Genomic DNA, 70,212 nt, shown 5'->3' with positions numbered 1-70,212 from the left:
TGCTGAAGTCTTGGAGGAAGATTCGTCTCGTGATTGGCGTTTTTGCCCCATGGCACCTGTTGCGTTCAAGGAGTTGGCCGATGAAGTCTGGTGTGGAGGGGTTTATCTCGGTCAGTACTGTGAGCACGACAACTTCGATATTGCTGATCCATTGGATTTCATGGAGAATTTAACCATGGAATGGCGCGCCGAAGTGAACCGACAAAATACTTCCATGACATCCGCTCAAGCACGACAAGTCTTGGGTGTTACTGACGAGGAAGGTATGCAATCTTCTGACGCTACTCTTCGTACTGGCTTTAAGGAGAAGGCCAGAGCACTGGTTCAGTCCAGCATCTCTACGAGTGAATACACTGAGAGGTACGCACTAAGCACTGAGGGTTAGTCAACTTATCTTAACGATTTTGTTCTGTACGATGACAGGCTGGATGAACTGCGAGAGGCATACCGAATTCTTACATGCCCACGATCAACTTTATTATCCACCGGCCACGACCCTGCGAATTTGCTACTTCTGCTTCACTCTTTAGTCATCATGTGCAATCGCTACCCAGAACAGCTCGCAGATTATGAGTTTGATGCGTACGATCTGCTGCTTCCACTACTGGACTCCCACTGCACAGCAAACGGAGTCCCCTCGGAAGGCACCACTCCAGCTCAGACCCTTGAGATATCTGTTTGCGCTGCAGAGCTCGTCTACAACACGTGTGCAGTATCGGTTGCCAACGGCGAGCTACTCCTTGAGCAGGCACACTTGAACACCCTGGAAAGGGTTGTGAATTTCTGTGTTGCTTCGATGATTGGCTGTGAAGCGACTGACAGACCGGAACTGTTGGAGGTGTGCTTCTACCTGCTCCAAACAGTTACGGGGCTTTTGGCATCTCCTCGTGGAAGAGAATGGATTGCGGAGTCATCAACATTGCTGGTGGATATGGTTCACATTTTGTGGATGTGGAACAATGCCGGAAAGAAGTCCATCCTGTTGTCGAAGCTTACGCAGCAAGTTCTTGAAGGTACGCGCTAGTTCTATCCACATGTAGACCAAAGAATCGTAAATTGTAATCCCTTACTAATTTTTTTTGCGTGTAGGCATGTCGAGAATGGCACAGCTGGAGCAAAACCAGCAACGCCTTGTCAAAGCTGGCGTTTTGTGGCAACTGTTCAAGCTCTTTTCAACGTACGATGTTGAGCTGGATGACGCCATCGTCCAAACCCGATTGCAGCAGAGCATTGAGACCGAGGAAGGAGGATACGCGACCGTAGCTGTGGAGATCCAGAACCTATTAGCTATCATGGCAGTTCGTGCTCTTTGCAGACTTGGAGGATTGTTTGCTGACAGAAGCGAGCTCCAATCTCCACCCAATCCTGTGGCCGAACGGGTTGTGGACTCGCTAATGACTCCGAACCTGTCTGTGCTTCTGCTACTGAGCAGTCATCACGAATTCTTGAAGATCTTCCACGGAGAATGCGAATCCTACACGCTGTTTTGGAACAGTGAGATGCGACAAGAGCTGATGAATCTCGTATCCCCACGGGCCAGTGTCGAGCCTGCAATGACGACGAACGAACAATACGTCGACGCCATCAAATTCCGGTTCATGTACCTAGCAGATCTGCTCTATGTCGGCGGTTTGTACGTCGAAATACTCATGGGAAGTCTTCTCGTCATTGAGAAAAGCATGGTCCCTGCACCTGTCGCCGAGCTGGGACTCACTGAAACATTTTTCAAGGAGTTGTTCTCGTTTATCGACAGTGGAGAGCTTATCTATCCGGAGTTTGTGAACGAGGAGGAGAAGGTGCAGCGACTCCCACCTTATGCTGGCTGGAATATCGACGAACAGCAGCGGACAACGATGGACCGAGTCACGGCTCTGAACTGTCTGTCGATCACAACTGCAGTGGCTCCCACGCTGGTGGAAAAGAATCTGGTTGCGAACGACAGCGCCATGAAGATGGTGTTGCGTCTTCTGTTCCCACCGGACAATGAAGTTCACCAGAGCGAGGATGCCGAGAAGAGTCTTGTGCTAACCCAGCAGCTGTATGTGCCATGCCGATTGCACTGCCTAGCGACACTTCAAGTGCTGTCGATGCTCGAAGACTTTAGCACAGCTGCACTGGAGTTTGGAATCTGCGATATTCTTATCGAGTTGGTTCATATCTGCCAAGACGTGGGACCGGAAGCACTCGGGATCATCCGCAACCTTTGTGCGAATGGAGCTGCGGCCAAGTGTGTTTCAGAGATCCTTCAGTCGGGAGTCTACTTGGAGTTCATCGGATGGGTCTTGCTTGTGGAGGAAACCATCGTCGATGACGAGTTTGACGCAGCAGAACGTTTGCGTGTCCCGTCAGCGATGGTTCTCTCTGAAATGGTTCAGGACGGAGCACCACTGAACATTGAGTCCAGACGTGCACTGTGCCGCTTCTTCCCGCCTGCTATCGTTCGGACAATCGCTTCCTGTCCAGACACCATCGTGGAGTATATTATGGTAAGAAACAGTGCTCCGTCCATTATATCTCTTTGTTTAGTTTCTCACAGGTTCTTGTTGTTTCCGCTGTGCAGACGGACCACAAGACGCCGGAGCTCGTATGGAACGTTGAGTTTCGCAACCACCAAAGGAACTGCATCGTCAACTTCCTCAACATTTACTTCTCGTCGACATCGACTACCGAGACGGAGGATGGGAACTTCACGTCCGTGGTTGACTCATTTGAGATTGACTTCACTGGCCTTTACCCGGCTCCGATGGCCGGCAATGTTTACCTCACATTGTACATGGAGGACTTAACCTTTGCCCTGCACGATCCTCTGTACGTGCTCGCTAGCGTGGATAACGTATTTGATCTCGAACTGACGGGGATGGTTTACATCGTACAGGTATTTCATGACGTGTTTGTGGTCCGAGTTCGAAGTCCTCTTCAAGCAACTCGCTCACATGACGTCTGCACAACGCGCGACGATGCCTCGTGCGGACGACGAGATGATACAGCGAGATATCAACCTGATCGACCTCGTCGGGTCGTCACTAGTGTGTCTGCTTCAGGTATTGCTCGCATCCCTCTCCACGGCTGCTTTGCTCGATGGAGAACTGACGTTTTGTTCTTGTTTACTCAGTTCGAAACACCTTTACTGGAGAACGTAGCGGAGCTCCAGATCCCAGCGAAGTGCTGCGAGTATCTGAACCAAACTGTCCGTTCTCAAGCGTGCGAGCCGTGCGTGGTCAACGTTGTTCGAATCCTTCGAGTGTGTACAATGTCTCGGACATGCATTGCGTCGATGCAGTCGATGTGCTCCACGGCCTTGTCGTGCTTGATGGCGCTCCTCAACCCTGTTCGAGGAGGGCCCCTTCACTACGAGAGTGCGTTTGTGCTGGAGATCATGCGCCGAATCGTCAAGGATTATCCCGAGCACGGCGACCGAGACGCGAGCGCGGGTATCGTGTATCTTGCAAGTCGACTTGATCTGTTCGGCTTCCTCTTGAATATTCTGGAGAATCCCGACAGTCTCGGAAAGGTGAAGGAGCAGCATATCGCCCGCGCAGAAGCGATCGAGATTTTGAACATGCTGGAAAAGGTATGGATCAAAGAGGCTCCGAGCACGGGCTGTGACACTACAGTAGCTAACCTTTTGCTACTCCACTTTCTGTACAGGACCGCGTCCAAGGCAGCACAGCCCACCAGATTCTGAAGAAGCACAAGAAATGGCAGAAGAGCTACCGGCACGAAGCCACCGACGTGGTGAAGGCCATGTCAACCGAAGACCCGTTTTTGAAACTCTTGTTTCCCGAGGCAGACCGTGTGATGCGAGCGTTAGTGTAGTAGCGGCTCTGTGAGGCGAGGGAGGCAAGTGCCACCAATTTTTGCTTATATATTGTTCTGATTATGCTGTCAATTATGCCGGTGCCAAAGGTCACTCGCTGCCTGTCAATGCGATCACTAACAGTCGCCGTATCCGCCACATTTGACTTGCCACTTGTCCGTCTCGGTCTGCCAGCACTACTTACACAAGATGGCGCCCAGGGCACTGCTGCTGTGCTGGCTGATGCTACTCATCACTCTTGCGAGATCTAGCGCACAGACGAGCAAACCTTCGCTTGTTGCGTGGGCGTCGAGCACAGGCGGCGCGTTGCACATCCATTGGTACGCTGAGTTTGAGAGTCGCCTGAGCGAGCATCACTCTAAAGGTAGTGATTTATGCTGCTCGGTCACAGGAACATATCGACGACGTGGAATCCCAGTGAAGTTGAAGGCTTGTACATACTTGTGAACAACCAAGAACGAGGGACCGTCGGTCCTGATACGAGTAGCTACTACGTGTATGGACTGAGCAACAACACGGCGTACTCATACCAAGTGAAGGCCACTCTCGTCAATGGATCAGAACCACTGTATTCGGTTGTGGCAGCTGCTACTACATCGAACCGCACAGCACCAAATAGTCCAGGTATCCCTAAACAAATAGCTGTGACCGGTGGCTTTGTTCAAGTGAGCGTGAAGCCACCAGGGGATACAGGTGGCGTCGCCCTGAGCAATGTGACTGTCGTTGTTAGCGACAGCGTTGGCTTTACCACAAAGCAGACTCTTGCCGTCTCCAGCGTAGACGAGCTTGTCTTCAACATCTACGGCTTGAGCGCTCGAACTAAATACTGGATTTCGGCCTTTGCTACCAATGAAGGTGGTTTGTTGTCACCAGACAGTGACCCTTTAGTGGTCACAACGGCATCGCTACAGCTTCCTGGTTCATGCCCTCCACCCACACTGGTAAACGCAACCGGTGCGATCCTACTTGCATTGTGTCGTGAGTGATATTGTCGTAACGCTTAGGCCTTCTTGCCCATCCAGGCGCCTCCATTCTCCTGCAGCTGACCCCCCCACTCGATGACGGTATTTCCTAGCTGGTGCGCCGAAGGGTTTAATGCAAATTTCATTCCGCTAACACTTTCTATTTCTTTGTATTTAGGTGGAAGTCGTATTCAAGGCTACAACGTGTACATGGCTACAGATGATGCTGGTGTCTTCCTTGAAGTCGCCACGACGATTGGGAGCGACACAGTCGATGCAGTGGAAATTTTGCATTCTTCCGACTCGGACGATGAGCCACTTCTCTCGAACACCCAGTACTTTTTCAAGGCAGTGGCAGTTAACCTTATGGACATTTGCGTCTCCGTGCCCATCAGTCTGCAGCTGACGAATACGACGGAAGCTTGGACTACTGCAGCTTCTGTTCCTGGAGCACCACCGAGTCCATATTTCCTGAGGGCTACTGGTGGCATGATCTCGATGCTGATATTGAGGCCTGCGAATATGCAGGGTGCCAACTGTACCGGGTTTAAGATAAAGATCGGTGATACCACGGGACATCACATTGATAGCAGCATTGATGCTGACGACGACGTGACCTTTAACGCTACATCTCTGCAAGCAAACTCGAGCTACAAGGTTTCTGTTGCGGTTATTACGAACTTGGGAATCTCTTCGTTTAGTAGCCCAAGTATAATGAGTACGACAACCTCCACAGCCCCGTCAACACCTCGTGATGTCTCTGTAGCGAATGTAACTGGAAACAGTGCACTTCTGGAATGGTCGTCGCCTTTTGATAGCGGAGACGCCGATATAACAGGTAGTTAGGACGGTGAGATTGTCAAACCTTGCTTTGAATACTCACTATCTACTTCGTGTTGTCAACAGGTTATACGATCATTTTGACGTCACCTGGACGGGAGGAGCAGATATCGGCCCTATCGTCTCCCATTCTGCTGGAAAACTTGGCTGCCAAAACAGTGTACACTGTAAAGATGATTGCCACAAATGCAGCAGGGAAGAAAAGCACCCGCACCGTCGGTGGATCTTTCAACACTCTGTCACTGACACCTCCAGGCAAGCCACTGGATATTTCGTTGGTCTTCGCCAGTGGTGGAGCTATTGAGATTGCGTGGAATCCATCCCAGAATCGCGGAGGTGAATTATTGGCGTCGATGGAGTACAAAGCCACTGCATTCCGTGCTACTTCTTGCTTTGGCAGCAGCACCTCGAGTCCGTGTTCAGCTTGCAACTCCTTGAAGCTAAAAGACAGCCTGTATCAGCTGATCGAGGACGCGTCGGTCTGCGAACAACCTACAACACAATGCTCGGATAGTGCATTCAACTGCTGTCTTACGCGCAAGAGCAGCAGTCATGGCTTTGGCCTTTCGTGTGGACTGATGACACCTGTATCGGAACCACGAGTGGTGGTGGGCACAACTTCAGCAATTTTTAATGGGTTGAATTACTCGTCAACCTACTATTTCAGTGTACAAGCAAGCAATCGTGCTGGAAAGAGCACGATCTCCGAACTCCAGGGAGTCCAGACAACGTGAGCTTTCCACAATCTCTTCGTCTAACGTGTACTCACAGACTTTGACCACAATTTATTCACAGGGTTCAATCGCCCCCATCATTCCCTTCAAGTCTACGTCAACTCGAAGCGACTGGTGGATCGATTCAGCTCACATGGGACCCCCCATTGGTACGTTTATCCCCCCACTTACCTTGGTGCACAGATGTAACCCCATGTGTTGCTGCAGGATACTGGAGGAGGTCCGATTGTCGGGTATCGCGTATATCGAAACTACGAACTAATAACACCCATAAACGTCATGCCTCCTTACTTTGACTGCGGTGGAATGGTAGCGGAAACGGCCTATGTGTATGGCGTTGCTGCTGTAAATGCGTCATTGGTCGAAGGTACTACGGCTACAATAAAGCTTTCAACAGAAGCTCTGTCAGCTCCATCGGCACCATCGCTGTCTCTCATTGGAAGCATGCACAATCGATTGAAAGTGAACGTGATTCCACCTTGCGACACGGGTGGAGAGACTTTGTTGAGCTACCACTACATGGTGAAGAGTGCCGGAGTTGTCATTGATTCAGGCCGTTTTGCTTGCTGTAGTCTCGTCGTTGCGAACCTGCAACCAGATCAATCATACTCTGTTCTTGTCAAAGTGGAGAATTCCCTGCCAGCGTCATCTGCCTGGGCTCAAGCAGTGTACAAGACATCGACCGGTATTCCACCACCCCCTACTGCTATGTTGCAGCAAGTGAACACGTATAGCGCAGTGGTAGCACTTGGTTCACAACTTTACGACAAGGAAACACGTTTTTACGACATATCTCTTCGCCGAAATGGCGTTGAACTCCAGATTAATGCTGTACCATGCGAAGAAAACGCTAGCCTGGACCTTTACGTGTGTCCGAGTTCATACAACTTGGAGATGTTAGAGGCTACGACGGAGTACGACATCAGAGTTCAGGCCAATGGCCCGCTTGGATCAAGCGAATCCAACCCTGTTTCTTTCACAACTAATGAAGTCTCGCCCGGTCAGTTTGTTTCTATGGTGGTTTAGACATGGAGACTAATGATTTCTTACTCACGCTTTCGATATGATTTTTCAGGTACATTTGGTATGGCAAACACCGACTACAACGCAGATAAAGACGGGCTCATCACTACAACGGTATTTCGAAGCAACGGGACGTCTGGGGCCGTTGAAGTGGGCGTACATGTGACAGACCCAGCCACGGTTCTACTGCGATGCAGGCGTACAATAAGCAGAGATTGCGAGTGCACTTTGTACCTGAGCTCGTCGGAAGTTGTACCACAGCCTTGCTACTTGTCGTTTGCCGATGGACAAGAAAATTGAAGCGTAACATTCTCGATGTTGGATGATCAATCGGCAGAGCTTCTTCCTTCTCAAGTTGTAGTGTCCCCGTTTGGAGTTGACTTGTCTGGGCAACATTCGGCTATCTTACATATGGATGCTCAGCAAGAAGCTGGGTTTATGTCATTTCTTGTGAGCCCCTCTAACGTCTACGAGGATGCTGGTTATGCCTTGATTAATATGGTGCGTCTCAATGGTAGTATGGGGAGAATTGGATTTAGCTTTGAATCGTTCGACATTTCCGCAGTTGCAGGGGAAGATTACATTGCTGTAAGTGGCACTAAGATACTCGCAGACCAACAGAGCAGCTCTCAGATCTGGATTCAGCTGATCGACAACCACGTTGTCAACTCGAATAAAACATTTGGTCTTCGTTTGACTGATCAGCCCGAATTAAACGATGGCCATCATCTTCGGACTCATAAAGTGACGATACAGGATGACGAGAGTGTCCTGAACGCTGTACCCAGTAAGATTGATAGCATCTCTATTGTTTATGCAACTGGAGGAGAATTTGAGATTGGATGGGGGAGCACTGCTTCTGATGGCGTTAGTGTTATGGGGTACTTGGTTCGCGTCTCGAATGCCAGCCTGGGAACGTTTTATAGTGTTTTCAACACGACTCAACCGGATTTTACGCTGTCTGGGCTCTCTGCTCGAAGTGTGTATCTCGCCGAAGTTGCAGCGTGGAATGATTTTGGTGTGGGCGAGTACTCCGATAGTGTGCAAGTAGCTACAACAAATGCTACTCTTCCAAGCGCTCCGCTTTCATTAACATTGACAGATATTTCCAACACTGAAGTTACGTTGATGTGGAGATCTCCTCAGGATGAAGGCGGAAGTCCAGCTGTGGGATATTATCTATCTGTCGAGGACATCGAGGGGAATCTAGTGCGGTCGGAGTCGATTAGTACCGCCAAGTTGCTTGTGATTGTGGGCAGTTTAAATGCTTCCAGCGACTACGATTGCTACGTTTCCTGCCATACTGAGGCCTTTCTGGATAACGTGGAAGCAACATCGACAGCGCATTTACGCATTAGAACTGCAGTTGGCCTTGCTCCGAGTGCCCCTCCAGCTGTGACTCTCGTAGGACAGCCACGCGGAGGAGCTCTTGAGTTTTTAATGACGCGATCTGGTGATAGAGGCGGAGTGCCGTTATCACATTGTGCGCTTTATCTCCGTGAGGCTATTGATACGGGCGCAAGTACGGAGGAAGCATTTTCGGTCGCGTGCTCAATTGATTTATCCGAATTTGGTGACGAGGATCCTACGTGTATTAGCAGTAATTTCACGGCGAGTACAAGCTACGAAGTGTATGCAGTATTCTCCAACGCTTTGGTGCGCCTCATATCGATCACTGCTTAAAGATCTTGCCGCTAACTGCTTACTTTTGTCCATTTCTAGGGAGACAGTTTACCAGGCGAGCGCTCAGTTTTCAAGACCAATGCTGCCATTGACTTGCCATCACCACCTCTAAACTTGCGCGCTCCTACAAGAACAGCTGGCAATATTGTGCTTGAATGGGGCACACCTGCTGATCTGGGCGGCGCTTCTGGCGTGGCTGGGTATATCGTTTACCAAAAATACGACGTTTTGAAAGACGAATCTTTCACTCTTTATGACGGCCAGGATTCCACACAGAAAAGCTTCGTAGCTAGAGACCTGACGAGAAATTCGACGTACGCTTTTGCTGTTGTCGCACTTAATGACGCCAGCTTTTGTGCTGATCCTGATCAGTACAACATCAGCTCTTTTTTGGAAGTCTCAACCCTCATCTCCAGCCCGCTGGCAGCTCCGGGGCAGCTTTATCGTATTTCCGCTACTGGAGGCGCAATAACAATCGGATGGAGTGTTCCTGACGACCTAGCTGGACTGGAATTGCAAGGATACTACGTCGAACTGATTACAAGTAGTTCTAGTGGTTTTGAAGTGCTCAGTACTATTCCGACTGCTATGACGAATTTTACTCATTATGGACTTTCCGAAAGCACAAGTTACAGTTACGCTGTTACAGCTACAAACCAAGAAGGATCCAGCGAGAGAAGCGGAATTCTTACGACGTCAACGTCAATTGCTTCGAGACCGACTTGGGTACAAAACTTTCGTTCTGTGGACAATTCTGGTTGCAGTATCACTCTAACGTGGGACCCACCTCTGGATACTGGAGGACGATCAATCGAGCATTATGAAATCATTCGTACTGGCCGTGCTAGTAGCTACATTGCAGCCAGCACCATGTTTCAAGACCGTTCTGGTTTGACTGCATCGAGTGCCTACACATACACAATAACCGCGTTCAACGGATTAGTGAGTGGTTATGCGGTCTCTGTACATGCTGAAACGGGATTGCCTGTGGCTTCAGACCCTCCGGTTTTTGACAGTGTTGTTCCTTTTGGCGGACGACTTGAAGTATCGTGGAAGGCGCCTGTGTTCACAGGTGGAATTCCGATTAATGAGTTCGTGGTTACCCTGCTCAATGCAGATCAGTCGGCTACAATTCAGAACATAACTACCAAGGCATCATCCAGCACCTTTCGAAATCTCACGGCACATACAGCTTACGTATTGTCAGGACAGGCACTGAACGATCAAGGTGCAAGCCTTGTTGTAAAGTTTAACGTTGAGACAACATCCCCTGACTTTCCAGACGCTCCACCGATTCCCGAAGCTAGCAACATTCGAGGTGGAAGCTTCGACATTCACGTTGCAAAGCCAACCTATACAGGTGGAGAGAATGTTACGTTAATTGTGTATCGAGATGGCACACGCGTGCAATCTTTTCTCGAGAACGAGTGGGATGTGACGATCTACGGCTTAACAGCGGAAACCGACTACGTGTTCAGAGTTTCTGCAAAGAACTCAGTCGGTGAAAACAAAAGCCAAACTTTACGAGTCACTACAGCCGCGATTTCCACGCCGAGCCAAGTTCAAAACCTGCAGAAAGTGTCTGCCACATTCAGCCAGATGACGTTGATGTGGGATGCAGCTGAGGATACGGGTGGCGACGCGCATATTCAGTACGAAGTGAAATTCTTCAAATGTAGCAGCGCAGGTGTGCTAGAGGAAGATCCGCAGATGAAGAGGACCGATTCTACTCGAATTTTGATCGAAGACTTGCAGTATTCGTCCTTCTACAACGTTACTGTGACGGCAATAACGAGCACTTCTCTTGTTGGAGACGTCAGTTCATCGCTGCTAGTTGCAACAGAGCAGCCTTTCGAAGGCGTGGTCGTCGCTGCATCTTTAGAGAAGGCCGTAAAAGAGAACGCGGGGATTGTGTCTGTACCGATCAGTCGCGTGAATGGGTCGTTCGGTAATGTTTCATATTCGTTCGACGTTGTTGATGGGTTAGCATTGGATGGAGTAAACTACGTTCGCGCGACTGGAACGAGAACGTTGACGGCGAATGTGGTGTCGGATTCTGTCGATATTGCGGTCGTCAGCGACACCGCGTACAACCCTGACATTACATTTCAGGTTATCATCACAGACTCAAACACGGGGCTACAAAGTTCTACCGATGTTCACTTGGAAGATGATGGCGACGCTGGGCTCATTTCGTTTGCTGCCCCAGCGCTGATGGTGCTGGAGAATAGCGGGACTGCTTACGTCACGATTACTCGCACAGGAGGACGTCGACCACGAGCTGTTATCGAGCCGTTCGTAAGCAGTAACTCTAGTGTGACAGATCGATTCCAGGTGCTGGATTCATCCGTCGTTTTCGAAGAAGACGTCACGCAACAAACCATTTCGCTTAGTATCACGGATGACTCTGAGTTTCAGTTCGTCGCCGACAGCATCACGATTGGCTTTAATATTCTCCAAGGCGGGGTGTTGAATGGGACGTATACTACAGCAACTGTGACTGCGCTTGACGACGGAGACGTCTCGTTACCTAAGCAGTGCTTAAATCTTCAAAAAACGTCTGTTACTGGTGGCGCTTTGGGACTGCAGTGGACACCACCAGTAGATCGTGGAGCTGTGGACACCACGCTAACTTACTTGGTGAGCGTAGCGGTGGGAACTGAAATTGTCATCAAGAGGGAATCTCCAAGTGCAACGGTAGCAGTATATGGACTGAACCAATCAACAACCTATCAGGTATCGGTGCAAGCTGCGAATTCTGTTGGAGCTGGTGCAACAAGCGCGTCTTTGCTGGTTGCCACGCGTTCTGCAACAGCGCCGACTGCACCTCGAAATATTCAAGTTGTAAGTGCGTCAAGTTCTACCGTTCTCATTCAGTGGGACTCTCCATTGGACGACGGTGGGTCTCCGGTCGTCGCTTACAAGATCTACAAAGTGCAAGAAGCCACAACCAGTACGCGAGCTCTCTTTCCGTCAGTGATCTGTTCTACCCCGACCGTGTGCACCATCAAGCAGCTGCTAGCTCTAACATCGTACATCATTCAAATTCAAGCATCGACAGCGTTTGTGGCGCAGGGTGAGTTCTCCGAGGTGGCAACGCTCACTACATCAAGTCCAGTCTACCCTGACATACCACCGATAGCTGCAGTTACTTGGGTCAGCGCAGGAGCCATGACGATTTGAATGATCGAGCCCGTTAACATCGGAGGATCCATTATCCAGGAGTACAGGATTTTCATGCGAGCAGATGATGAAGTGGATTTCACTCCAATTTACAGCGGTGCATCAGCAGAGTACACGGTTTATCGCTTGAGATACCAGACCGTCTATTACATCAAGTATCAAGTCGTGAACGCGGTCGGCCCAAGTGGGTACAGCCCGATCCTGTCCAACCAAACGCTGTCAAAGGCCTTGCCAAGTGCACCAACTAATGTCAGTGTTGTTGATAAGACTGGAGGTGCAATAACGCTGGTATGGGAGGAGCCACTTGATGTCGGTGGGCGAGAAGTTACTGGCTACACGATAAAAATTGTCTCGATTGGTGGCACCTTGACAAATGTTGTCGGTTATGACGGAAGAGGGATACCTGCCCGGCAAGGAAAGCTTTACGGGCTGACAGCGAGTACAGAGTACAGTATGCAAGTAGTCGCGTACTTGGACGTGTCGAGCTGTTTCGATTCTGCTCTACAGGCTTGGAGCTCTGTTGCTCAGACTTCTACTGCTACCGCCTCACCCCCGCGAACGTCTCCAGAGCTTCTCGTTGGCCACTACACGGGAGGAATCATTGAATTGGTTTGGGTGGCACCCAAGGATAAAGGTGGTGTCCCTCTTTCCGGATACACGCTCTATCTTGTTGTTTCTGCCGAGTCTTCAAGCGTTATCTTGTCGACCAATAATGTCAGTGTTCTTTCATTCGTACACAACGACCTCACGGCGAGTACGAAATATTCGTACATGATCAAGACATCGAACGCAGCTGGTGACAGCCCTCTCAGTGCACCTTTAGTGGCTTCGACAGACACACTAACTTTTCCGTCTGCACCTCTGAACATTCGACAGCTGATCTACACAACTGGAGGTGCCATCGCGATTGGATGGGACCGCTCGTTTGATACCGGAGGGCAGCCCATAGCAGGATATATGGTCTATCGGAACGGAGAGCTTGTGAGCGGGACTTTGTCTGCAGATACCAGGCGTTTTATCAACCAAGATCGCTTGACAGCCAGCACAAGCTACATCTACACTGTGCGAGCCATCGCGCAGAACCTTATGGTGTCTATGGCCAGCGACGAGTGCTCTGCTAAAACAACAGCAGCGACGAAAGCACAGAAGCCACTGTCACTAACTGCCTTCTCAGGCTCCAGTTTTCTAAACGTCTCGTGGGTTCCCGATGGAGATTCGGGTGGAGTATCGATAACATCGTATGGTGTAAAGTTGATGCTGGGATCGACGCTGGTGGAGAGCGTCACTGTGAAGACTGTTTCGTTCTATCTCTTTACTGGACTTACCGGCAGCACGTCGTACACTGGTAACGTCAAAGTCAATAACGACATCGGGGCAAGCGAAGAAGTTAGTGCCACACTGACAACTACTGCTGTGTCCGTACCAGGCAGCCCTAATAAGCCTTTGGTTACGGCTGTTTACGGTGGGAACTTCACGATTCAAGTCGAGCCACCGCTGCTAACAGGAGGAGCCCCCGTTACCGACATGAAAGTCTACGAGTATTTTCTCGATGCAGCAAAATTGAGGACAACTCTGAAAGTGATTCCTGGGACTCCACCAATCTATACATATTATAGTATTAGTGAGTCGTGGAAATATCCAGTGGCATGTTCAGCTGTCAATTCGGTTGGTGAAGGGCCACTGAGCGAAATTGTCACGATTCAAACAACGCCACAGAATCAACCAGGACCAATCTCGACTGCTCCTGTTTCTGCTGAGGCTACGGGTACAACGTTATCGATTTCGTGGACTCCACCAGCTGACACCGGTGGGAGCCTGGATCTGTCGTATGAAGTCCGAATTGTTAACTCAACTACGGATGCGATCAACCCGACGGTTAACCTGACTTTTACAGCGACGCAGCTCGCTTACAGCTGTGCATACAGTTTTTCGGTTCGTGCGGTAAACAAGAACGGATACGGAGCGTGGAGTCCTGTTCGAACAATAACGACACAGCCTGACGCCGCAGGTGAATTTAATTTTGCTCAGACCAGCGTGTCTGTACTAGAGAACGCAACCCAGGTAGCTCTCGTGGTACAGCGAACGTCTGGTCTTAGCGGTCGGATTACAGTCTCCTATGCAATTAAGCCGACAGGAACACGACCAGCTGCCATCGGATCGGACTACTTCGTCGCGAAAGATTCCAGCATTACGGTGGGGACGATTGTGTTTGAGCCGCAGCAAAGTCAACACTCCATCGTGATCCTCATTATCGACGACGCGGAGTACGAACTCCCCGACGAAACATTCGCGGTCCGTATCACTGACGTCAAGGCTTCACTTTCAGAAGGCAGACCCAAGATCGGAGGCAATAGTGTTGTTATCGTAACGATTGTGGATGATGGGGACGCTGGCTTCGTCAGCTTTGAGAAACCGACGTATGTGTTCCCCGAAGATGCTCGGACTGGAACTGTAACGATTATTCGCGAATACAGTAAAAGCACCAATATCTCGCTTACTTTCGATTTCTACGGTGGCACGGCGTCGCCAGAAATTGATTATAGCAAGACAACTACTCCAGTTGTGATGGATAGTGGCATCACGAAAGCTACCTTCACGTTTTCCATCATTAACGACAAGCTATTTGAGTATCCCGATGAAAATTTCTTCATTCGCATGGCAGTAAATGGCGGAGCCAAACTTCGCCAGCCTCTTACGCACATTACGATTCTAGACGATGGCGATATCTCGGATCCAGGCACGTGCCCACCGCCTCAACTTCAATTGGTGACAGGTGGATTAGCAACGTTTGCAACCAGTTTACCTGATCACAATGGCAGTGCGACTGGAGCAATCGCCAACTATTTAGTGCGTCTCAGCACAGAAACGAGCTCGGCGAATTTTACTAAAGCCGTGGCACCAACTTTTACGATTGGGAACTTGACTGCCTTGACAACATACAGTGTCACGATTGCTGCTACCAACTCGTTCGGACTGGGAGCGTTCAGCAACGCCACTCAGTTTACAACAACAGCGCCGTCGCTTCCTGGTGGTAGCACATTGCTGTCGATTGAGTCACGTACCGGAGGGCGAATTTCATTGACGTGGTCTCCCCCTGAAGATACTGGAGGAATTTCTATCACCAAGTACCGCATCTACGTCGTGAAGTCGGAGGCCCCACAGGTAATGGTTCTATGTTGAGCAGTACACGTGTATGTATCTAACGAGATACTTCTGTTGTACTGTATTAGCTTGCTGCTGAGTTCTTGCAGCCAACATCTCGCGGCACGATTTACGGGCTAAGTGCTAGCACAGCATACAATTTTTCTGTCCAGGTAATGCATTCATCATTGTGTTTGATTGGATTTCATTGTTTACTAACCTCGCGTGCTGTAGGCTGGCAATGCAGTCAGTGATAAGGATGGATGGGGCAATTTGAGTGCTCCATTCCACTTTTTCACCACGCTTGCCACTCAACCTGGGCCTCTTCTCCTTCACCCAGATGCATACAAACCGGCGACTGGAGGGCAGATCTTCCTGAGCTGGAATGCGCCACTCGATACAGGTAGGGTTCGTTCAGATTTGAGAGAGGCCTAACAAGTCTTGGCACTAACATGGAATCTACGAAATGCTGTAGGGGGTACTAGCATTTCTGCATACTCTATCTTCGCGAGAAAGCGCCTCGCGTCCGTGGTTTCTGTCCGCAACAGCTTCATCGAATCTGAATCCGCTATTCGCTGGGGTCGCAGCGCTGAATGCAAGTACTGCGTACGAATTCTTCGTCTTAGCAGAAAGCTCAGTACCGTCAATGAGCCTCCCGGGGAAGTTCTCGATCGCAGAGGGGTCCCGAACGATGCGCACATCGGCTGATCTATCGAATCGACTGTCGGTTGGGTCGGTCATCTCAGTTCAGGTCAGTACAGACGCTGATAACACTGTACAATATCCCGTATCTGCTCTAATATTTTGCTGTTTTATTAGGACTCTGTGTTTGTCGTTGCAGACGTGACGAATTCAGCGACCGGCACTATAATGCTGAAGTATGATCACCTGACAACCTCCGTCGTGAGTCAATCAGGACGAATTATGGGGCAAGCTACGACTTTCACTCTACTTAACACTTCCGAGCCAACTTTACCTGATCTCCCACCGGCTCCTGTGCTGTCAATATCCACGGGAGGAATGATAAATGTTACGCTTCTTTCGCCTGAAGATACAGGTGCAAATACTTCATTCACTTGTAAGAGTTGGTGACATTTTTTCTAACGTATGTCCGTACCCAGGTGGAATCCCGATCTTGGATTATTCGCTGTATTGGGACGGACAGAAGCTGCATGAGGATTTCGTTGTGAAAAGTACATCAAAAGCGAACTATCTGCATCTCACAGCGCTCGTGTCTGTGCCCAAGCTAAAAGCTCTGACAACTTACAACGTCAGCGCGGTGGCACTGAACTCCCTCTCGCTCTGTAACTTTGGACGAGTTACTACTGGACCAAGTAGCTTTTTCACCACAACCAAAGTTACAGTCCCTGGTGCGCCGCTCTTAGAGACGTACAGAACAACTGGAGGTGGGATTACGATGAGTATGATTGACCCACACGACACGGGAGGCAACGAGATTCAGCAATATCAACTTTACTATAAGCGGAATGGAACTGCAGACCCATGGCAACTTGTTTACAGTGGACCAAAACACCAGGCCACCATTGCGCGCTTGAACAACTCAACCGACTACGCCTTCTTGGCTTCGGTCTACAATGGAGAGTTCAGTTCAGTGAACTCGTCGGTAAAAGTTGTCCGAACAAGCAAAAACTCTCCTCCTGGATCATGTGAAGCAGCCAGACGGGTGAACGCTACAGGAGGAATGCTGGAGGTGGAATGGGACTATCCGGCTGACAACGGTGGCTCGAAGGTGACGGACTTTTACGCTACAATCGCCTCGCATTTGGATGGATCTGGTAGAACGACAGTGAAGACGAATTCGAAGTCCTGTGCCTTCTACAGATTACTGGCCGAGTCGAGTTACGACGTCGTCATCCGAGCTAACAATTCGTACGGTCTGGGTCCTGAGGGCCCCATCGCAACGTTTAATACGACGAAAGCGACGCCTCCAGTGGGTAAAATTGACGTGGCAGTACAAATGACCACGGGTGGGGCAGCCGAGATCTCGTTTGGGGAACCTATAGATCTCGGTGGAGCGGTCTCAAGTGACATGATGTACAGCATTTACCTCGATCAAGACAACACTCTAAATGTTACGTACGACAGCTTAGAAGAAGCAAGTTCGAGCCTCTCAATTTCATCGAGAAGGTTAAGAGAAGTTGCCCATCGAAGATTGCAGACGTCGACGACCTTCTCAAACATTGTGGTGGGAGACATGGATCCAGACACTTTGTATGGGATCCAGATTCTCCCCATTAGTAAATATGCAAGTGGTGGGATCTCCTCCACGTTTGAAGTCGAGACAACCAGCGCTTCGATTCCTAGTGCTCCCGTTGGCTTGAGTCGTGAAACAGGGACAGGAGGATCCGTGTCGTTATCGTGGGGACCACCGGTAGATTCCGGTGGAATTCCTCTGAACGAGTATTCATTGCGCTTGAGCAACGTGTCCAAGGACGGCCCTTTCCAGAATGTTTATGAGGATCTCCAAGCGACAACGACGATCTATAAGCTACTCGCTGGAACGACATACTGGACCTACGTTACAGCCTGGAATGACGTCGGGGAATCCCCTCACAGCGACATTCTCACGTTTATCACTCGTAGTGTCACCTCCCCCAGTGCACCACAGAACTTTAGAATTGTTGCTGTGGGCTCTACATCCATTGATTGCGCGTGGGAGATGCCGAGTGACGTTGGGGGCGATACAATCGACGTGTACACCATCACTGCGACGACGGGAGACCCACCGATCTCCGCTTCTTTCACGACGAAAGATACCTCTACATCTTTGACTGGATTGAGTGCATCGACAACCTATTCGATTTCAATGGTACGTACCCTGATACTACCGGGAATAGTTGCAGAAATACACTGACGATCAAGCTGCGGTTGTTGTGCTTATGAACGGTAGACGGCACAAAACACATTCGGAGACTTGAGTCCTCCAAGTTTGATTAGATATGCACGAACTTCGTCAGGCACAAACGTACCGTCGACGCCACAAATTGGATGCGGTGAGTTTAGCAAGTCAAGAGTTCTACTCGCTCAAGTCATACTTAAGTATTGATTTTCTCCGTGTGTTGCTATGATCTAGTGTCGCGTGACTCCGTGGAGTTATCGTGGTATCCAAACCCTGGATCTACTGCGACATATTACGTCGAGCGAGGTGGCGTAGATGTCGGTACAACCGCGAGTTCGACGTTCGTGGACAAAACTACGCTGTCCGCAGCGACTTCGTACCGAATCCGGACTACTCAATCAGCTCTCAGTGAGCCAGTGACTGTGACGACGTTGGATCCTTCGGAAATCATACTTGACTCTATTTGCCAAGGAAGATCTGGACGTATTCGCGAGCTCAACTATTCGAACAACGTCAACAAGGAATGGAAAATCAGTCCGATAAGCTCGTACTCTTACATTACGCTAACGGTAAGTACTTCGAAGCAGTTTTTGACGATATTTTATGTGTAAACTGACCTCATGGTGTAGTTTTCTACGTTCGAGCTGGAATGTGACCACGACTATGTGGAAATCCTTGACGCACAGACAAAGGAACGTCTGTGGAAAGGTGGTTGTACGCGCACGGGCCGCTTCGTCTACCAAGCCAAATCTACAGTGATTATTGCTCTCACTAGTGATGCTAGCGTCACGGCGAAGGGCTTTGAAATGCAGTACGAGATCGATGGAACGACGGAGAAGACACGAATTCCCCTGCCAGGAAATGGCTTCGCTTGTTCGGGGCATGGACGCAGACAAAGTGACGGCAGCTGCAAGTGCAGCGTCGGATTTACGGGCGAAGGCTGCAACAACCGAATTGTTTGTTGTTCAGATCCAAAGCACTGTCATCACTCCGTGTGTGAGATGGATCCCGCAAAAGTAATTGTTGTATCGGGAGAGTTCGGTGATGACGCCCAGGGAACGGGTGAAATGATGGATGCGAATGAAGGAGGGACCGCTTCAAAAGCTGTGAAGACGATCTCTCGAGCGTTGCAGTTAAGTAAGACCGGAGGTGCTATTCTGGTTTACCCTGGAACCTATTCAGGCTCTCTGAATCGCGATCTGAAAGTGGATTATGCAGATTTGACGATAACTACGTTGAAAGGACCGTTTTGGACGATTGCTGACTGTAGTAGATCGTCGCGCTTTCTTCTCTCGACGTCTTCTAAACTGGAGGTGGAAGGATTGACGTTAAAGAATTGCGTGGAGGCAGACGGCGGAGTTTTCAAGATTGCAGGTGGAGCGTTCACTGCCACTAATCTGTATGTCACTGATACTAGCGCCACTCGGAACGGTGGGGTGCTTTACGCCAGCGGTAGCACCATCACGCTTGATCAAGTGGCAATGGCAAAAACGTTGGCTGACATGGAAGGTGGGGCTTTATATCTCGAGGATGCAAAGGCCACAATGAGCGAGTCCAACGTTACCAAAAGCACTGCTCTTCATGGTGGGGCAGTGGCTTTGAGAGGAACGAGCTCGCTGTCTACTACGGACACCCAGCTTTTCGAGAATGTTGGATTGGAGAGCGGAGGTGGAGTTTTTATTGCTGGTACCGCTTCGCTGAACGGTGTGTACCTCTCCAACAATGAAGCATCGCGTGGAGGAGGCCTCGCTATGGCTAATGGAGTGCTAACAATGGAGAGCTGTGTTATCAGTAGAAACAAGGCCGACACTGGTGGGGGATTGGCCCTTAGTGGGAAGTCAGACCTTGTCACAATAGCAACTTCCATACAGGAGAACGAAGCTCGAGCTAGTGGCGGCGGTGTGTACATCTCTGGCACTATTAATGTCACCTTTGTAAAACAAGCATTAACTCCCTCGACAATCACAGGAAACACAGCCGGTAAGTAGCAAGAATTACTGCATTTATTAATTATGCTGAGTGCTAACCAGTTATGCTACATAGTGAATGGAGCAGGAATGTACATCTACGACTCACAGGCGAGTCTTCAAGATATTGTTGTGGAAAAGGGGTATGCGAGCGAGTCTGCCGGTGGTGTTGCTATAGTAGATAGCACACTCGAATGGCTGAACGTACGTATCCAAGACAACGAGGCTCTGGAAGGCGGCGGTCTTGCGCTGAAAAACGCTCAGATAAGTTGCAAAGGGCCAGTGCTTATCACGCAAAATAGTGCCGAGGATGGAGGTGGGATCTGGGTGACCACAAGCACTATGACAGGTTTAGAGGGAACTCGCTCTCTCAGTAACAAAGCCACTAAGAACGGTGGCGCGATGTTTGTTGCGGGGGACGCTACGGTGATGAATATCGAACAAGAGCTCAACGTCGCTCCAAATGGAGGGTGTGTTCATGTGGACGAGGCGAATCTCAGTCTAGAGAACATTCTGATGACCAAGTGCTCGGCTGACGTGGCTGGAGGTGGCATTTGGTTGAAAGGGAGTCATGTTACAATGAAGAACGTTTCTGTGGAGCTCGGTTCAGCTCTGAATGGTGGAGGTTTATTTGCTATGGCAAGCTCCGTTTCAGGAGACTTGACGATTGAGATTTGCACCGGAGTGGATTGTGGAGGAGGAATGTATTTGGTAGGAGAAACAACGATTGCTGGGGTGGTTGTGGATGATTGCGATTCGAAGAAAGGAGGTGCTGCATACGTGCTGGACGCTGATCTTGTAGTGGAAAACTGCAAGCTGGCCAACTCGTACGCTTCTGTTGACGGAGGTGGTCTTTATGCTACAACTTCAACTATTGAATTGAAAGACACGAGCATAGTAGCTGACAGTAGCGTCTCGCTGGGGGGTGGTATTTACATGGAGAAATCAACTCTAATTCACGACGGTGCCTCGGTTGAGCGATGCCGTTCAAATCTTGGGGGTGGTGTGTATCTAAATGGGGGCAAAATATTGGCGAAAACGCCATCTTCGTCGTCGCAGATGTTGGCTAACCAGGCCTCAGAAGCGGGTGGAAACTTATTCCTAAGTGGAACATGCTCCGTCGAGCAATTGGTGATTGCTGCGGCGAAAGCTAAAGTTGGTGGTGGAGTAGCCATTCATAGTGAGTCAGCTACCATTCAGGGATGTTCGATAGTAAACAACTCGGCAGTATCTGGCGGGGGTATGATCGTTCAAGCCGGTTCAATCTCCAACTTGCTAAACTCCGTCGTATCAGAGAACTTCGCTGATAAAACTGGAGGTGGTATCAGTGTTGTGAACGCTACAATTTGGCATGAAAATCTTTCTGTGCTGTCTAACACAGCTCCCAACGGTGGAGGTGTTCACGCCACAAAGGTTTCGGCGATTGAACGAGTAAGTGGCAGCTCCAAACAATCAACAATTCGAGGTAACAATGCGGATCCAGCTACAGGGTACGGCGGTGGTATCTATGTTGCACCGTCAAGTCAATTAAAAGCCAGTGGCTTTGCACTCCTGGACGGAAATGCTTATCGGGGAGCCGGGGTATACGTCGACAGCGCAGTGTTTGTACTTGCTGACGCTTTGTTTCAGAATGGAAATGCGTCAGATGGAGGAGGCATCTATGCTAATTACGTAAGTAATGTGGAGTTAACTAACTGCTCCTTTGTCAAGAACAACGCTTCTCAAACCGGTGGGGGCATTGTGATGGGATCTGGCGTAGCTAAAGGAGATAGTAACTCCCTTGCCATGACTAACTGTTCGTTGACTGGCAACTCGGCCGGAACAGGAGGTGGAATAGCGCTGTCGCTGACGAATATGAAAGGATCAAATTGTCTGCTCAAGGAGAATATCGCAAAGGCTGGTGGAGCAGTAGCAGTGGTCAGTGAGAGCTCGGTCGCGCTTACTGCCTGGGAGTTTATTAACAATACTGTGGTGAAATACGAGCTGGGTATCCAAGGCGGCACTCTTTATATCGCCAAAGGCGCCGTCACAATTTCCGATTCGAGTCTTGTTAGTAACGAGAAAGCCACGTTGGCGCTGAATGGAGGTTTAATTTACGTTGAGAATGCAGATACGACCCTCCTAATTGTCAACTCTCTGTTGGCATTCGGCCAAGCGTACTCTGGAGGGCTAATTTACTCGTCAACCGCTGCAGTGGTCCTCAGAAACGCGACGCTGCATCGTGGCTTTGGATACGACTTTGGCGCTGGCATCTTCGCTGTGAATGCGCGTCTCGATATCTCCGGCAGCATTTTCCGAGATAATTTTGCCTTTTACGATGGCGGAGGAATCTACATGACAGACGGAGGTGACCTGACCGTGAGCGAGTCATCCTTTGATCTCAATGAAGTTCAGGACCGCGGCGGGGCAATCTTTCTGGATCCTGGCGCGACAATTACAGCCACAGTGTCTAATTCCAATTTTACGCGCAATAAAAACGTCGGGTTTGGCTCGACCATCTTCGTGTGAAGGAAAAATACGGCTCAGCTAAAGGGGTGCATTCTTTCTGGCAACGGGAACGACGATACTGAAGGAGGCGCACTCGCAGTAGTCGATGCAGCTGTGGCTATCTGAGATTCATTGTTCGAATTTAACGTTGCGTCGAAAGGAGCGGCAATTCAGATTAGTAGGTCGACGAATCTTACGATGCGACAGACGATCATCCGAAATAATTCCGCTACCTTCCAGGGCGGCGCTTTGCATGCTTCGATCCGAGCGATTGCTACATTAACCGATTGTACCTTTGAAGGAAATGTGGCTGGAGAAGGAGGTGGCGTGTACGCAATGGGTTCAGCTGCAATTACGCTGACCACTTCAAATCTCACCGCCAATAGCGCACGGGCCTTCGGCGGTGCTATTTCAATGAGAGGAAGTGCGGGTTTAACCAGCTTAGGAAGCTTCTGGCAAAACAACCAAGCGTTTACTGGTGGTGCAGTATCGATTCAAGAGAATGCCACTCTTCGATCACTTCAAGTGGATTTGAAGATAATAATGCAAGTGATTTTGGAGCTGGGATCTATATCGATAAGAGTACGGAAGCGAGTCTTCAGATTGTGGTCTGTAATAGCTCAGAGTTTGACGGAAATACTGCTGCAGCAGGCCCAGATGTTTTCTGGAACTACTATCCGTGGTTTGCATTCGAATGTGTTCACTGTACTAAACCAAGCAGCAACGAATCCGTGATAATTTCTACGAGTGCAATGAAAATCACCCCTGGATGGTGGCCTCTCAGTGTCACAAGCGGTGTCAGTTTTGGAATCGACACTCAACCTGTCTCCAACTCGAGTTCCGGACTTGCATCAACGCCAATTACGTCGACGCTCAACGCAGTTGCGAACTCCAGCCTAACAAAACCGGGATCAAGTGTTCTCTGGCCCACGATTGTAGTTCGAGACTACTACGGTGCAATTGCTATATACGACAACGTGACACGATGCCGAGCTCTTTTGGCGATTGGTGAAGAGGGACCGTTTTCTTTTTCTCCTTTGACGTGGGTCGCAGTTGATGAAGGTTACGTGATTTTCGAAGACGCGGCAGTACTGTCAAAATCTAGAGACTACCCCTACAGATTGGCCATCAATTGCACACTATCTCCAGTTCTTCAAACGCAAATAGTTGTCGATGTGACCGTCGACAAGTGCAATCCTGGCTACGAAAACGTCAACGGGTGAGCTTTCCGGACGCTCAGAGCTGTTATTCGGAAACTTACTGTACCGTTCTATTGCAGATTATGCCTCTCTTGCGAGAAAGGAACTTACAGGTACCAGCATTATGTGCCATTTCTTTTAAAATTTGTCAAGTGCTAACTGCTATTACTTTGTACTTGAAGTCTGGACGGCGAGCGATGCTACTTGTGCCCTCCAGGAGCCACTTGCGAGCAGAAAGATCAGAGGGGAACGACGACGGGAGTTGTTTCTCCTCAACGACAGCAAGGATATTTCGTTTCCAAGACTCGCTCCACTTATGCTGCATCTAGCTGCGACAACCCGGAGACCTGGCTAGATGATGATCCGTGCAAGTCCATTGGCGTAGCCAACCTTACTGCTCGTATCCACCAGTGCGCAAGTGAAGAACCGGATGTTTTTTACAAGTATTGGAGCCGCACCAGAGTATACTCCTGTCTCTCCGGAAACGAATACTACGCTTGTGATGTAAGTTGTGCTTGTAAGAGAGCTGCTATTATCGTGCTAATATTTTCGTTTAAATGCTACAGACAAATGCCGCTTGTGTCGCGGCTTCAGCGTCTACGTCGTCTACGGTCTCTATCAGCACAGCAGCTGTCCAGTCATCAAGTCAATGTGCAGTTGGGTACTCGGGTATCATGTGTGCTACTTGTGCCGATGGCTACTACAAGGCCTCGAGCGGGGCGTGCAGGCGTACGTAAAAAACGTATTGTCGTTCTTGGCTCTTATTTTTCCGCTTGGATGACTAATATTATTCTTGTTTTACAGGATGCACGGACCCCAAAGATCCGGCGGTGGCGCGAACTACCCAAATGCTTTCGATGTTACCCATAATTGTCGCCGTGTTCGCACTCTTGTTTCTGTGCTACCTGTTCTCAAACGCCGCTGAACAACGAGTAGTTAGTCATGCTCAAGCGGCCAAAAAGTTCCAGATTTACACTGGACAATCGCGAGCTCGAGCCTTACTTCTCGCCACCAAGGCAAGCATCCAACGACGGGTCCGCTCGATGATGCGAGCTGCAGCTAAGCGTGCTCGGTTTGGAAGACAGGGTCACCCTCATCTCTTCCGGATTGAACCCAGTGATGCTGAAATCCCATCGTGGCGACCGGAAAAGTTCAAAATTATGCTGGGGTTCTTCCAGGTTATCGGGAGCTTCGAAGAAGTGTACGAGATCCCATGGCCAGACACGATGAGTCGTCTTATGGATATCTGCTCTCTAGCAGACTTTAACTTTGTGGATGCGACTGCAGCGGAATGTATGTTCAGGCGCGATTACTTCTCCAACTTCCGGTACGATTTCGTCCTACAACAGCCAGATCTTCAACGTTTTGTTCTGACGTTGTTGCGCTGCTGTAGCCTTGCTCTATTTGCGCTGTTTGGACTACTTTTACTCGTGTTTTTAGTCACGTTTTGGGGAATCTTGCGGTATCGTGTCAAGCTCTCAACACTCCCACGACATTGCGTGAGTTGTGGTCTACCAGTGTTCACTTTAGAGCATCGCTCTCCACCAGTCCAAGCACGACGCGCGGCGTTACTGGCGAAGCTGAAGCTGGAGCAAAAGATGAAGGAGAAAAGTGCCGAAGCGGCCACATCAAGCTTGCTTGGTCGTCTGCAACGGAGATCTGGGAACCAGACAAGTGAAAATGGCGAATCGTGGCGGATTGTACGGCTCGTTGTGCGGGCACTGAACTGGGTCGATCGCATCACGCAACTTCCAGCTTCGTTATCCACCCACAAGCCTCGATGTCCGACATCCCAGCGCATCAAAAATGACGTCCTGGACATGGTAGTGCACAGCAACCTGCGCCTTTGGCGCGCACGAGTCTGGATGCGTCTCTACTACAAAGCCTACCAAAACAGGTGCATCAAGCTCTTCTTCTGGTACGATTTCAGTTGCTTCTTCTTGAACATACAACCAGATACTGAGTCTGTTACTTTGTTGAAGGGTCTTGCTGCTGTTCTATCCGATGCTGTGCCAGCGTGTAATTGGCACTTTCTACTGCGACGAAATCGGCGATCACTACTATTTGAGTCTTGATCGCAGCAATCTGTGCTACGAGGGAACGTGGCTGTACTATCTCCCTGTCAGCACCACTCTGATCATCTTCTGGGTTGTTGGTACGTCCACAGTTCGTCGTATTCCGTGATGAATTACCACTCACTTGAACGTTGTAGGAGTCCCACTGTTGTTCTGGGTGATCATTTACATGAAGCGGACGCGCGGCATGCGCGATACGCTTCTTCTGATCCAAGATCCGTCTCAACACTCGCTAAAGCAGCGTTTACTGTTCAAGATGCGACTTGACATCATCGACCAAGGCCAAGTCGTGGACGAGGAAAAGATTCAACTCTTCGAGACCGAGATGCTCACCCACTTCTTGTGCGATAGAAACTTGAACGTAAGATGCTGCAGCTCAGGCCTTGTGTTTCTCCAGCTGATGACATTCCGTGTTTGTGTAGGAACCAAGCACAGTCGCCCAAGTAGGATTCATCTACCATTCATGTAGGTATCATCAACCTTCTGTCACTGCGGACTACTACTTCGTTGGTGACTTTGAGCTGTTGTTTTTCGCCACAGACTCTGCGCGCTTTTGGTGGTTCGAAGTTTGGGATCTCGGCCGCAAGCTCTTGCTCAACTGCATCATTAGTCTTCTTGCAAAGGCTGGCGCCAACCGTGTCATTTGTGGGCTTGTGGTCTTGTAAGTGCTGGCCCGTTCTCATCTCAAGTAGCATTGATATAACCGTTGTTGCGTGACAGGCTCGTGTATCTCTCCGTCATGTTGTTCTACCAGCCGTACAAAGAGCCTTCGGACAGTGCTCTTGCAAGTTTGGTTCATATCCAGCTCTTCATTACCCTGTTCTGTACGTACCACCTTCGTATTGTAGACCTTCGTTTCGGGCTTGGTGGTGGGTGACCTTTGTTGCTCTATCTTCCTGTCAACTTCAGGCGGTTTGATCTTAAAGATGGGGTTGCTATATCTCGAGGAGCGAGTGATTCGACTAGTGACGAATGCGGCGATCATCACGAACATGATGACCTTGAGCTATGCAGTATTCAGCATCCTCAACGAGAAACGCAACGCCATTAAGATGGCCCAACGACAGAGTCGAGAAGATCATCGACGGGCCATTGCTGCTCACGTTCGGAAACTCTGGCGAAAGGCACTCGGTTATGCACTCACCGAAATTTATCTGGACAATCCAGACGCTGGCCCGATGCCGCTACTGGTAATGACGGAGCTTGCTCGACGGAGAAGATACGAACAAGACCTGAATGATCTTAACGCTCAACTGGAACTTACCTCGGCGGTAAACCCACCGCTGGCAGCTTCCAGACAGCAGGGCTCGCTGCTGTCAGCCTCCCAGATTAACGTCTTAGAGGACGAAGATGGCAGACCTGATGAGAACTTGGACGATGACTTGGATGAGGATCAAGGTGCAGATAACGTAGAGGGTGACGGAGGAGCTGGGCGAACAACCTGAGCCTTCAACAAAACAGGAAACATAATGAGTGACGGGTCACAGTATAGCAAACGTCTTCATGTAATCAATGCAGCAGATCATTCGCAAACGACGACTTCGAACCCAGGTCTCTACTTCGTTCACTCAATTATGGTCGGTATCTTGGCCTCATCTACCGACCGCGCGACTTCGGGACCGTGCGAGTCACCGTGGAGACGCCATCAACGAACTTGGTCCGGAAGACGACGTTAGCATTGTTGAACATACCCTCCTTGAGCGACACGACGATGAACTGCGAGTGCGAGAAGTGTGACCGAATCATCTGGCCGATATTCTGAGTGTGCGAAAGATCCAGAGCGGCATCCACTTCGTCCAGAATATACATTGGCGCAGGCTTGAACAGCAAGAGCGAGAGGATGAGCGACAACGCCAGTAGTGAGCGTTGGCCACCACTCAGTTCTGTTAAACTCTCTTTCCACACGCCGCCAAACGATACGCGCACTTGGAGTCCATCCAGAATGGTTCCTAAAGGAAAAAAAAGAAAAGCAACAGCGTCATCATCAGCATCCTAGCTTTAGGGCAGGAGTACACACGACTGCTTACCGTTTGTAGGAGGGTCCAGCTTTGCATGTGTGCCAGGCAGTAGCGTCCCGAAGATGGAGCCAAAGTCCTTGTTCACCTTCACCCACGTAGTCTGCAGAGCTTCGTTCTTCTTTGCGTCCAGTTCCTTGATAACCGACGTAATCTTCTCCTTGTCATTCTCGATAATGTGTCGCTTGTTCATCAGTCCCTGGTACTCCTGTTCGGCCTTCTCAATCATCCCCATGACCTTCTTGTTAATCTTCTTGGACAGAGCACCCTGCGTCTCCTTCAGCTCCAGCAGACGACGATTAGCAGTGGACGGATCCCTTCGCTGGAAGTCATAGTCTGTGTGCTCGCGGCCGAAGAATTCCTTCTCCGTCTCAATCCACGGATGAGTCTTCTCCAGCTTCTTCACCATCATCTTGGCGTCACCTTCGTCCTTAGCCATCCGGGAGATCTTGTGCTCCGCCTTCTTGCGCTCAATTTCAAGATCGCTCTTCTTTTTGGAAAGAGCGCTCTGACGAGCACTGAGCTCCTTAAGCTGTTGATCGCACAGACTCAAGTTGCTCCGTCGCTCCTCCAGCTTCTGCGATGCCTGCTCATAGGTACTCTGGATGTCAGCGACCTTGACCTCGACCTTCTTCTCTTCTTTGCGGAGTGCAGCAAGTTCCTTCTGGATGCCAGTGACGCTCTCGTTATTGCCCGCAAGCTCCTGCTCAGCAGATTCCGATTCCAGAACCAGCTCCGAGAGTTCCTGCTGCGCATTCTTGAGATGTACTCCAAGCTTTTGCGTCTCCTTCTTGGCCTCTGCGAACCGCTTCTCCAAAACGCCGATCTTTGATTGACGTGACTCCTTCAAGTTAGCGATGTCGGTATCCAAGCTCTTGACTTCCTTGGCTAAAAGAACAACAGCTTCCTTCTTCGCAACCAGCAGTTCTTTATCCTGAGCGTACTGCTCTTCCGATGCTGCAACGTCACGTTCCAACTGAGCAAAGACGCTGGCAGCGATACGTTCATCAAGCAAGCGCAGCTCGTGTTCCTTCAGCTCAATCTGGTGCTTCAGCTGTCGGAAGTGGCCAGAATCCTATGCACACGACCACATCAAGGTAGTTAGTTAAAGAAACACAAGAGCTGATCCGTCTATCCATACCTGCTTCATGTCATCCAGGGCTCGAGATGCATTCTGGTACTCACGGCGCATGTCACTGAGCTCGCGTGTGCGGTTGATCAGTTGATGGAGCTTCAAAAGGATGGGAGTACCGCTGGACGGCGCAGAACCTCCTTGAAGAGTACCCGCTGGGTCATACGAATCCCCATCGAGAGTCACCGTCCTGACCTTGATATCTCTGTGGAACGTGACATTCTTGGCTAGCTCGCTCGTCTCACAGATAATCGAAGAGCCGAACGCGTACTGCATCGCTGGCAGAAGGTCCGGTTTGAAGTGGATCAATTCCATCGCTTCCCACACTTCTCCACCTTGCTGCTGGGCCACCTGTCGAGCCTTGTCCATCTTGCGACGATCCACCGTCTTGCGCGAAATGCGGTTGAGTGGAATGATGGTAACGCGGTTCATGAGACGTCCGAATTTGAGAACGTCCTTCGCAGTCTTCTCGTTGTCCACCACAATCTGGTACAGCTTCCCACCTGCTGCAATCTCGAGAGCAAGAGCAGACCACTCGTGCTTCGTCTCCAGCAGATTTACCAGCACACCCATCACGCTCTCTCGGTTGAAATTGCGGTAAGGATCCGTGTATTTGAAATCCAGTCGAGACGACAGCCCCGACGAGATCTCATCCACTTCTCTCTCAGCTCGCATCATCTGATCTTGCAGTCCGCGGACGCGGTCATTGAGTTTACGCTCCTCGTCTGGGTTGAAGCTACTGGTGAGGTGGTCCACCTTGCGTTGCATGTGCTCCAGCTCGCTGACCTTGTGCTTACGCTCCTCGTCCATACTGCGGTTGTTCATGCGCGTCTGCTCGATCTCTCGACGCTTGTGCTTGATGCTCTCCTCCATGTGCTTCAGCTTCATCTGGATCTGCTTGATCGCAGTGTTGTTCTCCTGCAGTTCACGCTGCTTGGACGCAAGACGCTCCGACAGCGACTCGTCGCTGTCTCCACTCTGCTCCATACCAGCATTCAGCGCTTGAATTTGACGTTGGTAGTCGTTAGCCTCCGTTTCCTTGGCATTGTGCGTCTCCTCGACCTGATTCACCTTCTTCTTGGCCTTTTCGATCTCCTTTGCGAGCTTGGCCATCGCTTGTTCCGTCTCTGCCTGCTGCTCGTTCATCCCTGCTTCTGCGTTCACCTGCTGGTCAATAGAAGCCTTGCAATGCTTCAATTTGGTCGTGAATTTGACCACCTCCTTGCCGATCTTCTCCACGTTGTCCTTAAGCTGCTGGAACTCCTTGCCCATCTCCTTCTCTCTTTGTTCCTGTAATGCTTCAATCTCATCCTCAACCTGGTCAATCTCCTGTTCAATCTGCGCTTCCTGCTCTTTCGCCGCTCGTTGGGCCTGCTGCATCTTCTCGACGTGTTGCGCCGTGTTGGTCAGCGCGCCTTGAGCCTTCTGGTAGTCGTGGGCCACACAGAATCTCTGCAGTCTCTCCATCTCGGTATTGTTGGCTGCCCACTTCAAGTAGTGCGTCTTCTCGGCTCGGAGTTTCTCGAGTGTGGGCGTGATCTCATTGGCTAGAATGCTGTTGATCTCGTCCACCTTCTTCTCCTTCTTGGTCATCGTCTTCAGTGCTGCCAGCTTCTTATTCTCGTACATCCTCGTGCCAGCTGCTTCCTCGATCATACCGAGGATCTCGGGCGGCTTCATGTTGAGCACCTTGGTGATGCGACCTTGCATGATGAGGAAATGCGGGTTGTTGACGTTAAGTTGCACAGAGTGGAAGAGGTTCTGCACTTGGCTCACTTGGGCCGTGTGGCCGTTGATCAGGTATTTGTTCCTTCCGCCAATCACGACCTGACGGGCCACAGAGATCTGCTCATACTGCTCGTAGCCCACGGGCGAGGCCTTGGCATCCTGGTTGTTGAACACGATAGTGACACTGGCCTTGGTCACACCTGCTTGACCCTGCTTGTACACGAGCTCCTGCAGGTTGTTGGCGCGCACTTGGGACAGGTTGGTGATGCCCAGCACGAAGCAGATGGCGTCAAGCACGTTCGACTTGCCACTGCCGTTGAGTCCCGTGATGGCGTTGAAGCGAGGGTCGAAGCCGCTCACGACTGTGCGCGTCGCGTACGACTTGAAGCCATCCAGGATGATCTCCTCGATGTGCATAGCGACGTGAACCTTGGGGCGACTTGGCTTCGCTCCTCTGGCGGCGTGATGACCGAGTGCGCGCGCAATTTGAACAAAACTGAAAAACTACAAAATGCAGCCATCTCTGTTTTATTTATTTCCCAATATGCTAGATTTAGTTTTATTTTCTCTACAATATGCCCATGATGTTGAGCGGCTCTACTTAATATAGTCACTAAATTCTAGCTAATTACAAACAATCAACCTTTGAAAAGTTGAAGTGCGGCGGACGTGGATATGTCGGCGGAATATGCTGCGCGCATGGAGATTCTGCAGCGCAAACGCGAAGAGCTGTACGCCATCCTTGTCGTGTTGTATGTACCTGACTGACTTTGTCTGTTGACGCCAGGACGGCTCAGCGGCAGGCGATCGAGAAGCGACTGGCGCTGCGTGAGGCGACTGCAGCCGAGTTCAGCGCCGTTGCGCTCCAGAGCTGTAAGCAGAAATGGAAAGCGCAGCGGAATGCCGCGATCGCCGCTAGGAAGCGCAACGATGAATTTGTACGCTCGTTGCATGAGGCGCAGAAACAAGTGCACGACACTTGGAGCAGATTACACAGCGACCAGTCGAGTAGAAGCGCGCTCCTGGCTCAGGAGAAAGCACGATACAACCGCCGAGTGGAGCAGATATATCCCGCATGGCAGGAGCAGCTGCAGCGACAGCGCGTGCAGAGGCTGAGGGAGCTCGAGGACAAGAAGAGAGCGGTGGAGAGACGCAGATATCTTGCCAAGAAGGTCGAGAGCCTATAGCTTGTGTCACTGACGGTCACTTACGGTGCTGCTGGTGTGACAGAGCTTTGAGAAGGAACAAACACTGGACGATTTGATTCGGAAGACGGTGCGTTAGTAGCAATACATTGTTGCTTCGTCTTGGAGTCTAAGGTTGGATTGGTTGCAGCGTCACGAAGTGGAAATGGCGGAGAGTCTGGAGCAGAACGAGCTATACGAGAGAGATTTATTGCGCACACAGAGCACCAACCAAGGTAAAGCTGGAAAATTATGTGGTTTGGTTGCCAAAGCCGGCTAACAATCAGCCATCGCTGCAGCCAAGGAGGTTGATCAGAGTATTCGCGACGTGGCTTTAGAAGCGAGAAGTGTTCTTCAGCAGCAAGCGGCAAAGCACTTCGAAGCGAGGCCTGAGCTGGACGAAGAACTTGCAGGTACGAACCATCACATAAGCGGGAGACATGGAAGCACCTAACACAGTCTAACGTGATGCAGACAAGTTATCCGAAACATTTTCGCCACGTCATACGCTGCGAGCTCTGCGAGAAGGCAACAGGTTTGCACTTTGCTTCAGACACAGCACTGCACCACCACGTCACTCACTAGAGTTCTACCGCTCTTTCCAGCTCATTAGCATTTGCGGAGGACCAACTTTACGCAGAAGAGAAGCCTGTGCGACAGATTCGAGTTGAAATTCCGACACGAATGGACACACCTACACGGGGATACTATGCTGAAGTCAGCCAGCAAGGTCAAAACGAAGAGTATTCGGGTGATGAATACTTCGAAGACGCCTTTGTCGATGAGACTCGACGCGAGAGACTGGCACCTTTCAGCTCCACAACGACCGGTAAATACGATCCAAACTCGTACGCTGGAAACGATGACGCCAGTTTTCAGCAAAGTAGCTACAGGAACCAACCAGCGGCAGGTGTACACAATGCCCCATCTTGGGCTGCAGCTGGACACACTTTCTCGCTGACAACATCGTACCCAGAGATTTCGCGAAAGAGTCAGCAAAGCCCAGCTCCACCCAGCACTCTTGATCGCAGCACTAACCATGAACAAGTATCCGTCCAGTCCGTGGAAGACTTGTCCTCCATGATAACCGGTAAATTGTACCCCATTCCCGAGGTAAACGAGCCGATCTTTTCCAGTCGAGCGATTTCAATGGCGCCAGACAGAATAGCTATTCGAGACTACGAGGTCAGAGACATACTTGGGCGCTATGGCTCTGGTGTTGCAACGATGCCCGTGACGACAGCTGCGGACGAACCACCAGTACATTCTCTTCCAATTAAGAGTGAAGAAAGCCGAGGAACAAGCTCTCCAGCCACACCCGTCACAAATGTACATCTCGTCGATGACACGTGGTCTGCCCGTGCGGATACAAATCGACCGATTGGGCGTCAAGATCATGTACGAGCTCCGAAGGTTTTAATCCCAGAAGCCAAAAGCCAAAGGCCTCCAGCGATTAGCATCCCATTGCCCACTGATTCACATTTGACAAACTCGTTCACCACTGCAAGAGCTACCATGGATCCAGTTGAGGTGGCATTGCATGGATCGAGCGATCAGCTTCGTAATAAGACAGAAAACGAAGCTGCTCTGTCGGAAGTAAAGCCTCCAGTGGATGATTTATCGCTGAGCGTAGACACTGTCAGTACTCCAAGCCTACCCGACAACACCAGCACACCCGCTATCGCAGCTTCTGGAGAATGGCTCGAGACGACAGAAATTTCAGCGGAAGATAGCGACACCAACCAACTACAGAAGACAGACTCTTTTGACGATCAGGAGGCCGAACAGGCTCTTAACCAGGACAGTGCGAGCAAGAGCGACTCATTCCACGACGCAGCCCCACTCGGTCACACGACGATAAAAGCGACCTTACCGGTGACGGAGACGTCTGCAGTGGATGCTGCTGAAGTTGCAGTAGAGAAAATAGAAAAACCCAGCGTGAAGGCAGTGGCCGGGGTGTCTGGAGGTCTACCACCGCCGATCTCGTACAGATTGGACCTGCTGGAGTCCTTTTCCGCGGCCTCAACGCCGCGCAATGCGCAGCACTCGGAAGATGACATGGTGCTAACCAGCATGCAAAGTGACGACTTCGATATGTCGGCGAACAGCACGAAATCAACAACTGCAGATACCAAGCCGATCGCTCCGAGCAACGATGAATCTGTGGCTCCCAACGTCAATACCGGTACTGACGTGGCCTCGGTTGAAGACCTCGTGAGTCCACCCGAGCCGTCAACTCCAGCTCTAGAAGAGGTATGTTTTTGATCAAACTGATTTTGGCAATCGCGGCCCCTATTGACAATTGTCGTGCTGTAGGTGAAACCTGCGTCACTTACTGAAAAGCTGGCACCGGTGGACCGAGTGAAGGCCCTTGGAGCTTTGATATGCCGGGTAGAGGAAGGTGCTAACGAAGGAGACAAATTGGGCGCATCTACCGATACAGGATCATCATACGAGTCGAAGCGGGAGCTGCTGAAGTAAGTAACGTGTGGCGCTCTAGGGCCTTTGATCCATCAGCTAACAAGGATTTGCTGCGTGTCAGGATGGCGGTCGGAGGACGCAAAGCGCAGATTGCGTTTTTCGGCTCCGATATCTGCTTTGAGCTCATTCTAGACATCTCGCGGGACCTTGGACCAGGCAAGTGCACTCCTGAGGCTATGATACGCTGTCTACTTTACCACAAAGAGTGCTTATACTTGTGGTATCGCAGTACTCTTCCCACCGAAAGCGTTCGAAGGGATCATGAACGACCAAAAGATCCGCAAACTTCACCAGAGCAACAAGGAGAAGCAACTCGGTGAGCATCATTTCCCCAAATGGCCTCATTCTCCAAATCCTAACGAATCTCGTGGCTTTTCCTTCTCCGTGAAGACTCGTGGAAAGCGCTGTCGGGTCACCTGAAGCAACTCGCGCAGCTAAGCGCAGTACCTACAGGTACCCTTGTCGAGTTGTTCGTAGCAGCTTTCCTCGCCCACGACCCTGACAACCAGCGATCACAGCGAAAGGTACCGTGAGGACTTTCGATATCTTATCTTATTGACCGGTTTCTAACTATCCGCATCGCAGCTCCGTGAGTTCATCGTCACAGTTTGTGGAGGCGGTGACAGCAAGACGTCAATTCCTCGTAAAGAGACCTTTGGCTCCTCGAAGCCGTCGTCTTCACATTGGCAAGAACAGCACACATCTAGTCCAGAAACTGCGAAACTTGCCGAGCCTGCCGAACCCGAGGGCAGGATCGGGACCCCACAGCTGCTGCAAACGGCGTTCCTGCAGCGACAAAGTCCACCGAAGCCCAAGGTGTTCGGAATCGCATCGTCAAGGTTTGTTTCGCACTGTCCTGTTACAGTCAGACGGCTCTGTATCACATTGAGTACATGTATGTCATCGTGTGCAGCTTCAAGGACCGATCAAGCGGGTCTTCCGACGTGCTCATGTCCATGAGTTCCAGGCCCATGAAGCTTTCTCAAAAGGTGCGTTGCCATCAGCTAATTTCAGCAGAGTCAGTCGATCTCACGGTCTGTTTACACGTCGCAGTTGATGCGCGGCGGCAAGATGAACGACTACTCGGAGTTCGAGGAAGAAGAGGAGGTGGATCTGCAAAACCTCATCGGCACGAAGCCCACGTTCGCCTCCGGGTCTTCGGCACTGAGCCGATCGCATCAAGCGTCCAAAACATCTCCGACTGCCAGGACGACTGGGAGATCGACTGCTGTCGAAGAGGAGAGCGACGAGTTCAACGCCGACTTCTAGACAGCGACTTTGGGCGTACTACGCGCTCGTCCCCTTCGTTCGATTGCGCATGAAGAGACACGATGCCACGCCGAGATTTACCTGTACATTTCAATTTACCTGCTAAATCAGCTCTCAGTGGTCGTTTTCCAAAATCTGTGAGATCATATTTTTATCTTGACAACTGTAAGGTCTCCCTTTTACCTTGACATTTGTATCAGCCTTCGAGGGGGGGGAGATACGTGTCGCGCTCTCCTCAGCCTTGGGCGGTCAGCAAGATCCCGCTCATTCCCCAAAGAGTTTCAAAAGAGTCAAGAAGGAGCTTGGAGTCACGATGCGCTTCCTGCACCTGATCCGGCCCGTCATGTGCGTGCTGCCCGAAGTGGCACAGCCCGACCGCAAGATCCCGTTCCGCGAAAAAGTTCTGTGGACGATCATCACGCTCTTCATCTTCCTCGTGTGCTGTCAGATCCCGCTCTACGGCATCCAGACGTCCAAGTCGTCGGACCCGCTCTACTGGATGCGTGTGATCCTGGCCTCCAACCGCGGTACGCTCATGGAGCTGGGTATCAGTCCCATCGTGACTTCGGGTCTCGTCATGCAGCTGCTGGCCGGCTCCAAGATGATCGAAGTGGACCAGTCGCTGAAGGAAGACCGTGCGCTGTTCAGCGGCGCGCAGAAGCTGTTCGGTATCCTCATCACGCTTGGCGAAGCCGTGGCTTACGTGGTGTCTGGCATGTACGGCAACATCTCGGACATTGGCGCCTTCAACGCTATCCTGATCATCGTGCAGCTGCTCTGCGCTGGTGTGCTCGTCATCATCCTGGACGAGATGCTGCAGAAGGGCTACGGTCTTGGTTCGGGTATCTCGCTCTTCATCGCTACCAACATCTGTGAGAACATCGTGTGGAAGGCCTTCTCCCCCACGACGATCAACACTGGACGCGGCACTGAGTTCGAGGGCGCCATCATCGCTCTGTTCCACCTGCTGATCACTCGCTCGGACAAGCTGCGTGCTCTGAAGGAAGCCTTCTACCGTCAGAACCTGCCGAACGTCACAAACCTGTTGGCTACCATGTTCGTCTTCGTCGTAGTCATCTACTTCCAGGGCTTCCGTGTGGACCTCCCCGTCAAGTACCAGAAGCTGCGTGGCCAGCAGGGCACGTACCCGATCAAGCTCTTCTACACGTCCAACATGCCCATCATCCTGCAGACGGCTCTGGTGTCCAACTTGTACTTCATCTCGCAGCTACTGTACAAGAAGTTCAGTGGCAACTTCCTCGTGCGTCTCCTCGGTGTGTGGCAGGACGTGGAAGGCAGTGCCGGTCAGACTGTGCCTGTGGGCGGAGCCGCGTACTACATGTCGGCCCCCAGCAACCTGGCTCAGATCATGTACGACCCCATCCGCTTCGTCATCTACGTCATCTTCATTCTCGGCTCGTGCGCGCTCTTCTCCAAGACGTGGATCGAGATTTCGGGCTCTTCGGCTCGTGACGTGGCCAAGCAGCTCCGTGACCAGCAGATGGTGATGAAGGGCCACCGTGACTCGTCCATCGTGCACGTGCTCAACCGCTACATCCCCACGGCTGCTGCTTTCGGTGGCATGTGCATTGGTGCGCTGTCTATGGTTGCTGATCTGCTGGGTGCTATCGGTTCCGGTACCGGTATCTTGCTGGCTGTTACCATCATCTACCAGTACTTTGAGACGTTCGCACGGGAGCAGGCAGAGATGCCGCTCAGCGGTCTCTTCGGCTTCTAAGCTCGAGTGCTCGCTGCGACGCGTCTTATCGCCTATCTTCACCAGCCTACAACCGACAAACGACAACCACAAGGAGACAAGAGGACAGCCCAACAGGTTGTTCCCGTTCAAGGAGCACTATCAGGTGCTCTTTGCTGACTTCAATAGTAGAATTTGGTTAGGAATCATCAGCAAAAGTTGAGTGAGAGAGATGAGAGGCCCTTCCCCGCTGCTTGGCTCGGACACGAGCGAGGCGGACGTCATCTCGATTGCTTTTAGGTGCGCGATGGGCAGTTGATCCTCTTGATTCTTTGGGAAATCGTTCAAAGGTGCAGCTGGGTGTGTAGCAACGCTCGGATGCAGAGCAGCTTTTCATAAAGCAATAAACTGTTCTTCAACAATTTTCCTTTGAATGCTTACAAAACTCACAGCGCTCGACGATTTGGATGAGCAGGAGGACGACTGAATTGCCGTGATGAGGAGGTTGCGCTGCTGCCTGTGGACTCCTCTGACCCTGGACTGTAGGCGTGGAAGCTGCTGCTGTTGGTGAAGGAGTTACTGGGGCCACCTCCGTTCGGCACGAAGCTACTTGAGCTGAAGCTGCTGGCGACATTTCCACCGTCGCGACTTTGACTGAGCTGTTTCGCTTTCGCGCCTGCTTTCAACGTCTTGTACCACTTGTCGTACTTGGCAATGCGATCGTCCTGCACCACAATATCGAGGGGTCATTCCTTCAGCCTCATTATCGACGTATATGTTGCGAGTTCACACCTTAAGTCGCGCCTCTTCCATCAGCTTGGCTATCTGCTCTTCTTGCATCTTGAGTTTGCTTTCTAGCGCCGAATTTCCTCTGACAATAGCAATTTCGAGCAGCAGTATCAGCAGCTGAAGTAGGATCAAAAGCTCTGCCAATCTATCTCACCCTGTCGTAGTGCTTGGTTGAGGAGATGGAAGAGTGCCATTATTTCGCTGCCGTCGCCATTCTTCAAGCGCTCTTTTGATCATAACAAGCTGAGAGAAAAGATTGCATAGCGTCAGAGCAAATAACTTTTTCTAGGACTACGTTCTCTGCTCACCTTCTGGTTGTAGTCCTTCTTGAAGAGATCCATGGAGTCGCGAATCTCGCGGTTCTCAGCCTGTATGTTTGTCAACGCCTCGCATTTCTACCAGGTTTATCATCGCATCCACACACGGTCACACAACTTTGCAAGGAACATTTTAGCATAGCTAGCCCACATACCTTCACCAGCTTGGTGTTCTCGCTGCTGAGCGTCTTCACGGTGTTTAGTAATCGGACGATCTCCATCTTCTGGTGCGCAACAGTCTCCTGCAACCCCACAAAATCTCCCTGGCCACCAGAATCATCTCCATCGCCCGAAGAGCCCCGTCCATCCTGATACCGAGAAGTAGCCGAGCCATTTCCATTCGTCGACGTGCCACCTGATCTTCGTGGATCTAATCTACCGCCAAGTTGCTGCTCCATCAACCTGAATAGTCCATCAAATGTCTTCAGACAAGAGAAGGACTCCGAAAACCTCATCATTCACCGTACCGCTGTCTTTGGTTCCTCATCCGGGACGCCACCGCAGCTCTAAGCGTCGACCCTCCGTCCACTGCAGTCGCCACTACCCCAATTGTTGTCCTAGCACCACACAGACCCACATCCATCAGCACCAACCTCAGCATTCGCCTCCAACTCCACCACACACCTCGTCTTTGCTGGCAGTAAACAGAACGAATCCCCTAATGACGAAGACAAATGTCGTGATGACATCAACAAATTCTGCGTCACAGCAACGTCAGCTTTACTCTCTGTCCTCCTCTTTCTTCTCAACCGCCCACCTTGTCAGCCGAGCCGGGACTCGACAGTCCGATCTCGTTCAACCGTCTCCACAGTTCCTCCATCTCTGCCGCCGCCACATTCAGTTGCGTCTCCGTCTTCTGCGCTCCCTCCGGATCTGGAGTCTCTGTTCGTATCTCCGGTTGCTCTGCAGATCGTTCTCTTTCGTCCGCCCTATGACGTCCACCGTCCACCCTAACCTTCTCTTCCTCCGCCTCAACCGGCCTGGGGTTCCTGGTGCGAGCCACCTTGGACCTGTACTCGTAGTTTTCAGCCAAAAGCACCAGCGCATCGATCGTGCGCTTGTCCGATACCCGCTGCGCTGCTTGAAGGAACTTCTCGCTAGCCAAATGACCTTCCTTCTCGGCTTGAACGTACTGGTTCGAATAATTAATGATAGTAAAAAGAATAGGACGTTATTTGTAATAAAACTTGGTGCAAATTGTAGAGGAGACGCGTATCAATACACACGTCATCACGGCGCAAAGCTTCTTCGGCGCGCACGGCGTGGAAATGCGCCTGCACGGCGGGCGCCGAACTCTCGTACTCTTCTGATTCCACGGCCTTCCACCCCATCGGGAGATCTTGATTTTAGTATTCAACACGAAGAAACACAAACAATTGAGATTGGATGAAAAAAAACAGCATTATATTTGACCTATCAACGGTCGTAATAGACATAATCTGTGACGTGTGAGACAGTAGCTGCCTCTGCTGAAGTGATAGTGACTTATTGGTGCAATAGCTGCTTCGCGCTATGCTGCTTACGGCAAGCGAGCAGCATACCACGATCTCTGGTTTCGAGACGCACGAGCCTCCACTCCGATGTAATAATAGGATGGCCCGAAGCAGTGCTTCAATGCCAACACTAGCACAACCAACACGACGAGGTGTTCACTGGTGCCTTCGTATCCGTCGCGAAAACTTCGCCCAACGTTCCACAGTGTGTTTCTCAGCGGACTTCGGGAATGGTGTCGTACACGTGTACTATACTAGCAGTAAATTCTAACTACAATTTGTAATTGGTCATAATTTGCTAGTTAGAAATGTTAACAAAGAGATCGGCTCAACTGAATGATGAGGCTCTGCATATATTTCGAACTACGTAGTTCAGTACAATTAGTTTGAATATTACTTTAGTAATTGTAAGTGCTACTTGACCGCTTATTACAAAGAAAAAGCTAGAACTACATGTACGTACGTAAGCTCATCAACGACTTCGTTCAGGATAGTACGAATCTACTCTCCGGATCCAACCGTGCACTAGAAAACAAGCGGGACACGTCCTCTACATTTCCCAATAGCTGCAGCATCGTCGAGAGGATATCCGCTGTATACTGAATGCTGACCACGCGCCCCGCTTCTTCATCCCAAATAACTTTTGTACAGCCAGTCGTGACGAGTCTTTGACCAAATAATCTGGATGCAAGCCACATATCGTCTTCAGTGCCATCGGTCAGGTGTGGAAATGCGAAACAAAGCATGCCCTCGGTGATTGTATACGTGCCTTTAGTGATAGCAACTATCGAGTCTCCAGGACCATTCTCCAAGCGCTACCAGTTGGATGTCTAATAACTGGAGTAAAATTTGAAATCAGCTTTCAATATTTGTAATAGTATCTCATTGATTAATAAAATTTTTTAAAAAAGGTTTTACGTCAACAAATATTTCAAGAAGTCCCTTTCATACTATCTCTAAAAAAAAATAAAGTATTTACTTCTTGATTAAAAAAAGAATTATTTATTAAATGATAATATGATGTAAAAACTTTACTAAACATAACAAATGTTTCTAAAAAAAAAATAAAACTAATGTAAAAAAATAATAGGTAAATAACCAATGAAAAGACTGAATGCTGAGTTTTGTTTTGTTAAAGATTCGAAATCCCGAAGCTGAGCGATCGTTTACTTGTGGAACAGACAAATAATAAACCACGTTTTCACGGTGGTCGGTGTAACACCACTAATTATGTTAGAATGTCCACCAGATATTTATACGAGTGTACCCATTGGTGGGGGTTATTTATACGAAATAAACAAGTGGGATGTCCACAAGTCATAGGATCACGTAACACTAGAAATCTGGCTCCCTTACCCACTAAAGGCGTACTACGATTTCTGTCACTGGTAGCTACGCCATCCCGCTTGACTTTTATGCGAAAACGCGAAGCCGAACAGACTCGACAGCATTACTTCTATGAAGTCGTAACTGGCTCCGATGCATTTCTGTTGCTCACCATTCTAGCGTTTCGCCTGAGTTACTAGAGGGTGCTATTAAGCAGCATTATCACCAAGCATTACGATGATGGCCGTTTTTGGCACGCCTTCCAAAAACGTTTAAGCTCACAAAGCTCAGAATACATGTACAAACATCCATGACCGTTCAAGTCGACATTCGGAATCGATCGTTGCTGTAATACAAAACTCTATCGTTGCTTGGGTGTTGCAATAGGTGAGCTAGCATTTTACTTGTACATTGTTGAACAAAGTACGGTAGATAGTAGGTCGAGTGAACACCCACCAGTGCAGCTCATATCCGATCTGCCCAGTAGAGCTTATCTTGGCTCGGATATCGCTGCTCGCGCGTCCGTATTATACGACTCCTCTGATCTCGTACTATTGAGGTAATGCAGAGTGTCCCGTACCCGGGAACGGAGGGGTCATTCCAGGAGCTCTGCCTCCCGTCGGGATGACCCGAGACCCTGGAATCACTCCTCGCCCCAGGGTGGTTCCCGTTGAACTCAACCTCGCACGTACCCTTGACCGAGCCCGTTAGGGTGGTCTTATAAGGGGACCCCTGAACGCCGGAGTCTTGGCGTCGGGGACCAAAAGCACCTCGCGACATCAAGCCCTTTCCCAGAGGCTCTCCGTTGTCCCACGAAGGCCGACAACAAACGAAGTGAATCCTTCCTTTTTTTTATGTAGTGTAGTGTATGTAAGGTCGAGAAGGTGTTAGGCCTCTCTTCCGGTTAGCTCTCAGTCTTATATATTCCCTCCTTCTACTCAAGAGGAAGCCAAGCCAATCAACAAACTTTTATTTTTCAACTCTCTAGTGTTCCTATCTACCGTTCCTGCAGCCACTGAACAAGACCGTACTCCCTGAACAGCCGCGGACTACCCGACCCTTGAAGGAAGAGGAGGTATACGACATCTGGTGGAGAAGCAGGGTAGTCTGCTAGCTGGAGAAGGTCTTGCTCCAAGTGAAGTCTCGCGGAGAACGTCAGAAGGAAGGACAAGATGTCGGCTACTAGCAACAGAGAAGATGAGAGCGCCACTGTCCGGGAAGAAGAAGGCCCGACCGAGAGTCTGCCTTCGAGAATGCGACCCAGTCTGTCGACTACGCAAGGCCTCCAAAACGTGCAGAATATCATAGACCAAGCGGCTAACCGACTTGGGGGGAACAACTCTAGTGCTGGTGTCGAGCCACCCGCGGACGCTTTGGGCTCCGGGGTCCCTGCGACCTTCACTTCGGAAGAGTTGGACTCGATGCTGACCCTGAACGGCGGAGGCGGCCGAGGTACGGTGCAAGGCTGGCTTAACTCCCTCAACTGGTTAAAATCAATGGCCCTTCCTGAAATCGCCGCCGCTATGGAGAGAACTGGTGGAAACGGTCTTGTGGGGACTCCCCCTCCTACGACTCGAGTAAGGACTGCAATCCCGTCGTACCAAGGTTTCACAATACGAACCCCAAATACGTCATATGGGCAGGACTTCAACCCGTTCTTCTCCCTACCAACTGTCCCTGAAAACGGTGGACGTGCTTCCCCGGCAAGTATTCCTCCGAGGACCTCTAACGCTCCTCCTTGGGGTCTCCAGCCCTCCGGTATCTTGCGAGGAGGCGGGGAGAACGCTCCAGCGGTGACCGTCCCCGTTCCTCAGAGGGTTCCTTTCCAGGTCTCGTCGCATACCGTTCAAATTCCTACCCAAGGCCTGGGGTCTCGAACTTCGATTACCAGTGGAGTTGCGTACGGAGTCGACCCTACGAGAACAACCCGAGCTTCACAAGGAAACGGAGGAACTATGGCTTCTGCCGGAACCCACCAGGGTCCTGAGTATGAGGAATATGGAGGTAACTCCTATTTCTCCTCGCCTACGTATGGTAATACGCCTTCGACTACTAGTGGCCAGTATGGTATGCCCACTAACATCCGAAACGCAATTCGCATGCTCCAACCCTTTAATCGGAAGGAGCGTCGGTGGAGAAAGCTAGATCCTTCTGGGAGGCCTTCGAGAACGCCACGATAGGGCTGGACGAACCCCTGCGTCTCAGCGCTTTCAGGGAGTGCTTGAAAGGCAAGGTCGGCAAAGATTGGTGGATGTACTCGCGCATCAACAGCTTTGAGGCTCTGAGAACTCGGTTCCATAACCAGTTCATCAGTCAGACCCCTTTGCAACTGATTGAGAATCTGAAGAACACTAAAAGACCCCGGGGAATGTCCGTCGAAGTGTGGGGCGACATGATTTCAAGTCTCTGCGATGATGCTCAGTGCTACGACACTCAGATGCGTTACCAGTACTTCTTGTCTGGACTCCGGAACCGAGATTGGAGGAACGCCCTCACCACGACAATGATTGACTCCATCCCTGCGGCTGTGGCCATGCTGCTCCTTAAGAATATGCACCGTCCGGTTGAAGACGACTCCGAGTTCGACAATGTGCCGTCCCCTAAAACTTCCCAAGAGAACGCTGTCCTCGAACGCATGATGAACATGATGCAGCAGACGCAGAATCTACTCGCTCAGCAGCAACAGCAACAACTTCAACAGCAACAGCAGTTGATGGAGCGTCCTCTAACGACCGCCTATGCTTCCCCAGCGATGAATGTAGCTGCTGCCTACTCTCCTCCTGATCCGAACCCCTCTCTGCACTATCAGCCTATCGGAACGCTTCCTATTACGCCTATCAGGGGCGTTCGTGTGGGTCCGGACTTGCGAACCCAAGATGGTCTTCTCGTGTGCGGTCGGTGTCACACTCTGGGGTGTAGTCGTATTCACTGTCGCCGCGGCAAAGCCACCTGTCCTCACTGTAAGGAAGTGGGTCACATCGGTCCTGAATGTGAGCGTGACCCTCCTAGCGGATTCCAGAACACCCAGCCGAGGAACGGACGCAAGTGCTTCCTGTGTGATGAATCGGGTCACATGTTGGCGGAGTGCCCTCTAAAGACGTCACTGAAGAGACTTGGCGGTCCGACAGGGGCAACGGTGGGACCTGTCCTAGGGCAAGCGCCCAGCCAGCAATGATGGGGGCGAGAGGGAGGGGAAGGGAGTGTCGCTCCTTCCTCTTGTCTATGGATCGACACAAATGGGAACACTTTGAGCTCCGCGGAGGAGTCGACCAAGAGGTATGAAGTGTATCCTGTTGGAGGTGGGATGAGTTCCGCCTTACCGGAAAGAAATGAAACGAACGTAAGCAATGAACATATGACGAGAACTGAAGAAATACTGCCGTTTGAGCATGAAGGACGTACAGCGCCCGTGTGGAACGGGGTATCGGTAGTCTCAAACCCCAACGACTGTTGGAAGACGGAGAGAGAAGCGTTTGTAAAAGAGGTAGGCTCGGGACCCGTATGGGACGGTCCCGCAATAGCTGCGCACGTCGACGAACGCTCCAATACGAACCTAAGAGTGGTTACGAGAGATGACCAAGAGAGCGAGATCGAAACAACGAACGAAAAACTAAGCAAGGAAGGAGAGACGGAAAAGCCGCAACTTCAGGCGTCCTCGACGGAACGAGACTACCCGTCGACGTATACGAACCACAAGAGTGTGGTTTCGAGCGTGCTCAATCAAGACGATGAAAAAGGTGAGTCCAATAACGACCCTATACAGGAGGAGTTACCCCCTGACGTGACGGAGGTACTCGAAAGCCCAACCCGAGAAGAATATGGAGCTACCGAAGCTAGTGTTCCAGTACCAAAGGCGGACCCACGCGGGCAGGAGAAAGACGTGACCCCTCCTGAGAGAGACGACGCCTCCGAAAAGGACTCTGAGGACGTCGCCAGTACTAAGTCCCCAAAGAATGAACCGGAGAAGGAGCCTTCCTTCGCGAGGGTGTTCACCAAAGAGGAACTAGATACGTTGGAAGAAGGTAAGCCTTCCGAGCTGGCTGAAGAGAAAGAAGAATATGACAAAGAGCTCGAAGACCGACTGTTTCCTCTCGATGAAGTCGAACTGAAGCGCCGGTTAGTTGAGAATGCGGAACAATCGAAGGAATTGTCTCTTGCCGAGTTGAGTGACTTACTAGGCATTTCCGAAGAACAACTAGCGAGGACCCGAGATTCTTCTCCCGGTCGACTATCTACTCCTGAGTACTGGTTGGAATGGTTCTAAAAGACACTAGCCTCGTCCGGAGAAGCGAAGCGAGCCAACCGTAATTTCCAAGAGGAAAAGCCAGTACGGATCAACTCTGTGACGTCGGACGACTCCGATTACCGCGACGAAGGGGGAGGGACCGCGACGAAGAGGTTCTCGTGGCAGGACGCGCCGAAGACGGTAGTGCACTTCCCGGAGCTGAGAGTTCCTCCTCTACCAGGAGAAGAGTGTCCCGCGGACCCCTCTGTAGTGGAAGACAATATCGCGCTAACCCTGGGGAGTTCCCCCAAAAGGCCCTCCGAACTCGGTGAAACCAAGTACGAGTTGCTGGACTCTCGCGGTATCGTGCCGGACCCTTGGCGAGCCATAGTACGACGAGCCGTATACTTCCTCGTAAAGGCTGAAGCTTCAAGTAGAGGTGACTGGTGTGAAGGGTGTATTGGCGAAGGATCGCTAGATGAAGAAAAGAAAGATGACTCCCCGCCCCCCACTAGGCTCCAAGATCTCCTAAGCCGGATCGAGGACTGGATCAATAGCCTCGCTGTTCCCACTGACTCACGATCGAAAGAGTTACTGACTAAAAGAATTGCGGACCTTTACGAGGAAGAGGCTGACGAACTCCGCTTGAAGATCCTCGAGAGGAGTTCACCCTGCCGACTCTGTCGTTGGAAAGATCCTGCTCCTAGAGGTTCTCCTGCGCCGAAGATAGTCAGTTTCGACTGCTCCTCTCTATTCGGTAACTGTACCGAAGCCCTCGGACCGAACTGTTCTCCCCGAGATAAGGAAAACGGGCTGTACGGCTATGTGAACGTCGTCACTGACGCTCCTGACCCTCGCCCCAAGCCAGGTTTGGTAGAAGTACCGAGCGCCACTGATAACTGGTCCGCTGACGTGGAAGAAGGAATCGTTCCCCTCGGCAAGCGAGTGATCGGATCGGTAGGGGGCGTGGAAGCTCTATCGTGGGGATTTATCGAGAACCTCCCGGCCGAACTTCTCATCGACTCCGGGGCCGTAGCGTGCCTAGTGCATAGGCGGGTATTGAAGCGTCTCGGCTTAACTAACTCGCCTCTAATGCCCTACGTTGGCAGTCTGAACGGTGTGTCCGGGTCTGCGCTCGATATAGAAGGAGTAATCTACTTGCCGGTGACATTGGGCTCCGTCGAGAAGAGAATACCGTTTGCCGTTGTGCCTAAACTACATGTCGACGCAATCCTGGGCACCAACGCTCTCAAGGACTTTCGCGCCGTGGTGGACTTGGACGAGAATACAGTCACGCTAAAGGACACGAGAGAGGTGTTCCCTCTGGGGTCTCCTCGGGTGGAAGAGTCTTACCTGTCCCGCATCTCATCTACCATTCGACTCTGCCCTGGTGGACAAGCTCTAGTAGTTGCGGAGGTGCAAGGTCAACTGAGCGACGGAACCACCGTCCTCATAGAAGGGCTTTCTGCGCTGGATGACTCCATTAAAGTTGCTAGGACCCTGTGCACTGTGTATAACGACCTAGTGATCGTGGAAGTATGCAACCCCTCTATCGAGAACACCGTCGTCAAGAGAAGCACCCGATTGGCGAGTGTTACGGTAATCCCAGCGTCGGCGCTTCAGCAAGGAACCGCTGCGAGTGTAAAGCACGGAACCGCCCTGCCCGGCGAGGCCCAGACTAGAGACCAAAGAGCTCAAGACCTGTGGATCCACTCGGTCCTTTAGCGCCTCTAATTCGACGACCGAAGTCGCTCAAGAATCCATACCAGGGGTGGACAAAGTACTCAAGGAGGAACTCTACGTCGACCTGGACGAGTCTAAATTGGGGAGCGAACAGAAGAGAATATTCACGGAGTTCCTCCAACCGTTCAAGGACATGTTCGTCGAAACCTCGATGCGCCCCGGACGGACGAACCTGCTCGAATTTTCTATTGATACTGGAGAGCACTCGCCTATAAAGAAACCCCCTTACCGAGTGTCCAAGGCGGAAGGAGACGTGATGGAATCCGAGATACAAGAATACTTAAGGCAAGAACTCATACGACCCTCTTCTAGCCCTTGGGCGAGCCCGGTGCTTATGATCCGCAAACCTGACGGCGGGATACGGTTCTGCATCGACTATCGAAGACTGAACGCTGTGACTATCAAGGACTGCTACCCGATGCCGCTCATCGATGACATTCTAGATGTACTCGGCAACGCTAAGCTGTTCTCCACGATGGACATCGCATCCGGCTACTGGAATGTTCCGATGGCTGCTGATAGCGTGGAGAAGACTGCCTTCACCTGCAAATATGGTCTCTTCGAGTGGCTCGTAATGCCGTTCGGACTGTGTAATGCCGTACCGGCCTTCGAACGACTGATGGAGACTGTGCTTGTTGACCTTAAGTGGCGGACTTGTCTAGTGTACCTCGACGACTGCGTGGTCTTCAGTGAAGACTTTCCTACCCACCTAGTACGACTAAAACAAGTCTTGGAACGGCTCCGGTCGGCGGGATTCAAGCTCAAGATGAAAAAGTGCAAGTGGGCGCGCGACCAGGTAGCGTTTTTGGGTCACATCGTCACTCCGTCTGGCATATTGCCCAACCCCGAAAAGGTCAAGTCGGTGATGAACGTGCTCAGACCGCACGACTTGCACACTGTGAGGGCGTTCCTGGGTTTGACTAGTTACTTCAGGCGGTACATCCCGGGATACGCAGCCATATCGGCCCCAATCGAACGGCTTAAGATGAAAGGGGCCCGATTCTTCTGGAGCGACGACTGCGAGGCCGCTTTCCTGCAACTAAAGCGTAAGCTGGTGGAACCTCCCATCCTGGTGTATCCCGACTTTTCGAAGCGCTTCCTTCTATATGTGGACTCGTCTAAGCTCGCTGTAGGGGCGTGCTTGATGCAAACCGTGGAGGGGCGCGAGAGAGTCGTGGCCTATGCGAGCAAGCTACTAGTTGGCTCCGAGAAGAACTGAACCCATAAGGAGGACGGTACGTCGGAGATCGAGTGCTGGGGTATCGTTTGGGCCACGCGCAAGTTCCGCTGCTACCTGGACCGTTGCGAGTTCGACCTATACACGGACCACAAAGCTTTGACGTGGGTATTCAACGAAACTAATCGTACGAGCAACGCTAAGCTGGCTAGGTGGGCCATGGAGTTGTCTCAATTACGTTTCAAGGTGTTCCACAAGCCTGGTACTTCGATGGGTCATGTGGATGGTCTGTCCAGGCTGTATACCCAAACCATCAATGCTATCTCTATGGCGGAGCTTCTCAACGATGCTGACGAGCCCCCTCCTTGTACTGTCGAAGTCGGGGAGACTACGACTCTCGACTCGACTCTGCTCCCTTCAGGGACCTTGCCCGAGGACGCTGGCGAAGCTAGCCCCGAGCCGTTCCCCGACGAAGAAGAGGTTACCGACCAACTCCTAGTGTCCCCCGTTGATGTGTTCGGGTTACAACAAACTCGCTTCGTGGAAGAACAGAAAAGGACACCCTGGATCCAAGCTATGATAGCGTTCCTTAGCGATGGAGCTCTAGCTCTGGACCCTCAAATGCGCACCAAAATCCTGCTGATGGCGCCTAACTACTCGGTAAAGAACGGAGTACTCATGCGTCGCGTACACCTGAAGGCTCGCGCTGGACCGGCGTCTACTCTTGAAGTTCCTGTGATTCCCCTGCCTTTCATATCGACGGTACTACATCACTGTCATAAGGATGTACTTGCCGCTCATGTCGGAGTTACTAAGACGCTCGACAAAGTGCGCAAGCACGCTTACTGGCACGGGTGGAAGAAGGATGTGGCCGAATATGTTCGGGAATGCACCGTGTGCGGCAGTGGTAAAGGCTATCGCCCTTGGAGAAATGGCCGAATGCAGAGGATGCCCGTACAAGAACTATCGGGACCTTTCTCGCTATTAGTGGTGGACGCCATAGGTCCCTTAGTGGCTACTCCTCGAGGCAACAAGTTCATACTCGTCTTCGCTGACTATTTCACTCGATGGGTCGAAGCGTTCCCAGTGGCCCGCTTGGACACTGTAACGTTCGTGGAAGTTATGGTGAACGAAGTGATCTCGCGGCACGGAGTCCCCGAGAAACTACTGAGCGACCAAGTTTCCAACTTCATCTCGAACCTGGCACGATCCTTCTACGATACACTCGGGATCAAGAAGTTGTTTGGAGCTGCTTACCATCCTCAGACTCAGGGGCTAGTCGAACGCTTCAACGGCACGCTGATCGGGATGCTTAAGATGTATGTCAACGAAGCTCAGAACGACTGGGACTTATATCTTCCCCGAGTACTGTTCGCATATCGTTCGTCGTATCACGAGGCCCTTAAGGACTCACCATTCTTCAGCCTGTATGACCGGGACCCGGTGTTACCTCTGGACCTCGCGTTTCTCAACACGAACAACGGATGGAAGAGTAACGAAGTCGCTAGCTACAGACGAAAGCTATTCTTATCTCTACGGGATACGAGACGATTAGTAGAGCGCCAACTCTTGAAGGCCCAGGGCAGACACGAGCAACGACTGAGCAACCAAGTACCGATTAAGTTCAAGGAGGGAGACCCGGTGTGGGTCTACCAGTACTTTCGAGCTCGTCGCGGGGAAAAGACCACGAAGAAGCTCGCTTTCGCGTGGCATGGTCCGTACCGTGTGGTCGGGATCGTGGGAGAGAACTCCTATCGAGTAGCCATCCCTTCTCACCCCAATCGGGTCGTGACCATTAACGTCAATAGGTTGAAACGTTTCCAAGGGCGATGGAGTCGACCGTTCCCTTCTGAAGTACCCGAGGGAGTCCAGTCGAGTCCGGGTGTAGACGACGACGGACCTCTATCAGAAGAGGACCTCCCCTCTACTAGCTTCGTAGAGAGACTCCTGATTGGAGGGGAAGAGACGACCCTGACCGGAGTTCCTTGCTCTGTGATCGACATAATCGCCCGACGCAAAAAGAACCGTGAAGAGCAGTTCCTGGTGTTGTTAGCTACCTACGAGACTCTTTGGAGACCACGAAACACACTATTGCCCACCTACGCTGCTCTGATCAAGGCGTTCGAAGAAACCCGTCGTCGGGAGGGAGACCTACCAGAACTACGTCGCAGCGCGCGGTTGGAAGACGCTAACGCCGCCGTTGACGAAGAAGAGCTACTCTTCTAGGGAGGGGGAATCGTGGCGGGTCGATCCAATGAGCCAGAGTAAACTCACGACCCCGCCTCCCTCGAAAGTGTCCTGAAGAACACTTCTTACGACTTTGTATATTTTTGGATTCTACTTCACAAGTGGCTGATCTCCTACATACCAAAAAGAAAAACAATCTTACCGCGATCTCAAGAAAAAGAAACGAAAACAACGGGACGAATCGTGGTGAAAAACAAAAAGAAACTTAAAAAGGAAGACGATGCCAGTACTCTTACTCTCATCCAGTGAGGAACGGTTCTGGAATGGTACGAATCAATAACTTCTCGATGGCCTCTCGTTAGGCTGTTTTGTCGGACTTTTTAGCCGGCGAACTAGGAGCTGAATGATCACCCGGCGAACTCGACTTCCGAGGTGCTGACGGGGACCACGAGGCCGAGCGTCCCTTAGGGGGCACTGCCTTCTTCAAGGAAGACACCGAACGCGACCGCTTACGCGTACCGTCCAGCGACGCTGGAGCTGACGGAGGAGTCGGCGTTTTGCCGTTGGTCGGTTTGTCGGAGGTGACTTTACTCCCCTTCGAGTGCGAAGGTGATCTTGCTTTGTCCCGCCGGGACTCCCTACTCGTCTTGATGGTTGAGGACTTCGTCGGAGACTTCGACCGAGACGCAGGACGCTCCTCAGAACGTGACCGACGGGACTTCTTGTGCACTGGGGACTTCGATCGTGACCGTAAAGGAGAAACAGAACGTTCTGGCGAAGCAGCGCGCGCTTTGAGTTTGCCTTTAGCGCGTGAAGATGAAGAGGACCGCTTGCGCGACGAACTTAATCGAGGCTTCTTCAGGGAGGTAGAACTGCGAGACGGGGAACGGGAACGCTTCGCGCGCTCTTTCGCCCTCCGAGACTTGTGAGGGAGCTGTAGACGCTTGTTGGGAGGCTCGTCGTCCTCCGAACTTTCGTCGGAACTAGAAGAAAGGCGCAGCGTCTTCTTAACGGGGCGGAGTTCTTCAGAGTCGCTCTCGGCTTCATCCTCCTCGTAAGCCGACTCTTCCTCACTCGCTTCCTCCCAAATCGCCGTGTAAGTGCCGTCCGTACGCTCATACGCCGCGTATCCCGCCGAGTCAGCTTCAGACGCATCTAAAGGGGTTACCTTGGGTGTTCGAAGAGCTCCTTTCTCCCGTTCGCGCGAAAGCTTGGCCGTCATCTTCTGAAGACGCGAGCAGTGACTAAGCGCATACCAGACTCCCTTCGAACGATCCCCTACCCAATGAGGTTCATGATCCTCCTTCGACTTAATGTCCAGCAGAACGAGGGCCAACGCCCGATCCGTGAGCTGACTGTCGGGCTTCGAGCTATTTGGGTCCAGGGCTCCGGTATGCTCCAACAACTCCGGGATGGTCGTGAAACCTCCCTCGTCGATCCGGAACGGCTTGAGAGCGTTCTTCACTTTTCGTGAGTACGCTTCTGAGTCGCGCGAGTACAGCTTAGACAAGTTGTCGATGACGGGGCCATTGTAGGACTTGGCGTCTGGGGCGTTCCGACCAGGCTGTCCTCCCATCCACATAAGGCGACGACGGTGCGCGCAGCTCTCGAATAGACGAAGGAAGCCGAAGTAGCCCCAGGTCTCGATACAAATGCTCAGGAACCAGACGCGTGCGACTGCCGCCGCCATCTTAGCCTTGCGCCGCTGGGTCTGCGCGTTGGAGGTCCTCAACGGGACGTTCGCCTGCCAATCCCAGAACTTGGAACGGTTCTCGTTCCAGAAGCGCCAGTGAGAAGCGTGCACATGCGGGTACTCTTGCGGGTTGTACCACAAGTGCGAGCCCGGCCACGGATACGCCAGCTGGTACGGTTCCTGACCTAACTCGGCCGCCTCGTAATAAACCCGTTTCAGATCATCGACCACGGGAGAAGGAGTCGTGTCGGATAAATTGAAGGGTAACGCGAACGAAGACCACGGGTGACTCGGACGCTTCTTGCCGGATCGAGGACTCTCCGTGATCGTCTTCTTCTTAGTCGAGCCAGTGCTGACACTCTTGAGCGGAAAGCGACCATCTTGCGTGAGGCGGGGGTGCCGAGGCGGCTTCCCGCGAGTCGGTTGCCGAGGCGGCCTGGGCATGATAACTACCGGCCCCGTCAGAGCGTCCGAAGCCTTCCCCGTGTCGTCCAAGATCGCGGCGGCGACGTCGTCCAGAAGCTCGAGGCCGATGGAGCTAGCGTTTGCGGCCAGGACGTCTCGCATGAGGATCCAGAAGCGCTCGTCGGCCGGAGTGTCATCTGAAGAGGAGCCGTCGGAGTCCGAAGACTCCACGTTCCAGACGGCCTTGAGACGACGCGTGGCTGTTCCGCGCGAGGTGCCCATACTGGGGTGGTGAAAAGAGAGGGCGCCGAGGGTGTGTCGGAAGTCGAGGCAAAATTGCCAAATGAGCAGGAAAACTGCCCGTCGGTGCCTGGACCTCCGGCCCTGTCTCTCTCGAGGTTCCTGTGATAACTGTATAGTGGGTGCAAGAGAGACTCCTGAAAAGGGCGAGGAATCGGAGTTCTCCTTTCCCAGCTACTGGACTTGACAGATGGGTGGCGACTAAGAAGGATGGAGGTCGAATGACGTCGAGAAGAGTCGCCAGGGGAGTACTCAGTTTCTTATTTGCCGAGTGTACTCCCGTCTAAATGGAGCCCCATACTAGTGTCTTCTACGAGTATGCCCGCTGGGAGCTGTGGCCCGTGTACGTAGGGGCTGTAACGGTCTGGGTCCTAACGACTCCCCTACGTAACGTTACCTGGGAGTTCTTGGTCCAAGTGTGGCGTGTGATCAAGTTGAACTGCGATATTTGGGGCGACTGTGCGTCGTTATACAGAGACGTGCTTCAGGCAAACGAACTTCGTCAGCTTCGGGGAGCTACCTACGCGTATGGAGTGTGGAGCGCGCTATTTGCTGTGCCCCCTATTGTTCTACTCAAAGGAGAAGAGAAGTATGGTCGTTATGGACGGATGTTGCGGAGTTGGTGGATCGCCTGCAAGGTGACATTCTCCGACTACATCCCCGAAGTCCTCCTCCGTACAAGAGATTCGAGCATACGCTATTGGTACGCTTTCTGGGACGCTCTCAAGGCCACGTGGATGCGCCTGTACGCGGTGGGAGAAGCCACCTGCTGGCTAGTACTACTATGCCTGTCTCTACTGCTGTACATCCCAGTCAACACCTTCGATCTGGTGGAGCTCGTACTCCTGGGACCAGTGGGTGTTGGGACTGTACTATTGCTCCTACTAGCTACCAACTACTGCCTCGAGTGGACCGGCTGGAGTCTCGCCGACACTCTTGTCGTGGTGGTCGCTGGTGTGGTATCTCACGCTTGTCGTCAATACGACGAGGGGATCCCCCTCCGATCTGTCTCCCCTAAGGTGCTGGTCGAACTAGCATTGACGAGTACCCGCCACAACGCTTCTCAACGTAGTATGGCCGAGGCTCGGAACATCGAACGTCTGCGGGTCGACGACGATGTCGAGGTGCTATATGACTTTCAAGCCGCCGACCCTACCTACGTTGAGGACAGCTCCGAGGACTACCACGAAGCGTTCCAACCTCCCCTGTCTGAAGAAGTTGCTAACGACGGAGTCTATAGTACTAGCGTGAGAGATGTACGCAGAGGAACCGTTCGCCGAGGACGACGAGCGACAAGTCGGGGAGGATGTCCCGTACCCGGGAACGGAGGGGTCATTCCAGGAGCTCTGCCTCCCGTCGGGATGACCCGAGACCCTGGAATCACTCCTCGCCCCAGGGTGGTTCCCGTTGAACTCAACCTCGCACGTACCCTTGACCGAGCCCGTTAGGGTGGTCTTATAAGGGGACCCCTGAACGCCGGAGTCTTGGCGTCGGGGACCAAAAGCACCTCGCGACATCAAGCCCTTTCCCAGAGGCTCTCCGTTGTCCCACGAAGGCCGACAACAAACGAAGTGAATCCTTCCTTTTTTTTTAATATGTAGTGTAGTGTATGTAAGGTCGAGAAGGTGTTAGGCCTCTCTTCCGGTTAGCTCTCAGTCTTATATTTCCCTCCTTCTACTCAAGAGGAAGCCAAGCCAATCAACAAACTTTTATTTTTCAACTCTCTAGTGTTCCTATCTACCGTTCCTGCAGCCACTGAACAAGACCGTACTCCCTGAACAGCCGCGGACTACCCGACCCTTGAAGGAAGAGGAGGTATACGACACGATGGCTACTTCAACGTACTCTTTTCGTTCCACCCTTGTGTTTTGAGGTTGCCGGATCAATGTGTTTCGATGACACATGCCCCAAAAACCAACGCCAGACCGGTTGAAGACCGCTGCATTTTTTTTGGGCCCTCTGCGGTTTTTGGTTTTGGTGTACCGGCATAAAATGTACGGCAGGGGGGATGAAGGAGATGACTTACGTAGCTGCGTGTATACAAGACGAAGATAAAATGCCTTAGCCGTCGACGCCTTCCTCAAAGCACCCAAGTTTCGCTGGCGCTTTCCACGGGGTTTCACTGAGAAAAACAAGCGATAGTGGCGCACTTCGTCACCAAAGTGACGTCTGAGTCATCCGGTTGCAGTATTGTATGCTGTAGCATAGGAAGAGCACGGTGCATTAATTAGCTCGTATCTCGGAGCATCCTGGACTAGTATGCCTGTCAATTAGCTGAACTCACAGAGCTTATACAGCACATTATCCTATTATATTGAGCCATGATTTTAAACATTACTTAAGTAAATAGACCCTAGTGCATGCACTGGTGGTAGCGTTAATGTTTTTCAAGTTAACATCTGACCACCTACGAGTATCGGTGGTATGCCGAATGCCATGAAATCTAATACGATTCGTTTGGAGTAAAACCTGATTTGGTTCTTGCATGCTTAGACCAATGTGACGTCGGTAGACTGGTGATAGCCGAATTATACGAGCGCCGTAATAAGTATTTTATCGTGAAAGTGACTCACCTGTTGGTTTCGATTGAAGCTAAGCTGCTATTGGTACTAGCTAGAGTCACAGGTACCACAGATGCGACCTATTCCTGAGCAATTGGCAAATTTGTTTCGGGTTAGAGGCCAAAGGTACCTGCCCGGTAATCAGTAAACATGAGAAAGACACGATTGATGTGTTCGTTTACCAAGCGGTGAAATCATCGCGATGCACTAGGAGGAGTGCGTCTCTGCGCAGTGATGTGCGCACTTGCTTCGGTCTGGACATCAATAACCCCCGGTTTTACTATGATAGTACGAGGACCTCCCTCGGTTTTGGCCACCATCAAACCATGTGCACCATTTTCCAAGCGAACCGGTTGCGTAGCAGAGAGCAGTGCAGTGACCCCGCACACTGCTCCATCTGTTAAGGTTACATCCTCTGCCATCGTCGTTCGAAGAAGATATTCTGCACAGTGTATTCGCTCTGCGTTCCTGTCGATTAGGAACTCGACTCATGCTGGACCGGAGAATGCGAAGAATTCCGTGCCTTAAAGAATCTTGTTAATTGGAATACCACAGCGAATGAATCGACGCTGCAGCTTGAGCACCCGGTCCCTCAAATGTTCAATGTTTTCTTCGAGATCAGTCACGAGCTTGTTTCTTCGGGGTAAGCGACTGATGTATTCAGTTGCGTTCTTATCGTAAATAGGACTTTACCACGTTTGTCATGGTTTTAGTCGGGGAAGGTTTCCTGTGTTGAGTGTTGACACGAGTCACTGTCAATGCATATGTGGGCGTTTAGGACCGGGGAGGTTTCTGACGAATCGTGTTGGCCCTGCAATACCGTCACTTGTGTCCGAGTAGATGTCCGCTGCGGGAATGCATATCAGACATCTTTAGAAAAGAAAAGACAAAAACTAAATAGAAGACAACATTTCTATGGGGGATGGGTCTGCTGTCTCGCCGAAGAGCTTCTGCTGGGTGATGTCTTTAAACGTACTTTGTTGTCGGCTCGGACGAAGCCGGAAGCTGTCGCTCATGATAGCCTAGATAATATTATTAATAATAGGGGGCATAAATTCTTCAATTTCTTTCTGTTCCACAACTATCCAATACAGTACTGCACCCCGTTTTCGCGGGGGTGAACCATATACATGTAGGATTGCAAATAAATCAGATTTTAGCATACAAACAATTGTTTATTTGGATTCAGGATCATCACATCCGGAAGTTTATTAAAGGTCCAAGGGCGCGAAAACGGGGTGCAGTACTGTGTACTGTAAAAAGAGCAAAACGCTAGTGTCGGATGTGTCCAAACAGCCAGGTCAATATATATATAACACGTGGTGTGAGCGATCATCGATTTGACGTGATCGAGCTGCAGATTTGCGTGGTTTGGGCTCATCCGCAGTTTATTTTAAAGTTTAAAATTAAAATTTAACATTACTGGAAACCCATTTTCAGTACATGTACCCTGTTCTCATACCGGTTTTAACATGTAAAAATACGATTTTTAAAGAAACAAATTAGAGAATTGCGAATTTTTAAATATTGGACAACATCTTTGACGACCACGCATCGCTGTTTATAATAGCGTTGCAATGACCTCCTTTTTAACTGCTGCACTATAGTAGCCTTTTCAGTGCTGCTGTTTGGTTCCATTCAGCACTATCCGGATGACGCGGCGATATTCGAAACAATCAGCCGTGCGCGCCACCAGAGGCAACGCACCACAGTCTGGGTAAGCTGATACTTTCGCAAACGATGATCGCAACAAGCTTTCGTGTGTGGCGATTAAATGCTGACAATATCATTCTTGCGAGAAAAAAAAAAATTCATTCACCGTTCTACATTACTATTTCTACATTACTAGTATTAGCGCTACATGTATACTTGCATCGCTGGCAAGGGTTTGTTTCTCAATGCCCCCTTTAGCCTGCGAGCGCTCACCCTTGGCTAAACGGACCTTCGTCTGGACGCTCGGCAGCGTTGAAAGTATGAACCTTAACCTATCATAGATAGCCTTCGCAAACTGTTACCAGTAGAGGCCATTCAGCCCAGTCGGGTATCCTTGGCCGGGAGGCCCATCTCCCCGTGCAAGGTCTTAGTCAAGCTCGCTATCATTTATCATAGCACAAGAGTTGAATCATGGTAGAGTCGACTTTATATACTTAATGAGTATCCTCGCATATCTACTGCGCATGCTTACAAAAGCTTATTGTAAAAAACACCGCACAAAAACTGCAAACATGCGATTTAAGTACATGTATTAGATTGCCAGCAAGTTGTTTTCGCATGCGTGAGCTCGACCACAGCTATTCATCGCAATCGCTTCATGCGAAAAGGCGGGATAGGCGTCGTCAACTGGCGCGAAATGAACGCGATCCTATCTTTCTTATTTTCAACTGCTGCAAATTGTCTGATACCGGTTTCGAATATTGTGTTTGCCCAGCGCCGTCCTTTATTGATAGCAACTTGTATTTGCCAGGCCAACGTCGGGGGGGACCAGTTATAAATAAATATATCCGCTCAGTCCTAAGTTACAGGACTAGGCCCTCGTCTAGGGATCTTGCCGAAGATAAGCTTAGCAGCCAGATTGGCTCTTGGGACAGCTGGACTCCAGCTTGAAAATTATCCACCGGCTTGAAGGGGAGAGACAGATCGATAACTAAATCATGATTGCATCGCTCCGTCATTATTGCGGAGGCTTTCCTACCGTACAGTAGTACGGGCTCACTTTGGAATACGCCACCGAGAAGAACAGCTTTCCTGAGTGCCGATGAATAACAACATTCTCTTCCCGCCAAACCGTCAGCTTGCGGTGCATTGTCTTACTACAGTTCTAGTACACCACTCCAAACTCGGACGGACAGTTTAAGATAGTTTAAAAATTAAGAGCAGAGCAGTAATATTAATAAATTAATACCTTATTAGTAATTGTAAAATACGAGCGCCAAACGCAAGTTGTGACGGGGTCACACAGCACCTTGCGCTAGAGGAAGTTATCTTCCGAGAGTTTACAAACTCTCAGTGAACGGCAGTTCACAGGTCCCCTCTTTATTTTAAAAGAGAGCGAAGTGACCTAATTAAGGTACAGTAGAATGTAAACTGAGTGTATTTATAGGTAGATAAAGCTTGGGTTTAATACAAACTATAAGTCACCTATAGAAATGCAATGTCGTTAACCAATGGTTGGCTTTGAGCGACCTTGGTACTTTGTACCAAATATCCCGAAGTATGACGTGTCCATACTCCTGAAGTGTGAAGTGTCACACTTCATGTAACCAGGGTACACTTAGGGCTACGTACTCCGTTACATCCAGCCCCACTTAGGTTCGGTTTACCGACCAATCAGAATGAAGAGGTGTTCGTCACAAATTTTCATTCTCAAAGTCGAAAACCAGACGTTTGCGAGGATTCTCTTCCTCATCGCCACCGGCTTTGGGAGTGTCCTTGGCCTTGACGGCCGGACCCTCAGAGCGCACAGACGTCCTGGGACTGTGATCACCTTGATCACTAGCGAGCGACTGCACGCTGTCATCCTTGTGCTCACTGGGCACTGGGATGTGCCCTCCCACAGAGCCCGCAGGAGCATCGTGCGTGCTCTCGGACTCGGCTTCGTCCTCACTGCCAGAGTCGAGCTCATGTTCCACGAACCGAGGGTTCGGACGATTGTCTGAGGCCGAGGGCGATGGGCTGCGGCGCTTGCTTGCCCGCTTGCCCACAGCCGCGTCACCAGAGGAACCGATCGCCTTGGAGGCCACCTGAGTAGCCTCCTTGAGTGCCGAGCCTTTGCCGTGAGGCTTAGTGCTCTTGGCTTGCGCCTTACCGGCTGCAGCCTTGGAGCGTGTCTTAGAACCGCTCTTTGCTGTGCCACGAGGCATGGTAACGGTCGAAGTGGAGACCTAGACGAAGAGCGCACAGATTGCTGCTCGAGGCTCTAGAGCCTCCGCCGCGCTCGCGCGGCCAAGTCCTTGCCGAGGGACTTGCGCGTGCTAAGGCCTCTAAAGCCGAAGGCGCCAAGCCCTCAAAGAAGCGTACAGCCTCTAAGTCTCCAGTCCGCGAGGAGAAGGAGACTCAACACTCCTATCAGAGTATCTTCGACTCCTCGGATGAAGAGGAGGAAAAAGAGGAAGCAGAGGAGGAGGAGGGTGTTATTTCTGAGCCCCGGGAGGTCACGAATGACCTCGACCAGCAGCAGGAGGATTTCCAAGCTGCCCAGCGTGTGCGTGGGGGTTCGGTGGTGGCACCCGTCAGCCAGGGAGCTGCCATCAACTCAAGAGGGTATTGGCCTCCCGAGGAGAGCTCTGGGGCTGACCTCTTCTTCGATCTCCTCGTCGCTCCTCGTGGCCTTGTGGGCGGCCACACTTTTAGGGGCATCTACGAACGTGCCCTTGTTCAGAAAGAACAGTTGTTCGTTGACAACTTGGAGGCTGCTCGGTGTGTGCTTCTCGCGCCACACCGCACCCCTATTAAGGACTTCACGACTTGTCGTAAGAAGCCCGAGACCCGGGGTGGTCTCTATCCTCTTTAAGGATACCCCTGGGTTATGCCCGAGAACTGTCCCACGTGGAGTTCTTGTGAGGACATGTTCTGGGTATGGGTGGAGTCTCTTTAGTACTCACCCACGGAGTTACCAAAACTCCATGAAGATCAGCTGCTGTCCCGTATCCTGGACCAGCGTGATCTCCGTGTGAGATTTGCCCACTTGATCAGCAAGCGCATGCTGCCAAGGGAAATCCTGAAGCGCGCGGCTTCCAGCGCTCACGATGTGCGCGGGTACGGAATGTATTCATCATCCGTACCCCGTTCGGGCAAGAAGCCCCGGACTACTTATGAAGCTGCCGCCGCTTCTGTTCCCCGATTGCGACAGCCTTCGGACAGTCAATCAGGAGCCGTTCAATCGGCTCCCACGAGTTCTCGGAGTGGGCATAACCCCTCCACTTCACGAGGAGCTGTCGCTTGCCGCGACGCTGTTTCTCCTGGAGGATCCGCTCCACGTGGAAGTGGACTTCTCCATTCCGGTCAAGCAGGGGCGGAGGTGCCCTCGTACGAGTACGAGTACTCGGCGCCTCCCGAACGCCACTCTCGTCCGAGTGCTCCGACTGCGGGTCCGACACAGGGCCCTGAGGTTGACCGCCTCCGTCAACGTGTCCCCGTGCTTGAGATTGCACTTGGCCTTGGGACTGGCCGTGATGCTGCCGCCCAGGCCGGGAATCAGGGCGAGCTCGCTCGTCTTGCGGGCCGCCTGGACCTGTTGGAGCGAGAGGTCGCGAGCCTGCACCTACGGTTGGATCGCCGGGCCTCTTCGTCCGATCTGGACGAGGCCTTTCGCATGATCCGACGGATCGAGGCTCTCCTGCCACGTCCGGAGCCACCTGCGGCACACTCCCAGACGTACGCGTATGGTGCGTACCCGGCGTACTCAGCGTACTCGGCGTATGGCGCCGGGGTCCTTCGTACGGAGCCCCTCCGGCGTACGGTCTTGACCGCAGCCTTGCCGTTCCGACCGAGGCTTGGGTGCCTGCTCCGACGCCCTCGTCGACGTCTGTGACCGGCCCTCGCTTCGTGGAGCTGGGTCAAGGTGGGTCTGCGAGTCAGCAACCCCTGCAGATCAAAGTACCGCTTAAGACGTCCAACATAGAACGTCGGGTGCGTCGTCATTGACTTTGGCAGGTCGATGGTGTACGACGCACCATATCTGGCCAGGACTGCAAATGGTCCGATGAAGCGGTGCTTCAGCTTGTTGCTGCCGACAGAGCTGACAGTGTCAAGAGGTAGGTTCCTAGGTCTCGGATGTGAGACCAGTTTCGCTGCGGAAACAAGTGGAATCCTTTATGGATACCAAGCTGAGCGTTGTCAGCAGGGTCCGCGATGCCATGGCAGCGGCCCGAGATGAACAAAAGGAGTACTCTGACAAACATGGAAGAGGAAACTTAAGTATATTTAAGGGACTTAGTGTTGCTAGACACGGGGAGGAAAGGGCTTTCCGAGCCTCTCCCCCACTTAGAATAGAGGAGTCAGTGTCTCCTCGAAGAGTGAGAGGCACTCTGGGGTGACGGAAGCCGTTCAAGTAGAACGGCGTGAGCCCTGTGGACGCGTGCACCGCGTTGTTAAGCGCAAACTCGACAACTGGAAGCTGCGTCGACCACGTACGTGGTGCTGCCGCGCACACACTGCGCAGAGTGTCCTCGAGCACTCGATTGACACGCTCTGTTTGGCCGTCTGTCTGTGCAGTGGACATCTGCAGACGAGTTCCCAGTAAAAGGGAACAGCGTTTTCCAAAACGCAGCCGTGAACCGCGGGTCTCGGTCCGAGACAATCGTCTCCGGGAGACCGTGATAGCGGAACACGCCATCAACGAACAACCTTGCGGTTTGTTCGCCCGTAACAGTGACGGGAACCGGTGCAAGATGTATCATCTTGCTCAGCCGACACACGAACACCAAAATTCCGGTGTTGCCGTGTCCGTCGGCGAGAAGCCCAAAGGTGAAGTCAAGACTCATCGACTTCCAACAGTCAGTCGGTACGGGCAGGCTCTGGAGTGGAGCCGAAGAGTGCCCTGCGGGTTTGACCCGTTGACATGTTTTGCATGTCTTAGCGTACCGGGCGACCCACTTGTACATGTGGGTCCACCAGAAGACCTGAGAGACCGACAGAAAGGTCTTCTCGCGGCCCAAGTGGCCGCTGGAGGGCGCGTCGTGCGCCTCCGCGAGGATGTCGACCTTCAGATCGTCGTCGTTGGGTACGACCATCCTTGGAGGTTCATTGGGCTCCACCCGGTAATAGAGGAGGCCATCCTTCAACTCATATCGGTGGAGCCGTGAGCGCTGTCGCGACGAGAGCTAGTCGGATTTCGCGCTCGTTCCTGCCGTGAGGAACTTGACGATAGGCGCGACAGCCTCATCGTCCCGATACGCCATGCGTACCCGATCATATAGATTCGTTGTCACCCGTGTGATGTGGGCCAACTCGTAGTCTGGACGCCGAGAGAGGGCGTCCGCAAGCACGTTAAGCTTTCCCGGCTTGTATTCGACGCGGAAGTTGTACTCCGCGAAGAAGGACAGCCACCTCGCCATCCTTTGGGAGAGGTGAGGCGAGTTAGTCGCCGTCCTCAAGGACGCGTGGTCTGTGTAGATCACGAAGGGCCTAGAGCCCAGAAGGTGAACACGAAACTTCACAAGGGCATATTTCATTTTCAGGAGCTCCTTGTCGTGGACAAGGTAGTTCCGCTCGGCGGCTTTGAGCTGCCTGGACTGGAACGAGATGACTCGTTCGTGTCCAGCCGTGTCGGCCTGCAGCAATGCACATCCGATGGCGTAATCGGAGGCACCGCAGACGACGCTAAACGGCTTTGTCTCGTCCGGCACGGCCAGGACAGGGGCCTCTTGGAGACTGGCCTTGATGCTGTCAAAAGCATCCTTGTGCTCTTGCTTCCAGCGCCAGTCGACGTCCTTCTGAAGGAGGCTCGACAAGGGCTTAGCGAAGCCCGCGAACTCTGCGCTGTACTTGTGAAGGTAGTTGGCCAAGCCCAACCACTGTCGAAGATCCTTCTGGGATCGGGGCGTCGGCCATGCTGATATGACCTTGACCTTGTCTGGGTCAGCTCGAACGCGCACGTTGCTTACGAAGCAACCGAGAACTTAAATCTATGGTGACGCGAAAACGCACTTGTCAATGTTGGCGTAGAGCTTGTTCGCACGCATCACGTCCAACACTCGACGGAGGTGTCCTAGATGCACCTCCAATGCCGTCTTGCCTCCCTCGGCACGGCTATGGACGAATATGTCGTCGAAGTACGTCTGTACGAAGGTACGCAAGGGGCGGAACAGTTGCGTCACCAGGCGGTTGAACGTCGCCGGGGCATTAGACAAGCCCTGCGGCATGACGACCCACTCCCAAAGCATGCCGCTTGGAGTGCTTACCGCGGTGAGCGGGATGTCGCTCTCTCGTATCAGGATTTGGTAGTATCCGTCTACCAAATCCAGCGCACTGTACAGTACGCTCCCGGCCATGTTGTTCAACAACACATCCTTTCGTGGGATTGGTGTTTGGGCCGGCACCGTTGCGTTGTTCAGCTTGTTAAAAGCGTGAAACCAGACGCCACTTTCCGTTCGGCTTTCGAACGCAGAAAGTCGGCGTCGAGTGCGGGGATTTCGACCTCCGCACCATGCCTGCCTTCGCTTTCGCGGCGAAGAAGGCATCAATGACCTCGCACTGTTCGCGCGGGAGAGGCCATTGCCCCGTGACACAATACTTTGTGCCGGGCACGAGATCAATCTCGTGCCGTACGCCTCGATCCGGTGGGAGTTGGGTCGGTGGGTGTTTGTTCACCACGTCCGCATACTCCGTCACCAAAGGATACACCGGATCCTTGGGGTTCTTAAGGATCTCAGAACCCAAGCGCGTCTGACGCTGCTGGTTTAGGTCTTCCAGGACGTTCTCGTCCAAGACAGAGGAGGAGTTCAGCTCCTCCCGAGTGGTCTCAGGTTTCATGAACACCATCTCAGCAATCTCTCCAGCCTTGAAATTGGCCAGGATAGACTCAGCCGTCATTTCCTTGAGGTTCAGTATCTCTGCAACCTCTGGCAACGGTTCCAAGTGGACACCAGATGCCTTGACGGATAAACCGGTCTCGCCATCGAAGATGTGATAGCACTCTTCCACCGGCCTTGTCGGAGGAGCCCGGGCCCTGGACTCCGAGTCGCTTGAAGCGACGTCGTTGACGACGGCGACCGTGACGTGGAGCTTTGCTGCCTACATCTAGGGATGTCGTTGCTACGACATCCAAGGCACTCGTGGCACCCACACAGGAAGCGTGTTCGACGCCTTCCTCTCCAGTTAAGGTCGTGGCGACCGCGTGTGGCACTGTGTTACCCACACAGGAAGCGTATCCGACGTCTTCCTCTTCTGTTAAGGTCTGGGTGACCGTGAGTGGAACTCTGTTACCCACTCTGAACACGCTGTTCTCAGTGTTCGTGACAGCTGCAGCTGTCTGCGGAACTAAGTTACCCGCTTGTGGACCTAAGTTACCCACTTGGCCAGCGCCTCTTCTGGGCGCTGCCACCATCAAAACATCCTCGGAGTCGTCATATACGTCGACGACTCCCAAGCATCTGCCGGATGCTTTGGTACCCTGGCAGCCCTTGCGGGCGCCCCGGGTCCTGACAGAGGTGGGAACATGACTCACCAATGCTCTGTCGGACTGCGCAGGGCGGCTAGCACCGATTGCCTTGCCTCGCCAGTCGATCCAGGGCTCGTGCTTCTCAAGCCAGGGCATGCCCAGGATCATATCATATGGATCCATATCGAGAACAGTGAACTGCTCGAGGCTGTCAAAGTCTTCAAACTTGACGGCCAGATCCACTTGGACGTTGGGGACAGTGACGACCTTCCCGTCGGCCAGTCGCACTGACACCGTCCCGTTGCCCTTGCTTTCTCTCAAAGCATCGGCCAACTTGTTGCTGTTGCGAGCAGCCGTCTGGCGGCGTGCGAAATTCTTCGACGCCCCAGAATCGATCAAGATTCTAAAGGGATGGTCGCATTCCCGTACACATCCGTGTACTACGAGCAACCCGCCGCTGCTCTTCGCCGATTCAAGAGTGCGAAGACTCTCAGGGGCTAAGTCCCCGTGGTACGCGCCACCCGCGCACCCATCACGAAGACTTAGTTCTTCCCCAGTAGGGCGCCCCGCCCCTACTGGTTCCCGGCGTTCCCCTGTCCCCGGGATCCTGACTTCTGCCAGCGACCCTTGAGGACGGGCTTGGGGAAGGACCGTCTGCGGAGTCTTTCCGCGGGACAGTCGCGCTTGAAGTGGCCCATCTTCCCGCAGCCAAAGCAGCGGATGTCACGCTGTTCGGCGGACCCGAGTTCCATGGGAACTGGTCCGTTGGGGCTTGTTCGACTGGGAGCCGACAAGGAACTCCCAGGCCATGCTGAGGCCGGCGTACGCGCCTGGCGATGGCTGTACTCTTCTTGAAGAGCCACTTGAATCGCCTCTTCAAGGGTGCTTATTTTGCACCCGAAACATCTGAGTGCGTGCGGGGACCACCCGAAGGCCGTCCATAAACACAGTCATCTTGATGTGTTCGTTAAGTGGGCTTCCCACTAGGGACGCCGTGAGCTCCCGTATCTCTTGCACGTACTCGTGCAGTTCGCGCCTCCCTTGTTTAACACGAGAGGAAGCGCGAACGCTGGCGGTACTCGTAGTTCGCCGGGAGGAACGCGGCTCGGAGCTGTTCACATAGCTGAGCCCAGGATGTGAAACATCCAGGGGATGTTGCTTTCCGTGTGTACATTCAACTCTTAGCACGGCCGCTAAGGTTGAAGAGTGCAAAAGCAACACGAAGTTGCTCGGTCGAGATCAGAGCCGCGTCCATCGCGAGCTCTACTTTTCGGACCCAGAAGTGAAGGTTATCTCCTTCCTTCCCTTCATACGGCTTAACCTTCAGCCGTATTGGCTTCGGGTGAGGCGGATTTGCTTCCGCCGCCGGAGCCTGCAGGTTCTCCCGCACACGCGCGATGAGGCCCTGCTCGTACGCGTCGAGCGCATTGACGTGCTCGAGCTGCTCAGTCGGTGTTGACACCACCAGGCTCTGCAGGGCCTCCATCCCGAAGATGCCTGCTATCTTCCGAACCGACTCGAACTGAGAGTCGTTCATATGGGAGAAGTCGCTCCTATCCATGGCATCGAACTTCGGAGAGGTTCAGGTAGTCTACCCGCGGTGGCGTGGATTGACTACGAGTGCTACCAAGTGTGACGGGGTCACACAGCACCTTGCGCTAGAGGAAGTTGTCTTCCGAGAGCTTACAAACTCTCAGTGAACGGCAGCTCACAGGTCCCCTCTTTATTCAAAGAGAGCGAAGTGACCTAATTAAGGTACAGTAGAATGTAAACTGAGTGTATTTATAGGTAGATAAAGCTTGGGTTTAATACAAACTATAAGTCACCTATAGAAATGCAATGTCGTTAACCAATGGTTGGCTTTGAGCGACCTTGGTACTTTGTACCAAATATCCCGAAGTATGACGTGTCATACTCCTGAAGTGTGAAGTGTCACACTTCATGTAACCAGGATACACTTAGGGCTACGTACCTCGTTACACAAGTCCACGTGACAGGAATTTTACGAGGACAAATGCATTATTATAAATACATGTGTAAACCGTCGTCAAAAACAAGTCCAACTACCGATGTAGCATATATGAGTCTGTGGGCTCTGGTGACTTCCAGGAAGAGAACTTGCGCCTGTTTCAAGGGCTGTCACTCTGGTCAAGGAGTGACAAGAGGGTTGGAGACCATCATGCTGGATGGGTGTTTCCGCCCTCTGAAGGAGGTTTTGTGCCTTGGAGCTTTCCTCCTCTTGCTGTGGTCTTAGCAGCAAGTGACAGTGATAAGATTAATATCACTCTGGATTGTACCTATTACTCCGCAACCGATTCTTTCCTTACCTTTCTTGTGAGCACAGAGCAGACCCAGGAAGATCCAGAAAGACCATGGAGCCACCGGAGTACCTGCTTATGAGCCCAAACTTTACCTGGCTGAAGTAATCAAGAAACAACTAACTACTACTAGGATAAGATGAGTTCTGGAGGAGGTGGCGGAGGTGGCGCAGGAGGCGGAGGAGACGGTGGCGGCGGAGGAGCTGCTGGTGGAGCTGCCCAAGTTGCTGCACCTACACCTGTGATTCGTGGGAGCTCGAAGGCACCTCGGTGTGAAAGATCGCTCGACGTGTATCGTGTGGAAGGCGAGCTTTACCTGGAAGATCGTGAATCCTGGAGAGTGGTGGTCGGCGATGAAGTAAGACACACACACGACGCAGATCGTTCGACCGGCGTGACCGACTGGCGAAGCTGACGATTCTGCGCGGATTGAAGGGATGGCACGACGATGAAGCCGCCAAGATCTGTAACGTGGCGACGTCCAAGGACATGTGGGACAGCATCGTTGCGGACAAGACACAGAGAGACTTCTCGTATACTGCGCTGGTGAGATCGACGCTCTACGATACAAGACTGTAGTGGGTCTAGCGATAAAACACACTGCGAGGGAAGCTGGCGCTTCCTAACAAACCCAAAGTTTATTGAGTTGTTCTGAGTAAAATCCTAAATGCATTGCTCCATCAGGCACAGTCTGTCGGCCTGATGGTGGTTTCCTAACTCCTGGTACAATCTATTGTCCCAGGCGTCCCTAATCTCTAACTGCAAGCTCGGCATCGCATCTATGCGATGCCCTGCGAGTGGGTGGAGGCTTGCCAACGAGAAACCCCCACTACACAGCCCCTCCAAGCCTTCACCACTTCATGAATGCACGCTCCGTTGTGCTTTCCGTGGCAGCCGTCCTGTTGGCTTTGGCTTGGTGTTGTTCCGTGCGGATACATGCCGCTTGAAGCTCTCGTCGTCAGTATTTTCTGGAAAGTGAGCTAGTAGGACTGGTATGTCCTTCTTCAGTTGCTGTACGGGCTCCCAGGAGTCTTCAATCGGCTCCAACCCTTTCCATCGTACGAGTACTTCAAAATCGTGTATGGGTTCATTCCACTGAACTTGTAGTAGCTCTTGCACAGATAGTACCATTCCTTGGGCCGCAATGTGATCACGAAGTTCTTCCGTGACTTCATAGGTGCTATCGGCATAATACTTAAGCCGAGAAGGGTGTACATCCGATATATCACCCGTTAATAAGTGTAGAGCAGCAAAAGAATGCGGGTCGGCACGTACGACTTGGTACGGCCCGACCCAAGTGACCAACAGCTTGTCGTAGTGCTTTTGGTCTACCCGTGACCGTAGCACATAATCGCCGATGTCGAAGTTCGGACGACGGGCAAATTTCTGCTGTCTTTGATTGCGCACGGTCTGTCGTGCCCGCTCTTCAATCATTGGTATGTGCAGGTCACGAATACTGCTGCACAGTTCCTCTAGCCAGCTCGATATTACCTCGGGTTGCTGAGGAATCTCCATGATTTTCCGTTGTTTAGGATCCATGCAAAGGTTGAGAGGTGATGGTACTGGTAAACCGCAAAAAAGCTCCACCGGAGCTCGTTTCCCAACGAAGGCACCGCTGTGTGGTTCAATTTGGCCTGCAGCATTGGCACAAAGAACGCCCAATCGTGCGTGGACACCTTATACTCGAGGCAGAGAGCTCGTAATACTTGGATGATATCACGGTTCGCTCGCTCAACACTACCGTTTATCCACGGCGAGTATGCAACAGTAAAGTCATGCCGTGCTTTCATGCGTCTACAAAGCTCATGCATCACTTCGTTTCGGAAATGTGATCCTTGGTCGCTTCTCCAGAGGTGGGGCAACCCAAACCTGCTGTGCCACGCGAGCATCGCGTCCACCACAACTGTGCTTGTAGGGGTTGCACATGGAGTCAGCTCCGTGAAATGCGTGGCCTCATCTTTCATCACCAACAAGTAACTGTCTCCAGCAAATGTGTCACCAAGTGAAAAAATTCGAAATGCAACGCGCCATTTCGCTTATTTGTCCGATTAGTAGGCCCCCATGGGCGCTGTACAACCTTGGCCCCTTTCACGTGCTTGCACATCAAGCAGGTCGAAAGGAAATGATCAACACGAGGTCGTAGGTGGTGCACATTAAAGTGACGACTAATACTGGTAATCATTGCTTCGCGTCCTCGGTGGGCTTGAGATCCACAGTGAGAAATTATGAGTAGTCTCTGAGTTAGTAAAAACGCTGTTCTAGGAATCCACAGTTTGTTCTCGATGAACCATCCAGTGTCGTCATCGCCAGTTGCTTGCCGGGGGCGCTCGGACGCGTGCTGCTGTTGTACAGCACGGATAGCATCAAAGGTTGGCCACTCAAATTCTGGGTCATCAAGTGGTCGTAGTTGATGCACCAAAATACGCTGAGGTTGCTCGTCATTTGCGATTAGTGCCACAGGCTTGTTCTTCTTGCATCGCCGGCGTTTGGGTCGCTGCACCGTGTCATTGGGCTCTTTGCGGGCTCGTTTCCTGAGTTTCATCATGTTAAGTCGGACGGAAGGCTTGTGATTGCCGGCCCACCTGGACACCATGTCGGCCCAGACATTGGCACTTCCTTCTATATGCTCGACTTCGTATCGGCAATCCATCAACTTGGTCGACCATCTGAGCAATTTCCCTCTAATATGTTTCTTGACCTCTTTACTAGGCGCGAAAACGTATACGAGGTTGCGGTGTTCGCAGTACAGTATAAAGCCACCCGGCCGCAGAAGTAAATAGCTTAATTTATCACAGGCGCACACAATAGGAAATGCTTCTTTCTCGATGATGCTCCAATTGCACTGCGATCCCGTAAATGTGCCGCTCATGCAGGTCAGGAGCTCGTGTTGCTGTTCATGTGCTGCTTTATGACGTATCCACTGATCTACCTAAGAAACAATGACACTCCAGCCAGAATCACTAGCACCCGTCAACAAACACATCGTCGACCCGTTCTTTGGAAAAGCCAGAAACACACTGGTCGATAGGAGTTGCTTCATTTCATCATATGCTTCCTGTTCCACTCCACCCAAAGTTACTGCAATCCCCGCGGCTACACGCT

At 51.7% G+C, this 70,212-nt stretch overlaps 7 protein-coding genes across 7 annotated transcripts in view; 5 read left to right on the top strand and 2 right to left on the bottom strand.

Moving 5' to 3' along the window:
* PITG_18094 (uncharacterized protein) overlaps positions 1 to 3,889 on the top strand; it is a gene marked incomplete at both ends in the record, with an annotated part of 8,494 nt that extends 4,605 nt beyond the window's left edge. Inside the window, 7 exons of the mRNA XM_002997676.1 lie at positions 1 to 360; positions 424 to 1,013; positions 1,090 to 2,486; positions 2,561 to 2,808; positions 2,876 to 3,041; positions 3,113 to 3,571; positions 3,649 to 3,889. The exon at positions 1 to 360 is cut by the window's left edge and continues 2,389 nt beyond it. Coding sequence (XP_002997722.1) covers positions 1 to 360; positions 424 to 1,013; positions 1,090 to 2,486; positions 2,561 to 2,808; positions 2,876 to 3,041; positions 3,113 to 3,571; positions 3,649 to 3,816 — 3,388 coding nt within the window. The remainder of the gene's footprint in view (positions 361 to 423; positions 1,014 to 1,089; positions 2,487 to 2,560; positions 2,809 to 2,875; positions 3,042 to 3,112; positions 3,572 to 3,648) is intronic.
* Positions 3,890 to 4,989: 1,100 nt separating this feature from the next.
* Positions 4,990 to 6,353, top strand: PITG_18093 (uncharacterized protein; the record flags this gene model as incomplete). The annotated part of the gene is made up of 2 exons (XM_002997675.1): positions 4,990 to 5,617; positions 5,686 to 6,353. 2 exons carry the CDS (start codon positions 4,990 to 4,992, stop codon positions 6,351 to 6,353), a joined length of 1,296 nt encoding a protein of 431 aa, XP_002997721.1.
* Positions 6,354 to 22,803: 16,450 nt separating this feature from the next.
* PITG_18092 (uncharacterized protein) lies at positions 22,804 to 27,211 on the top strand (the record flags this gene model as incomplete). The annotated part of the gene is made up of 17 exons (XM_002997674.1): positions 22,804 to 22,811; positions 22,877 to 23,178; positions 23,235 to 23,393; positions 23,580 to 23,916; positions 23,977 to 24,009; positions 24,079 to 24,400; positions 24,463 to 24,625; positions 24,701 to 25,223; positions 25,290 to 25,463; positions 25,554 to 25,814; positions 25,879 to 26,051; positions 26,109 to 26,332; positions 26,394 to 26,436; positions 26,512 to 26,632; positions 26,692 to 26,795; positions 26,881 to 27,102; positions 27,174 to 27,211. The coding sequence occupies 17 exons, from the start codon at positions 22,804 to 22,806 to the stop codon at positions 27,209 to 27,211; spliced, it is 3,207 nt and encodes a 1,068-aa protein (XP_002997720.1).
* Positions 27,212 to 27,511: 300 nt separating this feature from the next.
* Positions 27,512 to 31,263, bottom strand: PITG_18091 (structural maintenance of chromosomes protein, putative; the record flags this gene model as incomplete). Its single annotated transcript, XM_002997673.1, has 3 exons — positions 27,512 to 27,920; positions 27,999 to 29,061; positions 29,128 to 31,263. 3 exons carry the CDS (start codon positions 31,261 to 31,263, stop codon positions 27,568 to 27,570), a joined length of 3,552 nt encoding a protein of 1,183 aa, XP_002997719.1.
* Positions 31,264 to 31,521: 258 nt separating this feature from the next.
* PITG_18090 (uncharacterized protein) lies at positions 31,522 to 35,780 on the top strand (the record flags this gene model as incomplete). The annotated part of the gene is made up of 12 exons (XM_002997672.1): positions 31,522 to 31,598; positions 31,634 to 32,018; positions 32,077 to 32,121; positions 32,182 to 32,266; positions 32,330 to 32,443; positions 32,644 to 34,283; positions 34,347 to 34,431; positions 34,741 to 34,827; positions 34,902 to 35,035; positions 35,097 to 35,350; positions 35,425 to 35,500; positions 35,565 to 35,780. 12 exons carry the CDS (start codon positions 31,522 to 31,524, stop codon positions 35,778 to 35,780), a joined length of 3,198 nt encoding a protein of 1,065 aa, XP_002997718.1.
* Positions 35,781 to 36,093: 313 nt separating this feature from the next.
* PITG_18089 (protein transporter Sec61 subunit alpha, putative) lies at positions 36,094 to 37,518 on the top strand (the record flags this gene model as incomplete). The annotated part of the gene is made up of 1 exon (XM_002997671.1): positions 36,094 to 37,518. The coding sequence occupies one exon, from the start codon at positions 36,094 to 36,096 to the stop codon at positions 37,516 to 37,518; it is 1,425 nt and encodes a 474-aa protein (XP_002997717.1).
* Positions 37,519 to 37,922: 404 nt separating this feature from the next.
* PITG_18088 (uncharacterized protein) lies at positions 37,923 to 39,913 on the bottom strand (the record flags this gene model as incomplete). Its single annotated transcript, XM_002997670.1, has 9 exons — positions 37,923 to 38,201; positions 38,269 to 38,330; positions 38,561 to 38,660; positions 38,738 to 38,984; positions 39,050 to 39,139; positions 39,207 to 39,280; positions 39,340 to 39,438; positions 39,532 to 39,714; positions 39,809 to 39,913. 9 exons carry the CDS (start codon positions 39,911 to 39,913, stop codon positions 37,923 to 37,925), a joined length of 1,239 nt encoding a protein of 412 aa, XP_002997716.1.
* Between the last annotated feature and the right edge of the window lie 30,299 nt (positions 39,914 to 70,212).

The sequence above is a fragment of the Phytophthora infestans genome, genomic scaffold, assembly GCF_000142945.1.
Source record: "Phytophthora infestans T30-4 supercont1.68 genomic scaffold, whole genome shotgun sequence".
NCBI classification, from domain to species: Eukaryota; Oomycota; class Peronosporomycetes; order Peronosporales; family Peronosporaceae; genus Phytophthora; species Phytophthora infestans.
This window is presented reverse-complemented; position numbering and strand designations above follow the sequence as displayed.